Here is a 68,213-nt window from a genome sequence, read left to right on the forward strand (position 1 = left end):
GAAATACTGGCAAAAGGAATATGTTTCAGGCTTTTATCTGAAATTCCACAGCTGTTTAAAGAAAATAAAAAATACAGGTGTCAGAGGAACCCAGGACAGGCTTAAAGGAGTCTCTGAAACATAGCTGAAAAATAAGCACAGCACCTACTAAAACTTGAAGTTAGTCCATGTAATATGTGTCAAGTTGCACTTTTGAGCTACAAAAGTAGCACAGCTTACCTTGGCTGCTTCAAGCAGTTCTGGAGATGCTCAGCTGTAATTAGCCAGGGCTGGGATATTCTGTCTGTCTAGATTCGTACTGTAATACTTTCTCCCAGTTTCAAGTGCTCTTGGTTATAGAACTGCCATGGAAGTTATGATTTTAGGGGTTGGTTGTACACCTTGACTGCACATGGAATGTCTAAGTTTTGACATATCATATGTTATTGCTCATATTTCTGAAGGTAAAATTGAGACCTGCTAAGTAAAATAAAAAGGGAGTGCAACAGAGAATTTTCTTTTCTGCCCTTTTCTCCCAGGTTCTCCTTACTATATGAAGTTAAAATTCTGCATCCAGTTAAATATACTTTTTATTTGCTTTTTGGGTTTTAATAATTACTTAATATTAATACTGGCAAGAAATTAATTTATGAGGGCACCTGCAAAAAACCTTCCATTTTTTTCCTCATACACTACTGGTCATTTTGCTATGATATCTTCAAAAAAATAAACTAAATACAGTAAAAATCAGCTTTCACTAATTAATTCAGTTTGGGATTCACTTAAAAACACCACACAGAACAATTTGCATATGAATCATCACTACAGTAACAGATTGAATGAACATTACTTTAATTCATGACCTCATTCAATCAAAGCTTCCCCAAAAGTTCCCCATGAAATTCAGTTCATTGTTTGACCAAAGTCCTCAGACTGTAGGAATTGTCTTTACCTTATTAATTAAGACCCATGTATTAAAGTTGGGTTCTCAAAAGTGCTCAGCAATGGCTTGGCTCTTCAGCTGAAATTATCTGTAAAACTTACTCTGGTATGAATAAAATGGGAGTCCAGTCACTGCTAAAGAGCTGTTTGCAAATCCTATCTATGTGTCACTGTAAATTGGTCTGATTCTCTTGCCTTGAATTTTCTGCAGCAGAGTACACACAAAGGGTGCAAACAGCCAAAAAACAGGGCCAGCTTCAGGCAGTCATCTGCTGCTCAGCACAGCAGCTTGCCAAGGGTGGGTGCCAAAAGGTCAACAGCTCTTCCCACTTGCCTCATCTATGCCAGAGCCTGGGAGAGGCAGCTGACTCTCCTGTCAGCTATGGGCAGACTTCATTTCATCCCACAGCTTCATTTCCTCTTCCTCCCCCTTTTTGTTTTCCTATGGCAAAAATGTGCTGGTCACAGGCCCAGATCTTTGCCTTCAGGACAGGAAGAGTTCAGCTGCTGGTAGCTGCAACAGCACATGTCAGGTACCAAAAGAACCCTCTTCTAAATGCATTTTTGTTGCTGTTTACAGTGCAGTTCTTTTCTGTTTCTATTATTCCGAGCAATTTTTTATTTCTTTAATTGCTTCTGTATTTGGCAGTGTCTTTTAAAAATAATTTTAAATGTTCATTTATTTTTTATTATAGTATACATTTAAACTCAGACCAGCTTGGAATTACCCAGGCCTATATGTTAACCCTTTGAAGCAGGCAGTCTACATTAAAGGTGCAGTGACATGCTCACAAAATTATATATATAGTTAGAATCTGCAAAAACAATTCTCTAAGGCATTTTTTTTAGGCAAAAATAATTATCTCTTAGTATGGAAGAATGCTGTCAACCCTACTTGTTAGCAGACAGTTATTTAAAAAAATATTTCTGTTGTTGAGCTTTTAGTAATTCAGGGAAAATATTCTACTGGAAGAGAAGGGACTCAAGTAATTTTAGCTGAGAAGACTTCACAGTTAACTTTCAGTGTTGAATTTGTCCAAAGAGCATTGTGAAATATGCTCTATTCTAAATGATCAAGTAACTTCAAATTCAAATCCAACAATGGGATAAATCTCACTTAGTTAATCCGAAAATCTATTCTAGATCTGTAACTTGCAGTATTTCTCAAAGGAAAATTAAACACATATTCTGAAAAAATATTTACAGACTATATATATAAGAAGTATCAATGTATGTGTATTGCTGTTTTCATTAGTAAGTTTTGTCACATAAGTCTTGAATATTATAATGTCTGATAATAGTACCTTTCTATATTATCCTTTTATTCCCCTTCCAAGGGAAGTAATTTTGCAGATTTTTTTTCTCAACTGATCTTTGACAATTAAAATGTAAAAGTAAGAGGAAAATGAAAAGTAAGAAAAAAAAATCAAATATTTGACTACCATCTATAAAAATAGATTATTGTTTTTCCTCTCTTCTTTTAGGCTTCCTAAGATTAACAAATTGTCATTGCAGTCTCTGATAATGCTGAGACTGTTTTCAACAAGCTTCCATCACAGGAAAAATTTGCATAAAATAAATTTCAGTTCTATAGCAGAGGTTAGTCCTGAACCAAGTATTTCCATGTCCTAAAATGAATCTTCAATTCATATCCTTGTAATAAATGATGTAGCTCAATTATATTTTTGTTTCTTCTTTAATACTTTGATCCTGTCTGAGAAATCCTCACAAGATTGCAGTTTGTTTCTATTTTGTAGAGTTTCCTGACTGTGAAGACTGCATATCCATTTAAACAGAAACTGCTGGGCCAGAGTCAGAAGAGGCTGCACGGCTACAACATCTAACTTGTATCAAGCAATCTAAACTTGTGTGAAGCATCTGCGCTCCTTCTTCTGGAATCACAGGTAGTGAGCCATGCATCATATTCTATGTCACAAGCTCCAAACAAGGTATGCTGTAACCTTTCTCAAAAACTGGGGAACAAAATAAAAGGCTAGAATTGTACCACTGAGCTCTGAATCCATCCACACCTCTAAAGACACAAAATATGGCTCTTGCCTTTTTCCATCTTTCAATGTTCTGAATGGAGCACAAACATAAAAGTGATTGTTCTTTAAAAGGACCAATGTGCTTTGGGATGTGGGTTGACCCTGAACATCACCGACATAGCTGCTCCCTCCCTCCAGTTCCCACCTCAACTAGCAGAGAGAATATGAAGAAGTAAAAGTGAGAAAACTTGTCTAAAAGCACTTTAGCAGGGGAAAGGAAAAGGGAAAGGGGAAAGGAAAGGGAAAAGGAAAGGGGAAAGGAAAAGGAAGAAACAAGTGATGGAAAAGCAATCACTCAGCAACTTCCACAATGCCCATCCAGTCAACAAGCAATGAACCCTTTGAAGCCAGAAAAATCCACCTCCTCATTCTTCTTTCACAGACTGACTGAATTTGTATTTTCCTTCAGGAGACACCATGATTGCTTATGTTTAACTCCACACAGCAGCTTCACTCTTCTTATGGGTTTCCAGAAAATAACAGGGTGCATCAGTGAGCAGAACACATTGCTTTTAATTTTCTGGTAATTCATGAAAAGGCAAGGCCTCTTAGGGCATGATTCACCTCCTCAGGTGATGCTCCAAAACACCTGCCTTCTGGCCGGTCCATGATCTCTTCCACAAATCCTGAAGAGTTCTAGTTCTCCATTTAAGCATGCAGTGTGATCAGTGCTACCTGCTCAGTCTGTAGTTTTGGATTCATATGTAGAAAGGACCATTCCATGGCAACTGCTCCTGAAGGAACTTCACTCTCCTACATGCTGCAGGTATCTCCTCTACATTCAGGAAGAAACTGGACTTAGATACTTAATATTTCCAGCTCCAAACTCCTAGAGGTCGACCTTGAGTCTCTGAGTGCTTCCTGCCACATGCTCTGTGTGGATTGCCACAGGACTACTGCACAATCTCTACTATTTGGCCCATTCAAAGTCTTGCCTAGGATCTCACTTAAATTAGTTCTTATTTAGGGTCACTAGGCAGAGAGGTCTCACAAGCTGATTGTAATGTGGAATATGAGCTCTCCAGAAACGCACAAAGCTTAGGATGCCATTTGGATTGGAATATAGTCATTCTCTTATTGTTCCCATCCAGTGGAATGTAATTACACCTCTACTGTCATTTCATATCCAAAATCTAGATCTTCTATGCAGGTTCTTTCACTCCATAGGAGGTTTTTAATGGCTAAGTCAGCTTTAAAAAGAATTTTGGTTGTTATTTGGCTTTTCTCAAATATTTCCTTTACTGCTTTGCCCACAGTATGATATCAGTGGCAGGTGATCAGGGTCTTTATGTTGTTCCAGTGTAGTCAGGATGAGCTCATGACAAATGCTAAAGCTGCTCTAGATATTGGGTATCTAGTTCCAGGTGTATTGAACAAATGTGCGTATGACAGCAAACTGAATTGGAAAAAAAATCTGAAAAAGTGCACAAGGACTATCGGTTGGGGCATATCACTTACTGTCTCAGACTCAATTTCACATTGGAGTTCTAGCATGTTCAATATGACCACACTCAATGGCCACATGGCTTAATTGACACTATGAGAGTCCACTTTTACCAGATTTTGCTCTCATCAGATGGGACTACCACAGAGTGATCGAGTCTGCATGTTCACTCCTTGGCTCTCCAAGTGATAAATCAGGTCATGGGAACCAGGGAGCCTTGGTAGGGGCAATACTGCCGCTAGGACTCTATCACGGTAACTCGGTAACTGAGATCTGCTGTTCCTCAACAAGCACATGACACCCATAGCCTTTTGGATCCTTGGAGTACCCTATTCTGAGCTAGTCCTTGCAAGGATACAGCAGCCTTCAGGCCAGCCACAAGAGGATGCTTCTGCCACATTTTTCTTGTTAAGCTCATCTCAGCCTCCAACACAACGAACTGTTGGGATCCTACTCTCATTTCAGAAATCAAGAGATGTTCTTCCCCTTGGTACCCTGGTGGCATTAGGGTACACAGTGCACCACTTATGCACTGAAGTCTTATATGCCTGTTTGTTTGGTGTTCAGGCTAACAAGTCCCAAAGAAATGGGAAAAACCCAACTTCTTTATCACAAAATAAAGGAGAATGATGATAAATTGCTCAGTTGTGGCTAACTGAAAATGTCGCAGAATCAGAACTCACAAAGCAGACTGGAAGTTTCAAATTTAGATGAGGCTTCAGTGGGGTTCAGGCAACAATACCAGCAACCACTGTGTCAGTTCCATCCAAGTCCTACTCTGAACATCATCTTTTAATATTTCTTATCTGATATTGCAGGTCTTTTCTTCTGGAGCAAGGAAAGCTAGCACTAGGACAATACTACAGCTGTTTTAAATTCTATTCATATTTTAGTGAAATATAATTCAACATATTTTGGGTTCTCTCTTTGAAACTTTCACAATCCTATACATGTTGAACATGTCTCTATTCTCTTCAAAGGCATTTAAAGTTTTCAGAAGAAGGCTACTGGTTTTTAAATAATAATTAATAAGATATGTCTTCTTTTAATTCTTTCAAGTCCACTAATGTTGCTGTGTGTTCTAGTCCAGACTGCTTTTCAGGAAGAGTAGCAAATGGATTACGTGACAAGAAGATTAGTTAAAAGGTCAAGACACTGTTCATGTTCAGAGAAAATATTTTATTAGTGGCAGTGAGGAAGTTATGGGAGACAATCCTCATCCTGCTTCAGTATTGCCAATAAAAACAAGAAAATCAAAGAGGAAAAGTGGTACAGATATAATCTCCTGAAATATGTGTAATTTCAGCTCTGCAAAACAAAAGCTGTGTTATTTCTCTCCCTCCTTCTTCCCCTGTCACCTTCCCTCTGTCCCCTCAGCCATGCTTTGTTCATTCCCCTCCTCCTTCCTTTTTTCTCTCATCTTTTACTCTCTCCCATTATATTCTTTTAGTTTATGGAGTTTACAACTTCTTACAGCTTCTTAAGTATTTAATCTCCTGATATGTAAATTTCTTATGCTATTTATGGAATTTACAGGCTTTTCAATCTTAAAGCTAAAGAAGCAGAACTTGTAAATTTGTATAAACTAGTAAGTATATATTTTCCTATCCATATTTAGGTGTGCATTTATGCAGTTTAGAAATTTTCTGCAGTTGCAGAAGGGAGAAGTACAGAAATCTATCTGAAGTCTGCCATATTTTGATTAGTTGATCATTTTAAATAAGGTCAGGTTGCAGATGAGATCCAATATAGCCCCAGTCTTACAATTTTTATACTTTGTAACTTTCTCACAGTAATATTACCTCTGAGATGAAGTAATTAATTCTTTATGGGAAAATTATGTCATATAGACATCTGTGAGAGACTTATACAGAGGAAAAAGATACATTGCCTTAAGTTTTATACTGTCTCCATATCTGAGTAGCTGGTACCTGTCTTAAATTTGTTAAGACATAGGTCTGCTACCACTAACATTTTCTAGGTTGATAAATGCTTCTGTTTTCTTGCCTAATTTAATTTTTTGTTACTTTAATATAAATTATTTACTTCCTACTGAGATGGGATTTTTTGTTTTGTTTTTTGTTTTGTTTGTTTGCTTTGGTTTGCTTTGGTTTGGTTTGGTTTTTTCCATCAGCATTAATCAACTTCGTATCTGAAAGTAACTGGTAAGGAGGGGATTCCAAATACCTTCCTCTCTGAGATAATTATTTGAACAAAGCCATCAACTCTTCCAGTGGCAGTTTGGTTTGATCATTGAAAATTGCTCCAAAGAAAGAGAGAAAATATGTCAGCTTTGGTTTCCCTCTCATCAGTTTGATAGTATGATTATAGTAGAAAAATAAGGAAAATGCACCAATAATGGCTAGTGGCATATTTTCTTTTGCTGATGAGGTTCAGTCACAATGTGTATGTTACACTTTTTAAAATTCTACTTTGCTTCTCTAGAATCAGACACAGAAAATTATGGATAAGCAAAAAGAGATCAATCTATGTTCCAGGAAGGGGAAAATGAATCAAAAAAGCACTTTATTAGTAAAAGATCTACTGACTGATAGTCAAAATCTAGCAACTATTTTAAGTATAGATCTCCATGCATTTGTTGATTTCAGTGTGTGTCTACAGGGACTTATTGCTTTAGCCACACTAATCAAATCTGGACTTCAGCAGTTGAACAAAATGAAGCTGACTCAGTTAATTTCCAAGTGTGGAAGTCCACCAGGAGAAAAAGATAGAGTTAAGCTTAATTGTTACCTATTAACCTTGACTAATACTTTACAGTAAAATCACAAATATACATTATAGTAGCTTTCCTTCTCCCTGTCCTTGCAGTCTGAAATATAGATGCAGTCTAAATCCCATTGACTTTCAGTACAATGTATTCTCCCTGCATTCATTAGGTTTTGCTGACCTGAGCTAGGCACTTCTATAAGAAAACTTTTTTTTTTATAAGAACAACTTTGAAAACCATTGGGGAAGTAAGGATAAAACTTCATGTACTAAAAATATAGAATCTATTTCACAGGAGACAAACTACATAGAGTATCGACATATGGTGAAAGAGTTCAGAATAGATGAAAATTTCCTTTCTTTAGACAAATACCTTATATTCCAGATCAACCTGTGATATTAAGCTTGACTATCAGATACTTCTGGCCTCTGACTCTTTGGAAAATAAAGTGCAACACATTCACCATTAAAAAAAATCTTACAAGGAATAATAGGGAAATAATTACAGTCAATGCTATTTTCACAAAATTAGAAAGCTTTGAGTCCATGTGAAGACAAAAGAAAAGATTGACTGTAACCCATATTAGGGATGGAAAACAAGATAACCAGCTGGCAGTCAGAAAAGATAACTATCACCTCTCTGATACCACACTATTTTTAGAGCAATGTTGAACTGGTTGTAAATATTTGCAGAGAAATCATACAGGGGCTAACTGTATAGTAAGCAAACTTTTCCTCAGTTAGACAGGTTGTTAAAAAAAAAAACCAACTCATTTTAGTAATCTATTTAATTTTCTTCATTTTCTATTTCATATATGTATGTATACACACCTCCCAATATTTCTGTGAGTACCTATAGAGATCTTCAGAGCAATCATTCAACAAAATCAGGACGTACAGACCTGATGTGCCTTCAAATATTCTAGTGAATATTTTGTAATTTCTGTATGTTTTGTGTCCCACTTACATTTCTCTGCATCATATGTCTTCAGTGTTTTGTAAGAATTTCAGTTTCTTGCAAAAATATGATACACATTAGATGTTTAATTTTAATTTTTCCTCATAATTCCATTCATTGTTATGAATGCATTCTTATTCCTAAGTAAGCAATCATAAGTTCTTAAAGTAGAGCTGTTATAATAGATTTTGCTATGTTTAACCCAAGACACTCTATGATTCTGTGTTGAAAATGTAGATGCTTTAATGTTCACTATTTTATTAAAAAACCCAGTGGTTTAGAGAATTATTAGGAACATCAAAAATCTGGGGACAGGCAAGGTGCTAAATTTCCACAAATAATTTCTATCAATGAGTAGAGTCCATATTATTTTAATTCACTGCCATTAATATTGCTTTAAAGCTAGGACCTATTATTTCTGTAACTCTAAAGCTACCTACACAGTACCAGTACATTTTAAAGAAACTATTTTTCCTTTATGTAAATATTAAAGAGGAAATAAAAACATATAACTGTATTAGCCTCCCATACTGCAATAACATGCTGGTGTTCAAGTCCAAGAAGAAGAGTAAAATATGCTAAATTTTAACTATGAGTTTTAATTGCATATTGAAATTATTTGCCCTGACAGAAAATCTATAATCAGAGTGGACAATTTCTCAGTGGAATTTTCAATTCCTTTTCTTCCCCAAGAAATAAATTCACTAAAATATCTGTAGTGGGATCTTTGAGTAGATGGTTTAATAGGGTTTGACAGCAATTCAATAGCTATATCTGGAAGGCCTGTTGTTTGAAATTATTTCTTGGTGTGTGACAAGAGATTAATTTAAAATTCATTTGAGAGGACAAAACTCAGTCCTGCCTCAAGAGCTGAATAACTTTTCTTACTGTATTTCCTCCATAATTGCAGGTAGTCCATCAACATCTAAATCAATGTCAAAAGCAAGGTCAGAATAGTCACTGAAGTATTTCAGGTGGTTCCCAATTGAAAATACTGTAGAAAAAATAAAATAAATATACAAAAATAGAAGTGGACAATGTGAAAATTTCCACATTCTCCAATATATTTTCTTAATATGGATATCCTGAAATGTTACGAAGGTAACACTGAATGATGAACAGTGTAGATTAGAGCATATGAAAAATGCATTTCTAAGATCTTTTTGGATCACTGACAGATGCCTATTGGCTTCCACTTTACATGACTTAGAGATATGGCAACCATTCCCAAGTTATTTTTACTGGAATATTTATTTTGACTTGGTCATTGGGACAAAACTGTCCCATTTTTATTTATGGTTAGAAAGATTTCTGCCCCATGATGTAGTCAAGAGTGTTGTCTTGAGAGCTACTCTGTTCCATGGTTTCTTTTGTTCTAGTCTCCCTCCATTCCCATGTCTCTCTGCAGAGTGCAGTCTCAAACACTGTGTGTATATATACCCACGTTATGGATATACTGCCATGGGACACACAGAGCAACTGTGGCACATCATACTCAGTTAACCCAGCAGACCCAGAAAGTGACATGCTACCAAGCTGAAAGTGTTGGCCTTCACAAGTACATACATATTTATGCAAGTACAAATACTTAAAAGAGAATAGAAGACCACAGAGAAAAATATTTTGATTATTCAGTCACAATGATGTTGTTGTTAGTGTTGTGCACCTCTTTACAGTTGGTAGGACACACTGCCCTGCAAGAGCTTTTGAATCACAGAGAATGAATGAGTTTGTTTTGCCATAGGCATTGGTGTTCCATTCAAGGATATCCATTCAAGTCAAGAATCTAATTTTCACAGTAATTCTATGCACCTGCTTTGCTTGTAAGGAACACAAATCAAAACACTGACTGTCCAGGTTAGGAGACTATGCAGTGTCTGCATCAGGGATCTAAATTCTATGGTGTTTTGCTGAGATGTGACAAGTGAACTTGGAAATTGGACATAACAGATCACTATAAAGATAGGTAAAGAGGAATTTTCTTTCAGAATGTAGCTTACAAAAATTGTTTTTTCCCCAAAGATGTCTTGAAAGTTTAGTCTATTTTGTAAGCTCTGATTTTTAATTAAAAAAAATAAAAATTAAAATTAAAAATCAAGAAGGGACAGATATACTTCAACATTATGAAAGAAAAAATTCCAAAAACCTGAGCTTCTGTAAACTGTCTCTCAGGCTTATATTCAATTTGAAAACAAGACAAAAGGAATTAAATATTTTTCTCCATTTAACGTTCTCAAAATAAATCTGCGCATTTTGGTACACTATACTCTTCATATCTCTCTTAAGTTCTAAAATCAAACTGTCAGCCTTTTCTCTGAAACCTTTGCTTGCTTCACATGGTGAAATTGCCAAAGGACAGGAATCCCTTTAAAAAAGTCCATTGACACCTCTGACAATTGATAAAAATGTATTCAACAATCTCAGAATGAAAATTTCAGGAAAAGCAGTGGCAGATAGTGGTGAAGAAGAAGCAATATTTCTTTGCCCTCTTACCTACTGATGATTTGAATGTGCAGCAGATTCTAATGCTTGAGTTGTAAAAGTTATTAAAGAATGCAATACTGTGCCAAAGGAATTTTTCACATATAAATGTAGATAAATTTTATAATTTTTGAACATTTTTTGCATTTAATCTTTTTTTATAACTAATTTTTTTTTCATCAGTAGGCAAGAAACAGTGTTATCCCACAGACAGAACAAAATTGTAATTACAAAATGCTAGTAACTCCACCTGCCACTGAATATTGATAAATGACTTTGAGTAAATTCTTTTTGTCTAGTTCACTGCCCACCTGAGTTCCTTGAGGAAAGCACCACTGGCTTGGACAGGCATTGGATCAGGCAATTACTTTTTTATGCTTTGCCTTTCCTGCATCTTATGGTGATGTATATTCAGTATTATAAAAAGTTTCAAAATATATAGGTGATAGCACAACAAAGGTGGAATATTACTTAGCAACCTATGTGACTTAGTAGGTTTCTAAGAGGTAAAATATCTATTTTCTGACACAAATTAATACTATCACTATCAGAAATTGCCTGTGTGCCCCTGAATTACATACCAAGCTTTATTTGATTTGCATATTTCTTTAGTTGTGATAGGTTTCAAAAGTCATGGGTAAGAGAATCCTAAAGCATTTGAGCAATCAAAAGCTTATATTCATTTGTGCTCGGCCTGAAGCAACATGAGTTAATCCTTCTTATACAATTGATTTCCAGTGCTACCTTGAAATGTTCCCTGGGATGCTAATATATAGACCATAAAACTTTTTTCTTATTTCTGAAATACATACACTTCTCTTTTGGAAGGTGCAACTGTTTGAGAGTAACAAATAGACCTACCGGGTCTTTTAGTAGTTATACTCCTTGAATCTACAGTGCAAAAATCTACAGGATGAGAAAGCAGGTCAGGACTTTTTTAATGGGCATTTGATGTTTAGCTATAGGTGCATAGAACACCTGAAGCCAAGTTCAGCTGTTTTGTTTTAGACATCAACCAAAAGCTACATCATCCATGATAAATTACTTGTTTGTGAAAGGTCAAGTAGGAAATTTGTGTTCCAATGTCCAAGATCTATGGACATCCTTTCTTAACTCTTGTCCTTTTTCTCCGTCCCAACTAATTATAGCTTAGTCTTGACTTCTTCCCTACTGTTAGAAGTGATTTATTTCTGTTAAAAGTTGATGTAGTAAATTAAGGGAGCACGTTCTATTATTTTCCTCCACTAAGAAATTATTCATTCACTATGTGTCCTGGTTTAGTACAAATTTTGGGAGGAAACTTCTGAAGTGGTCTTTCCTAGAAAGCAAATTCAAGCTGCCTCTCTGCCAACCACTTCAGGAAGTAAAACCTCCTTTAAGAAAAGTTGAAAAAACCTATTTAATTACAAGCAAAGTACTCATAATTTTTTTAAAAAATGAATAATATTAAACAATGGAACATCTTGTTCTGAAGAGATGGTAAATTCAGAGAGAGACCTTTTTGTGGGGTGTAGCTTGGCTCACTCAGTCTCTTATCAGTCCCTCCTATGCTGGAAAATGCCATGTCCCAGGCCCTGGTGGGCCACAGGCATGAACTCCCAGTGTTTTTCTGGGTTTTTGGTCCAAAGCAGGGCTGAGCAGTCCCAAGAAAAAGAAAAGCCACAGTTCGAGAAACTTCTCTGCCTCAGCTAACTAAAACAAACAAACAAACAACAACAACAACAAAAAAAAAAAAAAAAACAACAACAACAACAACAACAAAAAAAAGAGAGCTCTGTCCTGCTGTCTGTCTGTGCTGCAGACAACACAGTCCATGAGAAAGAATTGTGCGGAGCACGTGCGGTTTCTGACAACAAACAGCGAGCTTCTCCCCCTTTGCTCTCAGAACCAGTCCTAAAGGTGCAGAACTTGATATCCAGCATAAACAGAACAGACAGCTGGGGATAAAAGTGTCATAAAGTCATCCTAGGACACTATGCATGCATACAAAGTTTGTTCAGTCTCTTTTGACTGTTTTTGGCTCTGACTTTTCAATCATAAGAGAGCAAAAGAACAGAACCGAAGAACTGAACAACAGAAGTTGAGAGGACCGCAGTTCCCTGAACTCATTGCTCAGTAGGCTTTCTAGTAGGGGTGCTTTAAGAGATGAAAAGGGTGCAGTTCAAATTCTTTCTGAGGAAAAGTATGATTACCCTGTAAAGCTTCTAACTGTAGTCTTGTCCAAAATAATCAACAAAAATAAAATGCTGAAAATAAATACATCTGTTTGAGATTAGTTACTTTTGTGCATTTATTTGTTCCTCATATAACATACAGCTACAGAAAAGTATGTGTCTTCACAATATAAAAGAGATTACTATGATTTAAGATGATGGGCTTGCAATTTACTGTGACTGCAGTGTGATACATACAACTTAGACTTGATTTTCAGGGCTTTGTATTTGCAAAATAGGTAGTATTCCATATTTTAAAGAAATGGAAAATGACTAGCATTGATCTCTGCATAAGTAAAGGAGGTACTGCCAGGATTAATTCATTCTAGCTCTCCTCCCATGGAGAACTGGAATAGAAAAGAAAATGGGAGTACAGTAAAGATAGAAAATTACTTTTACTTTCCATAAATTACATTATGTTTTAGTGTTTATATTTTGTGTGGGGGCCTGCTGAAACACGGACACCTGTGACAAACAGCTGTTTAGAAAGCTAATACTGGTCACGATAGGCATCAATTTAGCAACAAGAAGAGTATCTTGCATTTGCCCTTGACAGATTCACAATTAAAGCAATATATTTTCTTTTACTTCTAGGACAAAATGTAGTAACAAAGATTTTGTTTTCTAACTTTTTTTAGCAGCTAAAGAAGAATGCTTTTCTACCTCAGAAGAGCTACATCAGCTGCATACCTTCAGAGAGAAAAAGTACTCTATTCCTACTCCATTTCTTATTGCTACTGTATATTCAGAAAGGACAGATGTCTCACTTGAGACAATACACTCCACTTGTGGGCAGTATTTAAAAATATACAAGCATTTAGAGATACTTTAACCCGACAGCAGGACTTTATGCATAAGTGGTTATATCTACCTCCCCAGTCCTAAAACTTCTGACAGACTCATCTCCTCCAATAGAATGGTTTCTCCAGCTCTGATGTTGCAAAAATACATGAAAGGCTATTTCTGAGGATGTCTTTACAAGTACCATTTTATTTCCATGTAAATTGCAGAACTGAAGGAAGGAGTGTGGCAAAATAGCAGGATCTTCTTCAGTAATACTACAGTCATGGTGGATTATACAGGACCTCATGCATAGACTAAGAAAACTTGTGTTACTTGTGGTTACCAGGCCTCTATAAGTTGTGACAGTTGTTGGTCATCTACTGCTTCATCTGTTCTTAGAGTGGATTCACCACAGTAACTTCTGAAAAAATCTGGTGAAATATGATGGAAATGCATAGATATACTTGACGTTGAGAAACTAGTCAACATTAGAAAATTTTAATGAGATTAGCTGAAAGACATACTGATCATCATCAGTATGTTCAGATATAGGTAGAACTGTTAAGGTTAAGGTTTTAAATATACAAAAAGCTTTTAAAAACTGCTGGATATTCTGATTTTTACACTATATTTAGTGTAAAATCTATATTTACCCATCAATAATTATGTCTAATAAAAGCACGAACAATGCACAGCCATTTTAAATTCATATTAAATTACATGTCCACTACTGTGATCTACATTTCCTTAAATTCTTTGATGATTTAGTCACCGGCTATGAATTCACTAATATATCCAACCATTACAATAACAGGATTTCTAATGCCTTCTTGGGCAGACAGAATTATTTTGAATGAATTTAGAAGCTTCAGTTAAGATATTAAACCTCTTTGATGGGAAAATGTAGAAAAGTAATCAGCAAGTTTAAATGAGCTTCATTGATCATTAGAAAGCTTTTCTGCTACTTGATGTCATCTGTAAATATGGAAGGAAGCATAGGATATAGATTTCCCTGCTCACATAATTGAATCAGTTAAGAGTATATTTATCAATCAACACTAATTACTCCCTGTGAATAGTGAAGAATCTGAGTTGATGTTAGAAGTTGTACTTATCTCTGGACTCTATTTTCAACTGCTGAATTTGGCCAAGACATAGCAAAGTCAAGAGTTACCAGAAAATAATCTGAGCCACTAGCTTTCAAGACCAAATTACTTTTTTTTTTTTTTTTTAAATATATATATAGAAACACCTGAATAAAACCTAGAAAACAACTTGCATTTTCCTCTGAAGCTATGCAGGGACTCTATGAAAACTGAATAACCAGATTCAGCATACTTCTTGAAGGAATAAATAAATACTTACCATTAGAAGACAAAAATAAAGGGGAAATACACAGGGTAAGTGGTTTGTCTTGCTTAAAGAGTAAATATTAGGCAAAGTTCTGTGACTTGTCTCTGAACTTTGCAGCTTAGATATATATGAAGTATTGCAATTAGTCCAGGTTTTCCTTTTCTGTGAGAAAGTCTTAGTGCTGTGATCTGCCACTGAGTTTTAGATGTGTTTCCAACACATACTGTATTTTAAGGCAGAAACCATCCATACATTTTTGGAAACAGCACCAAGCTAGGAATTAAAAGAATATTCCAGATTCTGCCCATTCCGTTTCCTCTCTCTTCTTGGGCAATCAAATGAGTTTCATTTTTTCTTGATACGTTTAGGTAAAGTATGGGGATAATAAAACTTAGTAGTCTTACTTGACTGATTCCAGATAGATCTGTACATCTGTTTAATCACATAGTTCTTTAATCACATAGTTCTGAAAGCGTTATTAAAATAAAGATTTCTATGAAAATTAATTGCTTTTAAGTAGGAAAAAAAAATTGAATCTGAATGTGGGAAGCTTTTTTAAGTAAAGAGGGGCTTCAGAGATAGTGTTGATCCCTAGACCACATAATTCAGGTAAAATCATCAAGACTTCTAGTGGTTTTGGTATTGCACAGAAACACATGGTATTTCTGCAAAAACCAGCTACAGCTAAGAGCCATCTACTTAACCTTTCCATACCCGGCCCACAAATGTTGTGTGATGACAAGAAACTCTCTGAGGCAGCAGAAGACCTTTTTCAGCTTGTCCTTAGTTTGGCAGTGCTTGAATCAAAGGATTAGTCCCTACACTTGGACTGTTGCTTATTATGTACTTTACATTATTCAATTATTGGAATAAAAAGTTGTATTCCAAGAAGACCTGAGTGCAATGTGGATCAGTGCACTCTCAGATGGACATTTTAATTACTAGCCTGATAATTAGCTGGTTTTCCCTTCATTTCCATTCTGGGCCCATAAATATTGCATTGTCTGCTACATACAGAGCACTTCAGCAAGATAACCCTGATGTGTGATGAGTAGGACCACTAAAATCTGTGTTTAATTTCCCCCAGGCTGCAGCAGTCCGGAATCCAGATTATCTCCTCCTGTATTGTGAATATGATCAATGAAGCTATTCTTAAAAAAAAAAAAAAATAGGCAATATCATAGTTCTGTTAAGGTCTCTCTTCAGGACTCCAACCTCTGAGTCCTGAGGAAGAAAGTATCCAATGTGTGCCCCTGAGTAAAATGCCAAAACTTCAGAAAAGTACTCTGAACATCTGCCATGGGTAGGATTTTTTCTGCTCCTTTAGACTTTTCCTGCCATAGGTACTTTCCACTCAAAATTTTTGTATTCTTTATGTAAATGTTAGAGTAGTACATGGCTGGCTGTGTTAGCTACCTGTACAAGAAAACAGTTTAAATCCCCTATTTGACTTGGCACCTTCTCTTTAGATCTGGTAAACTCAAGCTTGCAAATTTAAAAGAGGAAATTAAAACTAATAAGCAGCTGTGTAGGGTTTAATTTGTTTTAGCCTTAATGATTTAATGGTTAGGAAGCAGTCTTCATATTCCTATTTGCTACCTCCTCCTTGGTTTCTGATGTTTAACAAGTACTCTTAGGCAATAGTCCTCAATATTTAAGGTTTGTCTGCTTTCAACTATTATGCTGTTAAAGAACTGGCCCTTTAAATACTCAGCTACAAGGATTCTAATTTCCTTACTGACCAAACATTGATCTTTTAGATCCATGAACACATTAGCTCCATGGACACAGAGTACATGGGCCAGAGACTGCAAAAAAGCACCACTCTAAAAGCTCGGTTCCTTTCTTGTAGACATGAAGTAATGAAACATAAAGGCTATAATAGGTTTATTAAATTCATACAGAAATGGCTCAGATGTACCATATTAAGTCCCCTGTGTACTTAAAGTATTAAGATTTTATTTTTAAGATTTTAATATTACAGCTGAAACCTTAAAAGAAAATTTCATTAACGTTACAACCATGGACCCAGCCTGGATGGGGTGCTCACAAAATTATTTCTTCCACTAAAAGAAATTACTCCTAAAAATAGGAATAGACTGAGGAAGGCTAAACTATATCTGTAACAAACAACATTTCTAAATTGTCTTTATTTTATATCAAAACTGTATGGTAAATCCTATTACAGCCTCATGAGGATGAGCTACTGATAATTCACCATTATTTTCCTAGATGTTTGGATAAATGCTTTAATATGAAACATTTTAATATACTGGTGTTAAAACTCCTTTTAAATTACTGAGATTTCCAAGATTGAGAGATATACAAATTTTACAGTTAATATTTTTTTGGTTCTGTTTGGTTTAGGTTTTTTGGTTTTTTTCTTTACAAGAAAATGTTTTTTTATCCATATTGGTACTCATAATCTTTTTCAAACATTGTGAAAACTAGTGGTTCTTTGGTAAAGAATTAAAATTAATTTATTTTATTCTCTGTCTGCAGTGCTATACTAGAAAATTTCTCCTTTTCACTATTTTTTTTTGCTGACAGGTTCAAGCACTGAAACAGTGCATAGGAAGTAATGGGGCATAGCCCAAATCTGGATGAAAAGTAACAAATCAGAAGTGAATATTGCTTGAAGTCAGTTCCTGTTGCACTCATTTTTCCTGGATGTGTAAGGAAAGCTGACAGGCAGAATTGCATGCCTCACAGATCACTGGGTGAACCGTGATCAGTTGGACATGTGATTGGCTCACCACATTTTGTTTTCCCTAACACGGAGAGTACACAGCAGCTGTAGGGTCCCAGGTAAATGGCACTTCATCTAGCATTCTTCATTTAAGCAGATTCCTGGGGATAGATGAGTGATTTGGCAAAGCATCATTAAAAAATGACATTTTATGCCAGGTTGCAGGTCCACAGCAACCATTCACTGATACATGTTAGTGTAACACTGTACTACATATTTTGTGGAATTTATTGTCCCCTCCCTTCATTTTTAGTAAAGAAATATCAACAGAGCCTCTATTTCATGCAGACTCAGTATCATTAGCAATAACTGGATGAAGCTGGAAAGCAAATAATTTTCTTTCCCTTTTTGGCAATCTCTTGAAAACAGAACAAAGCATTACAACCTGAACACTACCTGCTTTATGTTTCACAAAAATCAGGAAGGTTTTCAAATAGCTCCCTCCCTTTGAAGTAGATGCATGTAAGAATACTATGTTTGTATGTCAAAAAAAAAAATCAGATAATAGATTTCAGAGGCTAATTATTAACTTTTTTTGATAGATATTTGGATAGAAGAAATAATAGACATATGATTACTAAAAAAATTCAGCATTCAAAGAGTAACTTCTTTTTTTTTTTCTATTCAAGTTAATTATGCATTTTATATGTGTAAGCATTTTAATTTCAAAATTACTGAGAAGTCAAACACCCCACGAAGCAGGTATTAAGAGCTATATGAAACACTGAAACATCTGTGTGCTGATTTTGGGTAGTATAAATCAAGCTCTAGCCTTTGGAATGCTAATTTATTAATGGAAAATAGAAACCAAGAGAGTTAAAACTGCTTAAAGTAATTATGAATTGTAATCTCACAGTAAAAGCTCGAGTCATGTAGATCTGTTGCACTCGTTTAGCTTTAATCCCCCTGGTGTCAATGAGACTATTCAAATGATTAACGTGAAGCATGAACAGGGCAATAAATCAATTTGTTTATATTAACATATGAAAACCCCAAGGTATTTCACCAAATCCATCCAAATAGGAGGCAAATCCAAGACTGCCAATACTGTAGTTTACATGTCTTATACAAAAGTATTTTTTCCATATTTAGGCATGAGAAGCACAGACTATTTCTCAAAAATCACAAAATGTAGAAATTTCTATTGAGTTTGCATAGCTTCTTTAGGAAACTTTGTCTTTATCATACCTGCATAACACTTAGACAATGTTAAATTCTAAATATACCACAAACATGGTCCAGAACTAAGAAAATAAAGAATTTGTTCTGTGGTGTCAATTGCAACATCAGGCTTAAGCTCTTGGTTTGCTGTGTGGCTGTTCTTGTTACAATCAAATGAAGCATTTTAGAACCAGCATTTATTTAAAAATTATTCCTCACTAAAGAAAAAAAGAAAATAATTCTTTTAATTGATACTCTTTCATTTGGTTACTTCCTGCCTTTTGTACTATCACTACTAACCACTGTATCCTTGCTTGATGTGCATTAGACATGTCTTTTGGAATGTTTTTTTCAAACATCAAGTGTGATGAGCTGCTATGAAGGATTTATGCATTATGTAGGAAAAATGCAATGCCAAGATTACATGTTGGTGGGAGGAAAAGAGAAACAAAAATAACCAAGGTTAATTTTTCATAAGAGAAGAGTTTCTATAGTAAAACAGAAATATTTTAGCAGAGCAAAACTTAGAAAAATATTATTGAAAGTAAGAATAGCTGTAAGGTATATGTATGTTATCAGTAATTTTATTATAAATCATTTATATGGTGGTGAGTCTCAAAGTGAGTATATCACTTTGAGTCTGGATATCAAATTTACATAAGTTCTTTAAATATGTTCTGTAACTTAGAATAAAATTTTGCTCTTTTGACTGGCTTGAAATTCCATTGTGACAGATCAAAATCACCACAAAATGTTTGTGGTGGTTTCTACTGGCCTTAAAGATGTAAGCAATGTTTTAAAATTTTGTCATATTTTAAAATTTTGACAGACAAGGGCTTTTTATTTGTTGATCTCTTTCATTGACAGGTATATAAAGGCTTTCAATTTATAAAGCACAAAGTGACTATCTTGGACAATATAAAATATAATAATTTATTGCAACAAGCAAAGGTAAAATTTAAGGATTACATTTATATCTAAATACAAATTTTCTTATTGCTATCCATTCTAACTGCTGATCTAATTGCAATGGTGTTACGTCATTGATATGCTTCTTGTTTTCTTTAAAATATCATTCAAATGAAATAAAAACAGGTAGTCATTTCATGTATTCTTCTGTTCATTCATTTTAGGCACCTAAAAATTATCCCAAATATTGTTGCCAAATGGTTCCTTAATAGGTCTGTGCTAAAGCACAAAGCTTTTTTTTGCTTGTGTGCAACCTCACTGAAACTACAGGTTCCCTTCACTTCTATTAGTACAAAAGAAAGTCATATTGCATTGTCTTACATTGGATTGGATTGCAATTGTATTACATTGGATTCACTGAGAATCCAGAAGCATGAGAATATAGATTCTTGTAGTTTCACTCCTATATTATCAGCATGTAGTTAAAAAGAAGGAAATGTAAAAAAAAATGTAGTGACTACATAGACCTTTGGGATAGACTTGCTCTAGATACACCTGGAAGCCCATTTGGTATTTCAGATGGATACCTGTCTCACCTTTCAGTTGGAAGATTTAATATTAAACACAAGAGAAGATATAGTTTAAATTACAATTACTTCTCTATACCATCTATTTTAGAAATACAAGACAAGAAGCAGCAATTATTAACAGTACAAGATGCTTTGGAAGTGACATACATGTGCAAAAAGAATAATTAAATCAATAGCACTCATTTGTATCAATAGCAGAATCACATCTTTGAAAATTAAAAAAAATTATATTTGAAATGAGGCAAAGCAGGGCTTCTCAGGTTGCAAGGTTCATTATTTTGTTTTCATGCCATTTATGTAAAATGATGATTGTGTGATGTAGATCATACCATGGTTCATTATTAATTCAAATGTGAGTGCTTTTTTACAATCCATGTACCTTCTAGCTCTGCACAAAACTTATTCCACCCTGATGAGAATTATTTATATTATCTGACTTTCAAACGTACAGTGAGTTCACACATATTTAACAACTAAAAAAAATGCTAAAATCTCCCTTATTCTTTCAAACTTGCAAGACGAAATGTTCAGGATACATTCATTAGAAGTTCTTTATCTCAGAGGTATCTACAAGGCTAGTTTTCATATCAGCTATAGCAGTTCCTTTTTACATCCAGGACATTAAATTTCCTAAATTGCTCATGAGTACTGAATATACTTAAATAAAGTAATTTTAAAATGTGCTCTTACTATGCACTTTATTCTTGAAAGCATATTCTAAACAAACTCATAAACCACAGAGTAAACCTTTCCAAACTGCTCAGCTCTCAGCTCTTCCATTAGTGCTACTGTCAAACATACAAAATGAACACCACAGAAATCCTTTCTGTTGCTGTATCAGGTGTCAGATATTGTCCTGCTAGTTAATCTCTCAAAGTAAGAGGGAAGCTTAATAAAACTATAGCTAAAATCCTTTGACATGAATCCTGCTCTTACCTGTGGATTATAATGTAATCCCATTATGACCTTTCAATATCCTTTATCTATCATGAAAAGTAATGTCTTAAAAGCTTCTTATTTTTGAACCATAGTACACATGGGTTCATTCTATTGTTAAAGAATGCAATTTACCTCTAAATGTGTTGAAATAGAGGAGTTTCTGAGTCTAGGTCTTTTATTCAAACTATTTACAGTCTTCAGTTAGGAAAACACTTAGACTGTAGTTTTAAAATAAGTATGGCCACATCTGCTTGAAGGATCTTTTCGGTTTTGACAGTGTATCACTCATCTTTTGGTGATTTTGGCTGAGTAAAAGGTTAGTCAATGGCCTGAGTGGCTCAGGGTGCATCTCCTCTTGAGTACTGCTCACATATCTCCATCATCCCTTGCCCAATTTCTGTCAGGATGCTTCTCCTGCTTTCTCTTGAGAGCCCTTCCCTTTCCTCTGTCTTTTTGCACAAGTAGAGACACTGTGATATTCTGCTACATTTTTTCATGGAAAGAATCTTTGCAAATCCTTGGGAGTATATACAGCCATAATAAATAAAAATAAGGCATTGTTTTTATTTAGTTCCAGTATCTTTTTGAACTAAACTTCTTTTGCGTTAGTCAGAAGCAGGGAAATGCAGGCATTAGCTCTGGAATCCGTATTGGTCTTTACAATTTGTCTTGAGTGTCACCAAGCAGGGGTAAATGATTATATGAAAGGATGATGCAAGAGAAGCATGAAAGTTACTGTTTTCCTACAAAATTGACATCCTAGTTTTTGCCCTTTATTTCATTCTTCTGTATTTTTGGTTATGCTATAGAGAACACAATGATTATATTAACCAAAAAATACAAGTTCCAATTCACTCTTACCTTTATCTTTCACTATTGTACTCCATGACTTGAAAAAAAATAAATATATTTTTAATGAAAGGTTCTTAGAATAGTGGAAGATAATAAAATTATCTGTACAACAGAAAATCAACTTCTGATAATTGTGATGACTATTATCTGCCACTGCCTCAACAAAGAACCAAGTATCAATTATCTAATATTACCCAACCCAAATAAAATTTTAAGATACTGTCAACTCCTTCAAAGTTTTTAAGTCCCTACTGTTTTCCAACAGTAGGAAATTCTTTTCCTTTTAACTTAGATTACTTTCTAAAAAAATATGAGGTTTCTGTGATGAGATTTCTGTAACCCACAGAATGATAAAGGAAAACTTAGAAGACACCATGTGATTCATATTTTCTTTCACAACACAGCTTAAGTTCTTCAAAAGATAATGGAGGCCATGTCAAAATTTCCAGCAAGATTGTAGATAAAGATTGCAATGTCTAACCCTTAATAAAAATATTAAAAAACACATGACCTTTCCAGATAAAAATTTCTCATGGCAAGGCTATTGTGCAGAGTCTATTGTGGTATGTTCTTTTTATTTTCTTTGTATAATATGTTTATGATATTAGAGTACACCAAAAATAAGGAAGATGAAATATATGGTAAGAGCAAAATTAATCATATCTTATGCTTGAAGGCCAAAGACAGGCTATATATGAAATACAGCAGTACAAAAGGCAATTTAGTCTCAAGCAGTCTAAGAGAAATCCTGATTCTTTCTAAGTAATGCAGAACAACTGTATGTCTACCCTGAAATATATAATTCCTCAAGAATACCTGGTATTTGCTAAAAAGCTTCTGATTTCCTGAACATATAGATTCTTTTCTTAGTTAATTCCTCTGAACTTTGACACCCAGCTTGGTTCCAGACACTCGATTGCACTTGTAAAATATTTTGTCCAGATTTGAACAAATGCTAGAAAATTACCTAGCATTTTTTTAAATTATAGGACATGAAATGGAATAAGTGTGAAAATAAGACATACTTCATATGCCTAGTATCAATTTTCAATGATGATTCATTTTCTACACAACCTTCACTTGTTTTATGCTGCCTGTCAGCCTGCAGCAAGATCATGACAGTCAATGTAGAAATACCACAGTTTAGTCAGGCAAAACTATTATCCTTTGCTTTTTCAAACTAGTGAAGTTACAATAATAAGCTTGGGGAAAATTGATAATGAGATTTGTAAAGGATTTAGTTTTGTTATTCTTTATGGGGTTTTCTTAATGTGTTCTCTAGAAAGTGTTTTGCTTCTTTTCTGCTACAGCCTGGACACTCAAACATAAATATAGACTTTCCCTCTGCCCAGAGAGAGAAGTCAAGGATAAAGGAAACAAAAGGAAGAGAGTTACAGTCTTTGCTATTCCGTGTCCTTCACATCAGGAAGAAAGGAAAGAAAATAAATAACAAAATTTGATGATAAGAAAATTTTTTTTACTCCTGCCACATGGATCTGCACAGCTCTGGTTGTTGACCCTTACATGAACTGGAACTGTACCCACCTAGCTACTACTCTTTTGTCTTTCCTTTATAAGAGTGAAATTGTCTCAACAAGACTTTGAGGAAACACTTCACACATGTCCCCGAGATGAAAGACAGAAAAAAATTCGCCAGAAATATTCCAGGTTCATACATAACCTTGGGAAGTGGATCTTTGGTTGTCTTTTGGTTGGCAGAGATGTGAAACTGGAGAAATCACTTTGTTTCTGTTGTCACCTATCAAGGAGTAATTTGGTCAGCAGTTGCAGTTATGCATGCAACTCCTGAGCAAGGCTGAGAACACTTCCAAGAATAATGACAGCTCCATCAGCTGCTGCCCTTCTTCCTGGAAGAGTGTGAAACTGTTCAAAGGCTCTACCTTCTGCCAGTCCTCAAAATATACAAAGTTCACAAGTTGTTTCCTTCAGCTTGAGGAGGGCTGCCATATGTCAGAATAAATATTGGTTTTGTCAGCCAGCAAAATTCAAGTTGCATGATTCAGTGCATGAGCAGGGTGAAAACAGTCATATTTGCAGGCATGTGTTGAAAAGAAGTCATTATCAAATCCTCTTCCCATTTAAAAAATCAAAATAAAACAAAAATACAAACAAAAAAAAACCCAGAGAAAATGATGATTTACTTAAAGAATTATAGTCTTACACTTTGCAAATATAAAAATGACATCTTTGACTTGTCATTATTTCCAGTGCTAAGACGTATGTGTCAAATGTTAATGACGTGAAATAAACTTTCTTGTATCAAGTGTGGCCCTTTTTTTTTGTGGTATTTAGTAGTATAGCTTCTCATGATAACTGTTACCTTCCACTCAGTTGTCTATTCTTACAAGAACAGAATAAAATATGTGGCAGATGAGAATATGTTATGGAATCATTATCACTGTGGTGTAACAAGTTACTTCATGTGAAAAGGAGAAAATATCTTACATGGAGTCTGTTGGGGATTACTCCTGCTTATATCTGCAAAACAGTAGAAAATGTACATCTAATATCAGGTAATTACCTTTGAGTGGATGACTGAACTAATCCCACTGTCTTCTGAGTTTCCAATTAAAAAAAATAGGCTTACCATGTCCTCCAGATATTATTTCAGAAAATACGGCTCATTGGAGGGTCTATAAAATATGACCTATTAAAAATACTGAAACAGTAGGGTTCCTATACTCTAGAGAAGCCTGAAAGGACATTTATTAACAACCTTCAAATATGTAAAAAGTTTCTGCATAGAGGAAAATAGTAAACTGTTTCCCTATGGTTTTTTTGGGGTTGTAGAAAGACTAATTAGATAAATTGAAGCAGGGGAGATTTAGCTTTGATATTGGAAACAACAGTTTAATGATCCTCACATACTGAATATATCACATAAGAAAGCAGCAATTTAATCACTGGATGTTTTTAAGTATAGGTCTTTCATAAATCAGGAAATGTTTGATTATATTTCACAGTCGATTAGCAATAAACGGTGAGATTGACAATCCTTAGAGCCAGACATCAAGTAAATGGTCTTTAGAAACATCTTCCAACCTTATATTCTATTAACCAGAATTAATTATAAATCTAAAGCTATATATGGTGCTCGATACATAGTCTGTAAATTGCTAATATTTCTGCATTTTTTTCTTGTACTTTACTTAAAAACAATCCTATATTATGCTAATCTATCAACAAACTGGAATTTGGACCAACAACAAGAACTACACCAGGACCCAAAATATTCTTGCCTTAATCTGAGGAAATCTAAGCACTTAGTGATTCTCCTAGTGCTGTCTACTGTGAGACCCAGGTGATGTCTGGAGAGTGAATTTTGATCTATATTGGGATGTCTTGATGCAATGGTGACTATGTCAGTGACAGTGTCAGTAGTCTGTGACAGGATGCTTATCTAGAGATTTCTGTCCCCTACACAGAATTTAGAATTAGAGATTAGATTTTATGACCTTTTCTTTCAAAATTCTTAGGGATTTAAGCAGAGGCTGAATTTGAACAAAAAAAGCTCAAATTATTGTAGTTCTAATCTGTCCTACAAAACAGAGCTAAGTAAACACATTAAAAAAATATTACAAAAACCTTTTAAAAGTGGCATCCAGATTTTGTCTTTAAAATGGGGAGGTAATTTTATGTACAGATAAGTAATAAATTAATATAGTACACTGAAAAAAACCAACAAAAAAAAAAACAAAAAAAAAAAAAACCAAACAACTGAAATAAATAAGAATTCCACAGAATTGTACTTCTTTCCTGTATTCTCTATAGTGTTTTATCCTAGTCACTCTCTGTTTAGACTGTGTTGCAGGGAAAATACATTGCTAAGTCACATTTTTTATATACATATAAATGCATGTAATAACAGTTTAGATTTTGGATGGCAATGATATAGATCTGAATTTTCTGAGGAAACTGGATCAAATCCTTTTTTGATTTGATGATGCTCACTGAGTATATAATTTTAATGTTTTGCCCATTTAACATCAAGCTGCTTCTGCAGCAAGGCCCTGACTTTTAGTGTACGCCTATACTCTCAGTAACCCAGTTTTCTTATTTTGCACATTATATATGGTTTGGGTTTTAATATTTTTAAAGTCCAAACTTATCAGATAGCGATAAATGCTGAAAGAGAGCCTCATATAATCCATGTATCTGTTAGATTCTAGTATCTGGGATAGACAAATATTTCCCTTCTCAAGATATACTACACTTCAGTGACCTTAGAAGATTTTGTGATTTGAAACAGAAACATGAGTTAGATGTTTTCTCTGTTCAGAGTACTTATTTACAGAGCTTCTCCTTACAAAATAAAAGATATAGTACCAATGCAGTCTTTACACTGGTAATTCTTTTTCAAAGAGTAGGCAAGGAAATCAGTTAATCAGCTGTTAGATTTTTTTGCCTTTCCTGGTTCTTTTAGAAATCTTAATTGCTCAAAGAACAAGAGTTTAATATTCTGCCTCAGTTCTTGAAACAACATTTTCTGTTTTCCCTCATCTTTTGCACTTGACCTTTGAGTTATTTCTGTATTTCAGAACTCCCAGTCACAGTCCTCAAAAATTAACCTGAATGTCTACTCTGTTCGGGCAGCAGCTCTACAGCCTAAAGGAACTTTTCAGGTTTGCCTGACAGACATTAGAAGGTCAGACTGATGTATTAAATATTTCTGAATGAATTATCCAATTTCACATTTCCCACTTCAAGGTAGTCATATATGCATTTATGTGACTGGAATATGGAGGACTAAGCATCTTTAAACATAATTTATATTTTTAGTATAGGAATTTACAAAAAAAAATTGAGGAATGCAAAAAAGTAGTATAGTTGAAGAGTGGCAGAGCAAGAGCAAGAAGAAATTATTTATATTGAATCTAAATTCTCTGTTTAATATGTCCTCCATTAAACATCTTAACACTTGATTGCACCTAAAAATTTCACTCTCTCCAATAAAAGAGATACACTTTCACAGTAAATTTAAAATAAACTCACCCAAACACATTGTCTTGTAAAGGCAATGTTCTTTCTGTGTTCTCAAAATGCTAACACAGAAATTAGTGAACTCAGGACAATCAAAAGCACCTGAGAAAGAGCAAGCATTCTTTTGTTCCTGACACAGTATGGAGTATCAGGAATGTTACAATACATTTTGGCTTCATCCTTCATCTCTGGCTTTCACAGTGCAAAGTAACTTATCTTAAGGAGAAGCGGGAGATTGAGATAGCTTTGTAGTTTCTGTGCCAGCCAGAAGTTTACACAGAATACTTCAATCTGCCTTCTTTATTCTGCATTGTCAAAGGCTTTTATGTTGAATTCTGCTGCCTGGCTCTTTGAAATAACCACACAACAGCAACTGTCTCTACACAGAAGATGAATGAACAAGTTGCTAAGCAGCCAGATATTTGCTCTCTGTGTTTCTCTGTCATATGCATCCACACACCTATTTACCTAATATTTCTTCTTTTATTTCCTATAATTTTAGATATATTTCATCTCCTATGACTTCTTGAGCAATTTTATCATAGTAGGTAATCTGTTTTGATTAATATGTATGACTGGTTTAGTACAATCCTATATTAGGCTAATCTATCAGAAAACTCTTGTCAGACTAATGATGTTATAACTCAGTGTAACAACAGCTGCTGACATAAGTGGTTTTGGCTGACTTGGTCTTTCTTGATATAATAATGTTAAATGATTGTAGATTGTAACTACATGATCTAACTTTATGGACTAGGATGTAAAAGAAATGTTGTACTAAACTGTCTTTTCTGACATATTTAGCTGAACATCTATTTCTCTCTGATTCTATACAGTAATTACTGCAAAAGAACAGGTTTAATTTTTTTCAAACACAAATTATTTTTATTAACAAAATATGCTTCAAAGCCAAAAAGGAAAAAATTGAGGACATACTCAATAGAGAAATCACATTTGTAATTGCTTATTTTATAGTTATCTTGAAAAAAAAGTAATTTGCCATATGTAATTTTCAACCAGATATATTTCACAAATAAAAGATTTTTCCTTTTTTACCCATTTTCTGCTTCAAGAAAAAAAACACAAAACAAAAATTATGTTATCATACTTCTTTCTTGTATGCTATTATAGACACTGTTGGAAACAAATTGCAGTGGTCTCTACTTTATTTTTTTGTTTCTTCCCTTCCCTTCTTCACAAATTTTTCCAAATATGAAATAAAAATGAAAATCCATCTGACTTGCACACAAACCTTCTGAAACCTATTTCGCAAAGACTGCTGCACATCAAACACCTATGTAAATTGCTGTTTCTTACAAGGCTGCATAAGGCAATCTTCAGACTACAATATCCTTACTGAAAGTATAAATGCAAGAATAGTGCAGGAAAAGTTTTAATTGTGGATTTTCTTATTTCAGCTGGAATTCAGAAGTAATAGTAACTTCAATATTCCTGTTATCTATGACCTTGAGCTATTTCTGACTAAAGAGAATTAGATGAGTTTGAGCAATGTCCTCATGTAAGTACATGATTAAATTTATCTTGTTTTTCTCTCTTGAGATTCAAACATCAATACTTTGATATCACAGGTTCCAGACTGATCCAGCCTTATACAAGCGGTTAAGACAAATACTGATAATAAAAAGCACTTATCTTTTAGATAGAAGTTGGCATTGAAAAGATGAAGATACGTCTGTATTAACAAGTTCTGTGGTGTGATAGAAACAGACCACTAAAGCAGAAGACTCATTGCTCAGGGCCTGAAATCCACACTGCACATGTTTCACTACCCCTTGTGCATAGCAGTTTTTCTGGAGTATCTCTGGACCATTCTCAAAGACAGACTTCCAGTTACAGCTAGACTCCATCTTGATGCAGTTCCTTTGGTGAAGTTTCCTCCAAAAGGAATCCATACCTCAAGAGAACTCTGATTAAAATGAAATGGGCGAAGTAGAAAGAACTGCAAGTTTCATTTCCAAACTCTTTGCTGACCCAAATTAAATTGCTAATGCAAATGCAGTCTCCACACAACTGGTATTTTTTCTGGTTTCCTACATTTGCCTCCTCATTTGAAATTCTAGCTGGATAAAAGGACCCTGCAAACACTTTCGTTTTGGTGGACCTAGGTTTATTTAATTTATTTTTCTATTAAGAATTTGAGTGCTTCAGTCCTGAATGAATAGATTAAAGAATATAAATGCAAACAGATCACTTTGAAAAGATTACCAGGTGCACAGAGTAGGTTGCAGTCGTATTTTCACAGGGTTACTTAGAGGGTGATTTCCCTGTGAATGTCATGCACTGGAATAATCTTTCAAGCGATACAACAACAGAAACATCCAAGCTAAAAGAGCATATCATATCAGTGACCAGTGACCTATGAAAGTTAAAAATATACCGTAACTGCCTATATCATCTAAAACCTCCTTACTAAAGGGTATGCCAGATCCTTAAACTGCAGTAAAGAAGTCCATAGATATAAGTTTCCATGATGGATGGTGACTACGTGGAATCCTTTGTTAGAATAGCAATCAGTATTTTTAACATCCACAGCCTTTGCTCAGCTAAGTTTTCTTGAAAACCAGGATGTGAATGTATTTCAACATCTTGGGACTTGTCCATTTTTATTTTGTTTCCTATGTTTTTCATGAACTAATTCTATTCCTCTGAAATTTCACACTGAATTTTCAAAAAATATTCTGTATAACATATGCATTTAATTGCAAAATCATAACTTTGGGGTCATGATTATATTTGTTTGGTCACATTTTAAAGACAAAGAAATATCTAGGATAACTCTAGAATTGCTCTATTAGTGTATTAGTTTGTGGAAAATGTGGAACTCCCAAGGTATGGTAAGAGATTCAAGTTTCGGTTGAAAAAGTTCTGCTGATTGGCAGAGGAAATCACTGTCAGGAACTGCTATTGAGATCCTTATATGTCTCCCTAAAGGTGAGTCAAGTGAAGAAAATTTCTAGAGAAAAGTTGGAAAACCATGAATGAAACTATGAGTTTCTTCTTTTTTTATGATTCTTTATCTTGTCAGAATGAGAAAGGGGAAAATTATTCAAAGAAATCGTACTTCCTCTCAGCCATTATCTCTTCAGCCTTAATTATTTACAAAGAATAATGCTGGCAAATATTTTCTGCATTGAACTCCACTGGCACAAAAGGGAGACCAAGGCAAAATAAAGGAGTGCAGAAAACTGGTATATGGACTTAGATTTACATAGACTAGTTTTCACATATTCTAAACTGTATATAATTCTTATTTATTTTTTTTATACAGGTAGGTTTCTTTATATAACAGTAGGTTGTTAACATATCAGCAAGAGTTATAACTTTTAGCAGCACTAGCATTTTATTGATGAAATGAAACCTCTTTCCAGATGTACAATAAATGTCATTTTAACTAATCCTCTGCTGTTATTTATGCTGCTTACTCAAGTACTTACTCTTTGGACCATAATCAGATGGCAAAAGACATGGACTACTCAAAGTCAGTACCTGGTCTCTATTTTCACTGAAAGATGATAAGAGCTCATGTCCACTCACAGCAGCCAGGACTCACACAGGCCAAGTGGGACAGTGGCAAGTCAGGAAAACTTCATAAAATGGATCTTTTTGGGGTGTAACTGTGATTTCCTCTCTGCTTTTCAGTCTTAAACATAACTTTTTCTTTATAGTAAGTAGTACAGGCAAACAATAGTGATCCTGAAAATTTCCAAGGGGCTTGTCTGATCATTCTTAAATCTCTAGTGAATGATTCTCTGCAGCTCAGGAAAATAAACAATTTAGAATTTTCAAGAGTGAGAGTGAAAGGTTATGCCAAAGGAAAGTAATTCCAGAAGAATAACTATGACACCCTGAGCAAAAAAAGGAACTGTAAGTATAGATCCTTTCTCCCCCCAGGTAGCATTATATTCTTATTATTAGCATTTCATATTCTGTTGCATTGAACCAAAGGGGTTTCAGCTCTTTTAGGACAGGAATGGAACTTGATGCAGCAATGATTTTTCATTAAATTGAACTTAGAGTAGCTTATGGTGACTACCAACAAGGCATAGAGGGAGAATTAACTGAGGCCTTACTGTCATTGCATTGTTTGAGCCAAGCATTCACTGGAGCTCACTCAGGAGAAAACAAATAATATATTGGAATTATTTCATCCTAACCTGTCAAGCAGAAATAAATGCAGACATTGAATTTCAGGGAACCTTCAATAAAATATAGAGAGAGAGAAGTAAGCTCTAAACAGCATAACTTTCAGAAAAAACATATTGTCAGAGAACTAGTATATTTTAGAAAGCCAGGCCTGTTATAATTCCTCTGCTAGTTAGTGAAAGACAAATATTTGTATCCACAACCATTTAGGAGAGTCATAAAAGACCTAAATACTGGTAATAGCTTCTTATCCAACTGTTAGTGTTGCTAAAAATTATGACACTTTGAAAGACCAAGACAAATCAGATTTTCTCATTTCATTTTATGACTCTTGGGCTATCCTCCTTTAATGAGCTTCTCTGCTTCTCATTTCATTACTCCTAAGAGGTTGTCAATGTGGACAGAACAACCTATAATGGTAACTTGAGTGAGCTATCGGCTAAAAATGTAAACCAGTAAGTGTAAGTAGGCATCAAAATTTAGTACAACAGAAATATACATACTGAAAAAAATCTTTTACTAATTTTCTGGTAACAGAATGAAGGACAAGAGTAAAATGGACTCATTGTATGATGCACAATCACCAGGCAGTAGCACAATTACAGCGAAAAATAGAAAATATAAAAGCATAATACTCATAAACAACAGGAGAATTAAGTGTATTCATTTAATATGTTTTCAAATCACTTCTGTTGTGGTTTTGGGACTGGTAGAGTTTATTTAGCCAGGAGTAAACAGCATAAGAGAGAATACCCAAGGAAAAGTCACAATGGTTAGAGCAGAGGATGAAAAGTGGTACTGAAGCTAAAATCTCACTTAAATAACTTGAAGAAGAGGGTACAGTTAAGCAATCTCAACAGAGAAGGTTTAGTACAAATTTATATAATGTAAATAAATGCTTTGTTGAGATAGCCAGGCTCTGACAAAGCACAAACAGAAATATCAAGCTAAGAACTTGTGGAGCACTTCACATCTGAACTACCCCAGGATTCTATTGATAGCACTTGGAGAGGAATCTCAACCACTAGAAAGCAATACTAAAGTGAATGGTCTTGCAGGGTTAACACAAAACCACTGAGCTGGCACAGGGATCATCTGTTGTATAACTTAAAAATATGCAGAAAGCTTAAAGTATTTTTTCAGTTAAAGAATTATCCAAGAAATTATAGACTAGGTGTTGTCTTTAGTATGAAATTTAAGTTTATGCTTGGGGAAGGAGATTGACATCATATTCCTCTGTAAAGTGACATAGTCATAAGCTATAGAGCTGCAGGAATGGAAATACTCTCCAGTAATTTAATTTGTACTAGAAGTTAAGTAAGAAAGAGAGTTCTTAGTTCTGTAGACTATCTTAGGGATATTAGGAAAAAATTATTCTCCAATGAATTATTGGGCAGTGGAGGGAAGTGGTTGAGTCACCATTCCTGGAGGTATTTGTGTAGATGTGGCAGCTGGGGACCTGGTTTAGTGCTGGACTTGACAGTGTTAGGTTAATGGTTGAATTTGATGATTTTAAAGGTCTTTTCCAACCTAAATTATTTTGTGATGCAATTGACCTGAATCAGTGGAGAGAACACTTCTTCAGAAGTCTCTCCAAAACCAGATTATTATATTACGTCAGAAAATATATCTGCCCTTGCCACAGCATTATGTTAATTAATCCTTTTATTCTAACCAACCTGAAAAAAGAATAGTAAAGAAATTTCATGCTGTAGAGAACTTGTTTATACCTGTTCTTCTCTGATAAGGGTTCACTCAGCAGGCTACAAGTATAAGACTACAAAGTAGCAGTAAAAAAACTGAACAAACTTAAACTTAAATCAAAACCAAACACATAACAACCACATCAACATCTACAAAACCATTGCTATGCCTAATCTTGCATGAGAATTGTAATTAAGAGTTAGTTAACCTGCTCTGCAAATTCATTTGGTATTAGTCTATGTGTATACTTCTCTTACTGCGTTGCTGAATGGGGCTCCTAGGCAGTATTGTACAGAATCATAAACCATCTTTCTGTAAGAACTGAAAGAAGAGGAAGAAAGTCATGAAAAATAAAAAACCAGAGAAAATATAGGCTCTGCTCATGGTACCTGACTGCAGATTCCTTAAATCTAACTCACAAATCAAATTTGCGATTTGAGGAAAATGCAAAAGGGGAAAAAATAACACCTCAGCCAGTCTGGCAATAACATTGAAAGGAATTGGAAAATACTTATCAGTTTGAAATATATTTAATATCATTTGGTGCAGAAAAGTGAAAGGGAAGTCATCAATCTTCCCACATTTTGCAGGAAAAGCAACATTTAACATTTACAATCACTACAGCTTTGAGGAGAAAATATAAACTGCAATATAGTACTAAATATCTTGTGCTTCAAAACAAACTAACTTCAAATAGATCTGTATTTCTGTCTTCACATACTCGGCAAACCACAGATCAGATCCGAAATGCAGGCTTAGTCATAAGTACACAGAGCCACAAGAAAACTACACAGTGATCTCTGCATTTACAGAGATGCTTAACAAAAAGGAAGATAAATTGACCAATTGTTATCAAGCTTATTATTTTAATTTCCTGTATTTTTATTTATATCATACATTCAAATATTTTGTTTTTTATCACAGCAAAAAAGGAATCACATACTAAAAGATATTTGATGAAATTACTTGAACTGAATTGTTATAACTTTAAATGTTGAGAATTTTAAATGCAAATGAAAACATTAATACACTCTATTCAAATAACATAATTTTAAGATAATATCTGATTCTGCTGAAAATTTGGAGCAACATAATATATTCAAATTCAATAAATTCAGAGCAGCTTCAGATTTCAAGGCATAGATGACAAATCTGTTGGTTTGAATTTTGCTAGGTTTGGAGGTTTTGTTGTTTTAAATAATTTCCATCTGGTTAGAAATTTGCATCTAGTTATTTCAGTGAAAGTGTTTAAAACATCTCATATATGCTGAATAGATCAGTAATATGAGTCTTTGTTTTGGAAGTTCTAATAGTCAATAATATAAATAAACAGACTGGTCCTGGGGACATGCACATGGGTAATATTCAAATAAAATTCAATATATGTTTTAAATGCTGAGTAGGAGGCAAAAAGGCACATTTAATTAATGTTTCTAATAATTTTATAACATATCTTTAGTTGTCTTTTCTTTATTCTTTCATTGCACACCCAAATGTTAGTGAAATGTGCACATGAACTGTGAAATCTGAATATTCTATAGTGAATTTCAAAAAGCAGTATTATTGAATATTATGTATTAATACTTCCTTTTTAAATAATTGTGTTTATAATTAGATATATATTTATAAATGAACAATTACACATTTTTATATATTATATGTATATTCATTTTTAATTATAATTATATATTTTATCATATATAAAATATTATTGTTACATTGACATTAATATCAGGACGTTCTTTCACACAAAACTTTAAATAGGAAACATTTACAACAGTTGAGATGTCCCTCAAAAAAAAAAAAACATCATGTAACTTCCTAATTGAGAGACTTCTATGGTAAGATTTTGTAAATGAATTATTCTTAAAGCAAAATACACACCATGCAGTTTCACAGAGCAAGTACTTTGCGTCCCCTACAAAATTAATTACCACTTCTAGATCTCCCCTTAGAGGTACACCCCAGCAGGGTAGTTCCAAATCTGGCTGTTCCTCCTCTTCCTGCCTCCTCCTTCAATCCAGGCTCAACCAGAACTCATTTATTTTCCCATCCTCGGGGAGGGGAGTGGTGGAAATCCTCATCCCCAGACCAAAGCTTAGATCCCACCACATACTCTGGTTTTACCCCGAGCAATGGATGCAGCTTATCTGTGAGTCTATGCTGCCCAAATAATCTGTGTACCAACTATGTTTCACTGAAGACATTGTCCATAGTTGGAAAGGGGGGCAAAAAAGAGATCAGGAATATTTTGATTTTATTAACTACTTTGTTCTTTATCAGTTATTCTCTGAATGCTAGTTATCATACAGTCCTTACCGATTTTGTCAATTAGACATAATCTTTCCATATTTGAGATAAATTTATCAATATCAAGGATGATGAATGTTGATGATACCAACTTTTTGGTATAGAGAATTAGATGTCTACTATGAAAGGAATAGAAAATTCATTCCTTCAACTCTTTTTTTTTATCAACAACCTAATTTGAAGCGTTGTTTTCATTTCTGTGAACTGTTGCTACCATTTAATATGGAATAAATATGGAAGTTTAAGTGTGGGTTTTTTTTGAGTTAGAAGATATTTTTTAAATCAAGCTGATTTTGATTCACATCTGAAACACTCTAATATACACAGATGTAATGTAAAGATTAGGTAGAGATATTATTCCAGAGATCTTTCTGTAAAAAATAATATAAATTAAAATAAAAGTGGATTCATAACATTTTAATAAAACTTGGCATTATTCCATGCATTATATTAATGCTTTGGCATAATGGTTATAATATCTTTTACGTAATATGATCAAATTATATTAAAATGAAATAGATAAGCAAATGCATTCCAAAAAAGGGCCAGAAATATTAAATCATGTCATCATTAAAACAGTAATAAAGGCATTCATACATTAAATTGTGTAAAATAAAAAAAATTGATGCTCTTATTGTCTAGATGTGTTTGCCATGAATTTTAACAATATTGTGATGGTTGCAAAAAATACGAACTATTTGTATAGCCTACCCTTGCTTTTACAATTCATAGTTTCTAATGAAAAATAAATTGTTCTTTCTGACATTTTTCTGAATCACATTATTAATATCAGTTTCCTACTCTGTTTTTGAACCATATGACTTTTAATAGGTGGGTTCTGAGACTAGGCAACAAAGACAATGAAATATCACTGTATTTTCCAGATGCTTTTGTAAGAAAACACAAGACAATACCTTTCAGAATAAAAACTGACTTGTTCATTAATTATTCAGGAAAAAGTGAATCACACCAACATTGATTAACTTAGGCCCATTGTGTGTTGGTCATCTGAGAATCTTGGTAAACTCTGGCATATTGATCTTGCTAAGCCTTTTCTGTTGCTGTGTCATCTCTATAAATATCTAAATATTTCTATTCTACTACAGTTATACAGCTATAACCTTTGTTTTAAAGATCTTCTGAGTTTCTCTTTACTACCTTTCCTTATGCTTTAATATCAAACACTATTCATATTGTTTTTAGTGTGCCACAAACCATCAAAAATAGTATTTTTTTTCTTATCAAAAGACTATCTGCAGAAGGATTCAGCCTAAAAAGAAAATTGAATAACAGAAGTCACGAGATATGTTTTCTTGAGAATCCTGGCCAGAAACTTATCAAAATGGAATGAAGATAAAGGAAAATTATTGAGATGATTAGTCATATCCCTGATAATGTTTCCCTTTGTATATAGCATTAGCTATTCCCACACAATAACTTACTCAGTACTTCACAAATAGTTGATTGTTTGGATTTCTTTATTCCACAGCAATGAAGGAGAACATTGGTTGAGATGGTTCATGTAATTGCTCTGTAATTATCAGAGCAATGAAAACATCTACCTGCTTTTGGTCTTTGCTTTTGTAAGAAATCATATCCCAGCATGTATGAGTCATGGTTTTATTGGCCTTGTTTGGCTATATTAGATGTTCTGAAAATTTCTCTGATTCTTCCTTGTATGTGCCCCTGTTCAGTCCTTCCAGAAAATAAACCTCCTTGCTGATTCCAAAGTCTCAGCATAGCAACTTTATGAACTTCTTCAGAATTAAAAAAGTTCAAATCTATTTCTCCTCAACATTAAAAATCCAATAAATATTTTTGGTTTAAATAAAACTCTTGATTTGTAATCAAAATTTATCTTTGACATTTTTAAAGCATTTAAGGAGAGCCTAGATTTTTTTTTAAATTGTAATTAAGTAAAATATGCCACTTAAAAAATACTATTGAAAAGTTATCCTTCTTTTAGTAGGTCTTTTTAGGGGGCAAGTTGTCAAACCCAGCATTTTCAGCTGCTTTTATCAGTCTGTTTTCTGAAGAAGAAACCAAGCCATAAACAATAGGTTTTTTGAGAGGGCTAAAACACAAGGTTGTAGAAAAAGCAAGCCAAAGAGAACAAGCACATTTGGATGTGATCATGAAGTAATTTACTAGGATTTGAAAGTGCTTCACCTAGTGGTTACAACCTCTTTGTCACCTCAAGGGCAGACAAGACCTCGTTGTAACATTTTAACTTTAATATTGATAGCATCACTCTCGGTTTTACTGATTGCCCACTTGATGTTACAATCACCTCGTTTCTTTTAGAGTTTCTTTAGTGAGGATAGTGACCTACTGCCATTCTACTGTACTGTGTACAATTTATGTGACACCAAAATGCCTCCAGGTTCAATGTGCACTATTGAGAGTAAAATACATTATTCCCCTAAGTTTTCTTTTGACTGTTTAATAACACAGGATAAGTTTGAAAGGAGAAAAAAATGCCCAGAACACAAAAGTGGAATCAATTATATCTTATTTCATTTGGAATTCAGTTTGGAAGAATATATATTTGGATGGGAACATCCATTCTTTGACTAGTGAAAAACTGATTTATCAAGAAAATACAGACAATAAAACTAAACACAAGTAAAAAAATATTAAATGAAATATCAAGGTATATTTACCTTAATGTTTTTAGATTTTTTCCCATATCAAATTATTTCAAACACTATTTCAAGTAAATGTAATTTTTATATAAGTTAAAAAAAAACAAAAACAAAAAAAAAAAAAAAAACGCAGAGAAATGCTTTTATATTTTCTGTTAATGATTACATGATGAAAATAATCTCACAGAAATACCAGGGCTGGAATAGATCTTTGGAGATACCTATTCAACTTCCAAATTTGATTTTCATGAAATTTGGAATAGAAGTTCTAAAAAGCTTTTACCAATACTTAATGGTATCAGAAGTAAATGAAGGCAAAATAATACATTATGGAAATGCCCAAAGCTTAAAAAAGGTCAAAAACTAAAAATTTGACAAAATTGTCCTTGACAATTCACTGGGATTATAATAGAAAAGAGACAGACCATTATCCAACTCTTGGCTTTTAGCTGGGGGAAGGGGATGTTTTCTGGGGTTTTGTGGTTTGTTGTTTGTTGGTTTTTTTTTAATTTTCACTTGGTTTGGGTTTTTGTTGTTGTGTTTTGTTGGCTTGAGGGTTTTTTTGTTTTAATTTACTATAGTAAGATACACCATTAAACTCCTGAAATATTTGATTTCTTGGGCATCAATTAGATGTGCATGTGGTAGGTCGGCAAGAAGGACAAAATGGATTAAAAAGAATGGGTGTGGGATTGGATAGGGACACAAAAGGCCATGACAATCTGCATCAATCCCGTGTAACCACAGAGCAAATATTCATTTGATTCTTAGCCAATGCAGTTTTTACATCATCCGTCAAATCACAGAGGCAGGTGAGCCAATGTTTGCATTTCAGCTATAGTGACTGGAGTAGGGGGTTAAATTCACTCCTATTTCATTTGTTTTCAACAAAACATACTGCTTGAGCAAGTAATTTTTTTGTTTGCCTATTTTGTTTCACAACTGTTTGCATCAGTTTTGTGTGCATCATTCCTGTGGGTACAACAGAGAGAATAGCAAGCAATCAGCCAAGTAACTAAGTTAATTGCATTTAAGAAAAAAAACTACATATGTGCAGGATATTTTTTTTTTCTTTTAAGATTGACTTACAAAGCTAAAAGAATATCCTAGTTGAGAAAAAGAAATAAAAAGTGTTTTTCCTGTATCTTATTGAAAACACAGTCTTCTTGTGAAGTTGAAGTATCATGTTCTCAGGTTTCAGATGATTCTTTTCCCTAGGTATTCTTAATGAACTTAAACAAGACATTGACATGCCAGAATATTTAAAAACCCACACTTTCTTTAGGCTTGCTCTTAGGGTATGTTTTATGGATCAGATTTTCTTTCAGGGCTCATGGAATTTGTTGGCTTCATTATATATTAAGCTTAAACACTTTTTTGGTTTTTTGCTAAGTAATTGCAATTTACTTCTTTTTTTTGTTTTTCCCCAATATATGGCATAGGGCCAGATTTATGAAGTTATTCCCAAATTACCTGCGGCTGAGATAACTTTCACTCTGAGATGTCATACTTAAAATCAGCCTTAAGGATTAAAATTGATGCTGAAAAACCTTTAAAATTCTTCATGATTAAAGTATATTTTTAAGATTTTTAAAATTTTATTAACATTGTGTCCTTCTAAATTTCCGACTTAGTGTATAGACCTTATTCTCTGGCTATAATTATTCTGTGAGCCTAAGACTATCAAAATATTTATTCACTGCCCTCTTGGTTTCATGAAAAATCTAATGTAGTTTTAAGAGGAAGTACATTCAGAAATTAACATTTTTGTTTAAATTGTCATCAAAAAAGGCATCTGGTAGTAATGCTCAGACTTAATGACAGCCTCCAGACTGTGGTTCCAATCATTTCCATAAGTTGCTGCGGTCAAATTCAGAAGGCAAATTTGGAAATTGCTCAGTAATCATCTGTGCAAATTGAATAATAGAATTGCAGAATTGTTCAGATTGGAAAAGACCTTTAAGATCACTGAGTCCAAACATTAACCTACCACTGTCATATCCACCACTTAACCGTGTCTCTAGGTTCCTGAAATGCCTAGGCTTACAAAATTCACACCAGGACATGACCTAAGGGGAATGCAAATTTCCAGTTACATTGTTTCTTTTAATGATTTGGGGAAAAGTTAAAGTCTGAAAATAGCTCTGAGTAAACATTGCTGTTATTTGCTGCAGCCAATTTCATTGTGGCTGCACAGGGCATTTAACTGCTGAGTTTATTATAAAATTTCAGAAAAGATCTGCAAAAATCCAAAAACTTACAAATTCTCAGGCAATTTTTTTTCTTGAGCTTTAGACTTATGGATATTTAAACCTTACACATATTGCTTGGTAAGACATGAAAGTTTGTTTTCAGCCTGAAGGCACTTGACTCATGATTGCAGTCCTTCCCAGTCCTTTCCTGTTGTTTGCATTAGGAAGTTAAGTTTTGGACGAATACTGAAATGCACAGTATCACATTGGGGCAAATTAACTATGATCCTCCATATTTTTCAGCTAATTATTAACAAAATATTCCATATTTAAAAATATAAAAGCACTGAGGCTTCTTAGTTTTTCAAATATTGACATTATTTACCATCAGCCTTGGGGAAGTTCTAAGCCCAAGTTTTAAAATATATTCTCCTGAATTCTTATGTATAAAATCAAGATCAACAGCTATTCTGGCACAATTTGTGGTTGTTGTTGTTGTTGTTTTTATTTTATTGGCAAAAGAAAAGGGAAACAGCACACAGGTATAAGGATTAGTAGATTAATGTATTTTAATGACTGTGTACTCAGATGGAAAATGTTCTTTTTGGAACTAACTCATTCCTGGTGGATCACTCAAAGTTCATGCAGCAATTAACATTAATTATTTCAAACATATGCTGAAAACTTTTTAACAGCAAAGTTAATTATTGAATGCAAAAGCAATACACTGATGTAATAAATACAAGAAAACTCAAATCTAAGGGGAATGGTGCCAGAAACTAGAAGAAGGAACTGTGATACATTCCTTTAATAAGTGCTAATGCAACATCACTTTCAGACATCTTTGCCCAGCTCTAGCATCTCACAAAACTAATTTGGGATAATATGCCTGTAGAGAAAATACCTAACTTGCTATGAATGTCCCATTCTTCTCTGACTCTTGAGACTAATATCTGACACAAAAGACATCAGAAACCTTTTCACAGATTCCTCCTTGGTATTCACATTAAGTTAGAAGAAACAGATTTCAAGTAATAAGCTGTTCTTCAAAATGAAGATTAAGTTATTCATACTAATTGTTTTTCTCAAATTTCTGCTGCGTCTTTTGAAGTACTATATTGCTGAGAAAACTTTTGGTTCTTTCCTTCATAACAAAAGATCCAAACGAAAATATTTGATTATAAATAAGTTATAGGTAACCTTTCAACAGTTGCTATTAAAATTATTATGTTTAAGTGATGCCACCTTTTTTTTTTTCTCTCTACTTTTTTTTAAATTATCAAACAAAAAGAAATAATTCTAAAAACAGAGAGGTAAATATTAAGCAGAAATTTCTCACAAGAACCTCTAACTTACATAACTATATTTTCCTTATATTGTAAAGTTTAACCATGTAGGAGTAATTTGTTCTGAGTGATATCCTCAGTTTTTTGTCTTTTAAATGTTTCAGCTGTTTTCCAATAGTCATAATGATTTTGAAATTTTCAAATATTTTAGAGTTTGTTGTCATGCAAACAATTTATTGTTAGTCTTTAAAATAGATGATTCTGTTCCAAGAAGGCTCAGAAAAGATTTTCATTTTGGTTTTAATATGCTATAATAAATGTATGACTTTCAAGGAAGAGGTGTAATTAATTTTGCAACAGTATTTTATTTTTAGCAAATGCAATGTAGTGCAATGAATACAATGTAGACACTTTATTTTGCTCTTGTTTTCCGTTCACTCTTACAAAAGAATTAACTAGTAGAACACTGATTTTCAAAGAAATTCTGCATGCTCAGAAACTTTTTTGGCCTGTGCTCTTTCTTCATGCAAAAAATTAGTACCAGAAAACCTGAAACAAAGCTCAGAAAATTCAGTTCTTCAGTGGATTCAAAGATATTAAACTGTGAAATTACTAATATAAAGATTTAGTAATAGTGTGGATTTCATTATGTTTAGCCGTGAAGCAGAGTCTTCTCCTATTCCTTTAATAATTATAAAGAGTAATGAAGATAATAATTGGCTTGAATTTACTTGAAAATTGAGACAATAATTGCATATTTATCCAGATATTGAGAGGAGCAAGTTTGAAGTGGAAGTTGCAGCATCAGATTCCAAGACAATCTGATGAAAAGGGTCCTGTAAAAAGGCACTGAAAAGAAAGGAGAAAGGGGGAAGAGTAAACAGAAACACAATCAGCAATGAAGATGAAATAAATTCTCCTGTCTGTCTGTGTCCAAGCAAACAAATTGGCACGGTCTGTCAGAAGGACTGTTGAGAGCAGTGCAGCAGAAACCATGTCATAGCACGCGTTGTTTGACAGCAAAAGTAAACAGAGCTGGTATCAACTTTGGGAGAGCTTGTAGTGCAAGAGCCTCCCTGAAGAGCATGGAGAGGAAGTAGACTTTCCCAAAAGATAAAAAATGTTCGATATTTGGTATTTTTCTACTTCTAGAAAGCTGACATAAAATTTTGGGTGTGACTAGGAGGAAACAGATCAGAAGCAGCCCAGACTGGCATATTATTTTATGGGGCTAGTTTTGATATTGTCATAATAACTTCCTTCAGGGTGGGATTTCACAGAACAGGCTTCTTTCCATGTTCCATTTAGGAAATACAAGTATCTTGTCAGGACAGCTCCTGAGAGCTATTACTACAGAATCTGGGTTTGGCTAGCTTAACTTTCAGCAGGTTCCAAATACTTTGCTTAGTATACAACCAATTGTCCTCAATTGTCTACTTAGTTCATAGGCAGCAGGTTGCTTAAGGGATGATCAATATAGCTTTAATTTTATTGCTTTTTCATGATATTTCTTAATATGATGTTGATTTAATATTCTGATTTTAAATAGAAATGTAATTTGCAGATACCATTCTGTTATCTTGTCAATGTAACATGATCTCCAAATCCCTACATCAGAAACCTTTAGATTAGCACCTTATTGGATCTCCATATTGTTGGGTTTCTTACTGACATCCTTTTAACATTGTCTTTTAACAATATCTCATAGCATAGTTGCATTGAAATAAATTTCCATCAGTTTGACATGACTGTCTCCCTGGACCTGTACTGACACTTAAAACAAACGGAGAATTACTGTTGCTATTTTGCATAGAAAAAAAATGCTGCACTCAAAAAAAATTTTTTTTTTCTCAATACAATGATCCACTTTAATAATTGCTTTCAATTTTTTCAATTCTTTTTTCTCTTTTTTTCCTCCTTTTCCCCTTGCTATAATAAAACTAAAAAAAAGCCATAAAACACAAGTAAAATTTCATCTTTGCTTATCTGAAAAGGCTTCATATATTGAAATTTATCTAATTTTAAGGAAAAGAAAAATAAATTTAAAATACACAGTTAGTTACAACTGAGATATAAAACTATTAGGAAAGACTATATTAAGAACTATATCAAAACTTTGGCGTTCCATTTTCATATTTTAACAGGATGACCACATTTCTTTTACTTTCATAATCCAAGCTAAAACCAAGATCATGAGACATTTATTAAGGGAAGATAATTGGAGTAAAAAGATTATTGGAGTAGTAAGATTATTTTAATATCTTGATGTTTGTTGTTAAGATTCTTTCCATTAGTAACTCTGAGATAAAAATTGGCAACTAACAAAATGTGTCAATGGCTCTGAGTTTGAAAGTACTGTCTAAACATAAGGCTCAGGTTATCAGCAAGAACTAGGTGACATTAAAAAATAGGAATAAAATGACATTTAATAGTGCAAAATAAAAACTATATCTCTGTAAAGGTCAATGAGGAGGTGTTATAAACCTTAAGCTCATCACTGAATATAAAATCTGCCTATGTGATGTGATAATGAAAAAAACCCCCAGGGCTGTATCAGGGCATCTATTTCAAATACAAAAAAATATTAGTACCATTATACAGTATACAGGAATACAGGACTATATTTTTGTTGCTAATATTCAGAGAGATTAATTCTAGCTGGAAGACTATCATTACCAGGAATATTTCCAGGAAGGAGATGAAGTGTCCATCATAAAATGAGAGCAAAACAATGGGAACCTTCTAAGTGCTTGCAGAGAATATAGTTTTCTCATCAAGTTTCAAAGAGAAAGAAATTATCTCTTTTCAGGGAGAAGAAACATTTCACTTAGAGGACAATGATAACACAAGAACAAAGATATGTTTGCTGGCTATAAACATGGTTAGGCTGCTCCAAGAAACTGTCTACCTAACTAAACTTCTGATCTTACAAACAAAAAGAAAGACCTTTCTTTCTGTGAAGAAATTTTAAGAGCAGATGATAATGTAGATAAATGGGTATATATACCAAAACACATCACAGATGTGTGGTGTTACTGTGTGACTTTTCCAGCCTGTGAGACAACGAGCCAGGAGGAAGGTCATGTAGGTCAGTGCAGTGATGTCTGTGCTGCAGTGTATGATCCAGAGCTGTGAGGACCTGTGTTTCCTGGAGGTTAGAGACACAGTCCTGGATCCTGAGTGTCACTGGGTTCCTCAACAATGTGTTTTTTAGGTCTACTTCCACTATTCTTAAATGGTTATAGGTATACATTTGAATACAGAATATCTTGCCAAGGATTCTTGCTTTCCCAAATTGCACTGGTTTGTTATGATTTGTTGCAGCCGTTGCCAGTGCTCCCAATTTTCCTGTTCATGTAACTTCTGGACATGTCCAGCAGACTGGGTGTGTTCTTTGTCTATATATTTCCTTAAGCACACCAAAACTACTCTGTTCTTTGTAACAGGTTTGTACCATATTTCATCTGCTCTGTTACAGCAAAAAGTCAAGGTTCATCAGATCATGCTGAAAGCTATCCTAACTTCAAGTAACTCATGCTAACTGCCACAGCAGCAGGGCCAGGAAACACAGCTAGGATTAGCCTTGAGACTAAAATTATTATTATATGATTTCTCTCAGAGACCCTCTGCTCACCAGAAGAGTGACTGGGCAAAGGTCTCTTAACATGACTAAGAACCTCTTCTCCCAGGTCCTTAATGTGAACCTGCTTTTCACAGATCTTTACCAGTTTTAGTGTGAATACCCACAGACTGTCACATAAGCCAGAATCAATCTCTGTGTTTTCTAGTGTTGGTCAGGTGCCATCAAAAGAGAATAAAATAGGAAATTATGAAAAAGCAATTGAAAATTGTGAAGAGTATTTAATGGATAATGGATGATAGCAGTTATTCTCTTTGTTTATGAGCACAGCCAGTTTGGTTGAGGTCAATGCTTGTGTTATTTCCTGTTGCTTATCCATTTATAAGTGAAAAATTCAGAAGAATCTCCCTTTGACACCAGCTGACATATGTGCTTTAATGCAAACTGATGTGAAGTGCCTCAACAATACCAGGTGACTTAGTCATGGTCCACATTTTATGCCTGTCTGCTTCTATTCATCAGAAACATGACGCTGTATTTTAAGTGATAGTCCAGGAGCACTTTTTCAATAATATAAATTTAAACTTAAATAGGTAGGTTAAGGGGAGGTCAAGGTTAGCTGATGAAACATAGAAGTATTTTTCATAAATAATATACACACTGGAATGCATCTACAACTTACAAAGACTATTTTAAGCAGTCAAACCGACGGGCATATTTAAATGAAAACCTAAACAATTCAGAGCTTTAAAACATTAGTCAAGTCTCCTTAAACCATGCTGCTGTAACTGTTTGAAGTAGCCTCAGAACTTTAGAATTAAGTGAGCTGACACTTCAGGATAACATTGGTTTAACACATATTGGCCCAGGTGAACTAATATTGGTCAGAAAGTGGCTTTTACAAAGGTAAGTCTAAGTTGTTTCTCTAATTTTGGCATGCATTACAATCACTATTCTGCAAAGTTTTAGTTACAGTATCTGCAACTTATCATTCCAAGGACCATGTTATTGCAAAATAGATAGTTCAGAGACCATGAATGGAAAATATCATGCTGGTTAGCTCTGGATATTATTTTGTAGCTTAAGATCAATACATTTGTGAGAATTTTTGACAGATGAAGGTGTCATTATTATAAGAGTATAATCAATATAATTAAATTATTTATACTCTATATAATTATGATTACCTTATTTATGCTTCCCAACAGAAATTATAGTAGAAGCTCCAAGCAGGAAGGCTTTTCAGGATTATTGACTTTAGCTATCCTTGAGATCAGAGGATTTTGGAAAAGGGAGTGTCTGGTAATGGCAAAAAATGTTGTAAGACTGTAGAGTAAATTGTCAAAAGGAAAAGAAACATATTAAATTTTCAGTCTTGAAATAAGCACATTTTCTTTTTTGTGAAAAATAACCATTGAAATGGAGCAACATGCTGAATTACATGCTAAAAGATATATTGAGACCGAGGTAAATAACTTTTTGTCAAAATATGTCTCAATTTTTTTGACATAGGATTCTATTTCCAACAATTTTGCCAATTATTAGAGGGAGTATTAAAGCACAAAAATTCCAAAGCAAGCAACAGCAAAAAGCAAGTTTGACTCCCCTGAGTACATGCTCTGGTCATTTCGGTTTACCCACTATCAACAAAAATCCACAAAAATCAAAATTAAACCTCACTCTTCTTGTTCTTATTTATCTTTCTGCTTTGTGCTTCAAATGAGGAGTTGGGTGGTCATAATTCTCCCTTTGATCTTTACATCTCTGAATAGAATAGGTCAACTTCAGCTGGACCACAAAGAAATTCTTTGTGATGGAGGATGAAAAGACAAGTTTGACACCAAGCATAGCCCAAAGCAATGTATTTTTGGTACTTTAGTATAAGTACATATACTTTTAGATTCTCCTCTAATTCTATGGAAGAATGCTTTTAAAATAATTTTGCAGAGATGAAGAGCAGGTCTGAAACAGGAAATCATATTTTATAAAGCCCTGTCATGCATAGAGGGGTGTTTGGATCCCCCTGACTCATATTGCTGTAACAATGTGTCAGCTTGTTGTCAATTCAGCTTTAAGTCAAACCTTTAGAGGTCAGGGAGGGTCTACAAACCCCATACCTTTTAAATATGGCTCTATGTGAATATCAATACTTGATATGTGCATATCTATACAAATACACCAAGGACTGAAAACAGTATAGAACTGTGAAAAATGTTGGTTCCACTTCTCTGATCAAATATTTATGAAAGGGATGCTATGCAACTATTTATTGTCTGGCACACTGTTTGCATATACCTTAATACTCTGTAGGTATTCTGCTAGAGGAAGCAGCATATCTACATATTCAAATATTTGCTCTTAATAAAACTATTATGTATGGAGACTGGTGTTTTACAGGGGGGTTACTTTTTATAAATTGTCTAAAATAGAGGTGGATTACTGAATGAGCTTGCAATTAGTGCTTTTTGACCTGAATTATGCTTACAAATCAACCAACAGGAAGGTGAGGAGGTAGGCTAAGGGCATTAATTGATTACAGTGTCACAGTAGCATGTTAGCTCACACTGAAGTGGGTTTAGTATGTTGTTTTAAACGGCAAAGGAGATAGAAACAAACAAGCAAAGATCAAATCCAACCTGCTATAAGATATTCTCTTGATAATAATTTTTTTTTTAATGGGATGGCCTTTAGGAAAATTTTAATTTTTTTACCCACATCTAGTCTTCCTGCTGAGAACAAAATTCTTCTCTTTGTGGTTCAAGATGAGATTATTCTTTTGGTCTTTTGCACAACAAAGATCAGATTATCTCACAAGTAATAAAGTAGTAACAAAAATAACCAGACACACACATGATTTTAGAGTTAATCCTTACCATCTATTGAAATAAGATTATGTATAAATAAAACATCTTGATTTCATAAAGGTTTTTTATTAGGGCTTATTTATTATCTTTTCCCATATTGTAATAGCATTATCAACACACTAGTTAATAACACATTTTGAAGTGAAAGGGGGGAAAAACCTACCAAATTTTAATTAATTCTTTTTCTGCTCTAGTTTTAGTGACTACAGAGTTTAAAGGATGGAGACAGAGCAAAAGGGAAACAAACTGCTGCAGTCAACAGAGAGACAGGAATCACATGAAGATACAACTCTAGTTCACACCATTCTGTCAGCAAGTGTCACTTGTTACAGGTGTGGCACGTAGAAGATGAGGTACAATAACCACCACAGAAAATAAGGTGATTAGCCAGTTATCTAAGACTAGATTCTTCTTCTACATTCTCTTTTTAAACCTGATGTTGACCTCAGTTGTCCTACGTTAATGGAAAAAGCCTAGTGTCGAGAGCTGGCTAAACTCATTCTTTACTGTCATTCTTAGCATACATCCATGCTATAATTCGATTATGCAAATGGATAATTATGCACTAATATTATACATGTATTATAATGGCATTCAAATTGTATCATTAATAATTAAGAGATTGCTATATATTTAATAAAGGTCATGTTTTCAACTATTAATTAAATGTGAAATGTTGATTTGCAGATTAAAGGGTGTAGAATCCCTTCTCAAAGCCCAGTAGTTGTCACATACTCTAATTCTTATTCTTTTCAAACATCAAATCCTCTTATGTGTCTCTTTCTCTAATGGCCAGAAAGACATCCTACCTACATTGGTTATTCTTACTTCCAATATTTTTTCTGAATTTAGTAGTTGAAATTAGAAGCACATTTCTTTGACAGTTTTTCTTAGTTTTCTAGCTAATTGAGTTACAATGTTGAAATTTCTTCATAGGTACATAAAGACAATTTCCTATAAATTAGGACCTTGGTAATAGGAATGGGTACCATGCTACAAGATAATGAACCTGCTAATACATAGCTTCCCAAAATACGTAATAACTTTTACATCATGCAGTTTCTGGTAAAGAATTCCTCACATTGGTTTCTTCTACAAAGCACAAAGATTTTTTTAAACAAACATAACTACAAAGTGGATTTAACCCACATGAAGTCATGAATGAAATTAGTTTAAGTGAAACTCATGTAAACCAAGAGAATATATCATCTTCACTATATCATTTATGCAAGAACTAACAACTTTTCACATCAGGTATGATCCTCAATATGATTTCTATAGTACAGACTTACTTCAGTTGCCAAAGCATCAGCACCTGTTGCTACTTGAAACACAAGTTGTACCAGAGACTCTGCACAGGATCAGCAAAAACAACCTACAATCTACAAATTACCTTTGCTACTTAGTACAGCCCAGCAGCTGGAGGACAGGCATGATGCTCTGGAACATAATGGTATTAGGTGACTTTATTTAGGCAAATTAATTGACACTTCTATCACTGCACAAACTTCTGAAACCAAGATGCATTATTTAAGCTTGAAAGCTGCCATATAAAAATGAATACTACACTAGAATTTTTGTTCAAGCAACAATGTTGATTTTATTATTTTTGTGTCCTCATGCAAACATAGCATTTGATTACGACTCTTCAATTCTAACTTTAATAAGTAATTCAGTTTTATTTTTTAAACATGTTCTGTCATCAAAGGCCCCCAGACAGTAATAATTAGCATTGACTCCATGATTCACAGAACACTGATCAATCACTTTGTTATACTAATTAAGAAACCCATCTCCCTTACAGACAGTCACAATACAGGTGGACCCAAATGGTCCTTCAATCCAAACACCATCACCATTGGCCAACTAAGAAATCACCCTTTAGTGATTTCTTTGGTAAACAAATCTCCATAACACATACACATGTTCACAACAGGTGCAGCAAGTGAAGATAATTGTTTACCATTCTTTTCTCTGACCTTCTCACAGCCTTTCCCAGGATGATGCCTGGGAAAGTTGTGTTGCTCTCTGTGGCCAGAGAGCTGCTACCACAATGCTGGATATTATTATTAGTGTATTATCCACATAATGAATTCCATGTCTTTCTATGTTGTTGTATCCTGTTTTCCTTTTATTATGAAGTTCAGAAATTAAATAATTCTGAAGCATCTGAATAGATGGAATAAAACTTCACTAGCAACATTAAACATTCTGGAAATGTATGGCGGAATTACCATTGGGTCAGAAAAACAACCCAAATTTATTTTAGTCATAGGCTTAAGATGAACTCATTTTGTCATAAAAGAAAGCCAGTGTGGATATGCATCTACAGTCAATATTGAATTGAAATAGCTCAGTTGTGAAAATGTCTGGTGATACAAGCTGAAGCTATTGAAAAGACAGGAAAATGTAATGTGTTTATAGCTTACACTGCACTCTCTAAACTTTGGAAATCAATCAAACTAAAGCAGACAGCCATTATCTAGGTAGCACCAACTTACCCATTAGGAAGATGGATAAATATTTTGCCATATTTAAGACTAGTAAGAAAATTTATGGCAAGTTATCAGCCTGACATATGATAACTGACATATGGTAAACTGGTCAATAATCAAAATTCAGCAAGTAGCCGAAATTTTAATGCAGCAGGATTTTATGGACATTAAGAAAGCAGATATAAATATATGCAATTTTGATCATCTTATTAAGACTGAAAGCCTGAAAAAATCTAATTGAGAATATGTTCTATATACAAGATCAAGACACTTAGATAAAAGACAAAGTATAAAATAATGTTGCTCAATGCCAATCAAAGCACCAAGGCACCAAAAGCACTTTAAACAGTATTAGGATTGGTGAAAGCAGAGTAATATTTTCACTGCAATTTCTTTGTGGAATATTTACGGCACAATGATCCTACACAAAATAAAAAATGCAAGTGACAAGGAAAAGTCTTTTCTTGCATTTAAAATATGCTAAGAAAACAATTACTGACTATTTTTGTTAAACAAGGGCATTTCATCCAGATTTATACTTCTGTTGGCAGTATGAAAATACACTAAAACATGTTGCTATATGTAGGACATAAGTACATTTCATTAAAATTTTGAGTGTTACTTTTTCAAAGTAAATAAAACTATGACGAGGCATGAAAAGAAAGTAAAAAGTTGAGGACAGGAAAAAAATACTTGATCTTGTTTAATAATGTAGCATAAATTCAGCCCTCATACAAATATTCAAATTATGTAATAGACTATTAATAAGAATCATTGGAGAAGATTTGTAGGTATGGGGACAAAAATTTTCTATTAACTTTCAGCAGGATGTAAGTGCTGCTTGAAAATATGAACAGACCAAAAGAATAAGAAAAAAAATATTCCTCTAAATATGAATGTTCTCTGATTCCTTGTGTCTTTGCAGAAAGCATTTAAAAATAAGTAAGTGGCTGGCCTGCAGCACAATCTGTAGGATGGCTTACTGTGATCCAAAGCAGAAAGTTACTTTTTAAAATAGAACACCAATGCACTATATTTTTCAAAGAAATTCCAGAGATTTCTAAGAGTTGTAGCTTATCATTGGAACAGCAAATGCTTCCCAGAGAAAAGGTTTCAGTACAAAACAGAACATGCTTAAGAAGGGGAAAGTTAGGAAGACAAGAGTGCTGTAGAATTTTGGACTTCATCTCAATATCTCACAGAAATCTTTAACTTTTGTATTTATGTGAGTGGGTTAAATATTCTTCTAGGAAAGAAATTTTTCTGCCATTTAGTAGGCCAGGGTCCTGTGAGATTCATGTGCTTGCCTTATTTATATTAGTGTAGCATCCCATGAACTCTCTCCCCACAGCTAATTCCCAAGGGCATTGCCTTGGAAAGACTTACCATAGAAAAAAGAAAAGACAAGACTCCCCCATGGACCTCTGTCCCACTGATCCCTATATTTCACAACTTCTGGTTTCTCCTGTCCCTGTTTCCTCACTAGCTGGGTGCTCCTGGTGGCGACCCCTTTCCCCTGGACACCAATCCCTTTTGCCCTGCCCTTAGTTCCGCCCCCATCCATTCCCCTTCTTAAACTGTCTGCAATGCCTGGTTGCTCTCTTTTGCCTGGGTTTCCTTCAGCCACCACATGTAATAAACCCTGCTGGAATAAAATCCTGCAAAGAGCCTTCTGCCTCTCTCGCTGAGCCAGTGAGCTGTGCTGAGTGTTGTGTGTGGATCTGACTGCGTTGCCTGAATGTTAACCAAATCTGCTTTCCTACAGGAGATGTTTGCTGGGAACAGAAAATAGGCAGCAGCACCCACCATCCAACTCCCCCATTTTTAATTGGTGCCCAATGTGAGTGCCCTCATAAATATCCAACGTTGATATATCTAAACAGAATTTCTAGTGTACTCATTTATCTGATCCTTTTCATATTATGGCTGTGCACCTCCCGAGCTTATTTTATCATTTATAAACCTCCACAGGAAAAAAAATTTTTTTATTGAAACATACCCAACTAAATAAATGTCTTGTAATCAGACACAATTTCCACTGAGATATACTGCATCAATTCCTGCTCTTGTTCAACTACACATAATTAGTGATCAGAAAAAAATATTCATCATCTTGATTGCAAGAATTTACTCTTTTTCTAATTATGTGACTGCAAAATTATGGATAAAGTGATCTATTTCAGAGGCTGTGAAAATTTTCTTATTGCATCCTTTTCTCTGATCATTTATTGATATGCCTCTCACAAATTAAGTCAAAGTTAGCTACATGTTGATTTTTGAATTTCTATTTTCATTCATTCTGGTTTTCAGTGTAAGTGTATTAAAAGGAAGCAATTTTTTAAAAATCATCTCCATTACAGATGATAGCATACAATCTTAAAGTTAAATTACAAGTTCAGGTGAAATGCAAGGAAATCTTAACTAGATAATAAAAAAATCTTCTTGCTAAAAACACAGTTATGTTCCAAGGTGGTCCTATTAGTCAGTGGCAGACTTAGTCAGGTGTTCAGAAGAATGCATTTTGAGAAACAGATTCCACTTTTCCAAATGAGTAGATGGAATCTTCAGATTCTAGTGATGTGAGGTGCTGAATTTTTAAAAACACTTTTACTTAGTAGTTTTTTTTCTTATAAGAAACTGTAACTTCTCCATACTTTGAATCAGGGGTTAAATTATTTCTGTATTCATCAACTCAAGTAAATCTGACCAAGTCATGAGCCTTTAAAATTTCTGTGTAATGCACCTTCCATTCAAATTTTTAACAGTGAGACAAGGTTACCATGTTCATCTTAACTCCTAATTTCATATAAATATTGCATAAAATATGGTTTTGTAATAAATAATAAATTGTTTCATAAAGTATACACTTTATGAATCATACTGTCATGCTTTAATCACAATGATGTTTCCATTGATTACACTGTCTAAACCATGCAAGGTTCAGGAATTTTTTCTATAAAAGTTCAGGTTTATTAAGATTTGCAGTTTTTGGTTTACAATTTTAACAATATATTAAGCATACAGTACACATAGCAGCTGCCAATTCCATCAATTGTTATGTCCTATTATGTTTTTCTTCTATTTTGTGAACTTTGCAAAAACATCTTGAAAGTCACTAGCAATTTTTAAAAATCCATTTTACAGAAATGCAGCATATTTTACAGCAAATATTTTTTAATCAGAAGAAAAATATTGCACGCTTTGTAGTGTTATCAAATTGTTGAAATCTTTATATCAAAGTTACAAAACTCAGGTAATTTCTACTTTGCAATCCCTAGTAAAGAACTGGTAACAATGTTAAAATTTCTATTGCTTCCAGAATGATTCTCAAATGCTTACTTTATGAGCATTTATATATTTCAAAATAGATATTCATAATTTTAAAATCAATAGACTGTTTCAAAATTTTGCACTGCCCTTAGATTATTGGGTTTTTTCACTGAATTGTAAGTTAACAAAGTCAAAGCTTCTTAACTATTTCAAAAATAACTGCATATTAATAATTGTAATATCACTATGCTGGTAAAACTGTCTTTAAGATCAGCCTCATATCTGTTCATGAAAGATTTACCAGGTTCTAACCTTGAACAGACAAAAGAAAGTCTAGTTCAAACCAGTAACTCATTGGGGGTTTTGTGAACTGTAGCCAAAGTATTTTGAAAATGCTAAAAATACCCCACCAGCATGAAGAAGAAAATGTTGTATAAAATTAAGGGGTTCATATAGTCCACAGTCCATCCTACTTTGATGGATTTTTCTTTTAGATGTTCATATGTATGTTTAATAAAGAGCTTGTGTTACATTGATAGTGATATATATGACATCTTTTTCATCTTGCAGAATAAAAATATCTTTTCCATTCCTGCTGACCCATTTGAGCACTGCTTTCTCCATAACAACCTTATGAACCATCTGTCTCAGGCCTCCCATTTGATCTTGTAGCTTGAGTTCATGATTTGAAAAATATCACATTCAATATAACCTGCATAGGCACATTCTATCCATATTTCTGGTCTTTGGAAAGGAGTTTTTCAAGTTGACGTTTTGTATATATCTTAGCAAAATTCTGTCATTTTTTTCTGAAAAACATGGAGACAACTTCTCAATGGCAGGTATGATAAAAACATCTTACCCAACAAGACTGCTCTTGAGTCACTCTTTGGTTACTGGTACTATTAACTTTACAACCATAAAAATATTTTATTTCAGAAAATGTTTACATCTTGAAATATGCATTCTTAAATATTTTCCAAAATATTTGTAGCAGCAAGGATCTTATGCACAAATCAGTTCTACAATCATATCTTTCTCTTCAATGTGCTTCAGTCACAATTTCAGAGTGGTTGAATTTCTAGAAATAATGAATATAAGTATTTCTCTTTTGCAAAGGTAATTTCATAAGTAGAATATTGTTGTTTCTCTAACAAGTTTTATAGATATCCATAGTTTCTAGGGATTTCTTTTTATGTCTGTTAAGATTTTTGTCTGATTTTTAGGCAGAATGTATTTATTTTTATTTTCCTGTCCACCTTCTGTGACCAAATCCCAAGCACTCATATAATATAGATTTTCATTAATTCAACTATTAACTGAACAGATTTGTTTACAGGAATGAGAAAACAACCTGTATGTTTTAGTTTCTCTTGTGAACTGAGACATGGCATATTTTAGCCCATTTGTCTGTTTTTGTAGAGAAGCACAACAGACATATTTCAGCTTAAAGGTCTGCTTGCTCTACTGGCAGCCTTTATGTTTTGTATGTATTCAGTCTTACAAAAACCTGCCCAATAAATCATATGCTTACAATAGAAGAAAATACTTCTCCATTCTTTATTCTATTCTTCTATCCATAACATGCTAATTGTGGAAGCTGGAAGAGATGAAAGAGAAGGAGCCACAAAGAGACAGCTGATCCATGTATTCCCCTATATCATATCTCTTATAAATACTCTCTGAGACAGAATTTAAACAGACTTAGTGTTTTTCTTTCTTTCTAATGAACAGTAAGAAAGGATCTAAACAAACATTGCCTTTTGATCTTGGAGAAAATGTGGGGAAAATTTCCTCTGGCAATCCTTGTGGGAGTATTTATTTATGAAAACAAACCAGAATTAGAACAGTACTGCTCAGAAGAAATATAACATCATCAAACTGGCTACTTGAGTTATTTTTTTTCCAGTGAAACAAGAATATGTAATACAGAGATACTTTAAATCAACTCAAGAATTTATTTTCCTATCCTTAATGCTAGTTTGAGAAGTAGATAAACATTAAGAATTTTTAGTATAAGAGAAAACAATCTGTGCAGAAAGTACGTGATACAGTAAGTTTTTCATGTGTCAAGTCAAAAACCCTTACTTCTCCCTTTGGCTAATTGTTTTTTTCTGAACACACTCTATGATGCTCATCCTTGCTTTCTTTCCAGTAACATTTGAAAGGTTGTTTTAATTACCTCAAAGGTAACTCTTGTTGAAAATTTTCTTTTTATTTAATGACTTTTTCTGCTTTTATAAGTTCAGCATATGACTGCATGGTGTATCATAATCATTGTCAACAAATGCCAACAGCAGAAACTGCATCAGTTAACACATGCTTTAGTAGGCACTAAAGCACTGTGAGTAATATGATATATATAATATAATATGGTAAATCAATATCAGTGTGTGACAATTTGCGCTATTTAAAAATTTTATACTGTGTCTAAAACATATTTCTATTCTCTGTTCAATTTTCTCCAGTTAACTCCCTCTTCATCCAGCCATGTTTATTATTCCCTCCCTATATTTCTAATTTCAGAACTCACTGTAACCTTCTCTCCATTGTAATTGGTACTCACTACTTTCTTGCTTCATCATCTCCCATAAGAGTTATTAAAAACCTTATTCTGTCATCTTCTGGGTTATTAATGGTGATGTCCATCCATCCATGATTTGCAGATTTTTCATGCAATGACTACTCATAAATGCTGATACAACTCTACAAACTTTGCTAGGAATTTTCATCTCATTGGTTTGCACAGACTTCAGGATATTTTTCTGCACTGGTATAACTCAGAGAAGAGTTAAAAAAAAACCTCCGTGAAATCTATTAGCACTTTTGAGAGACTGTATTTAACTACTTGTCTTAAGTTTAAGGCATAATTATGAGTTACTCTTAAAACTCTAGGGTTTTTTCAATAATGAAAATGTAAAAATACTCTCTTTTTTTCTGGTATTTTTTCTTTCCCACCTGTTTTTGAACTCTATTTAACTTCTGGTATTGTTCAAGGGTTTTATCACTCACTTCCTTGGGCTTTTACCCCAAAAATCTTCTATGTATCTCTTAATAACACAAAATTATGTGGACTGAGTCAGTCATACTTGGGACAGTATTGCTACACATTTTTTTCTATCCAAGGTCCCCTTTCTTCTGGATCCTGATTAAGTCACCTAGCCTACTACCAAAGAAAGAGAAAATATATTTTAAATTATTACAGTAACAGGAGAATGAAAAGACTTTTCTCATGTAAATTCAGTTTACCCATAGTAGAACATAGTAAAATGGTTCCCAGCTACTGTAAATAGTATAAAAGGATGGTGCATAAAGCTGACATATATAAAAAGAAAAAAGTTATTAAAGATGTAATGGTAATATTTCAAATCTTACATATCACAGCTTGTTTGTAAGAGTAGGTACTGTAATGAGACTGTCAGCTGTTTCAGAACTTTGCTCTGGCCTTTAAAGAGGTAAGATACATACATTTCCTAAGGAAATTTATGTAAGTGAGTAGCACACAAATTATTTTCCTATCTGACAGTAAAATTCACCAGTAACACTGCAACATGGAGAAATAAGAATAGCATAACAGAAGAGCATGACAATAAATGGGAGTTTTGGGGATTTTGGTGGGGTTTTTCTTCCCTAATGAATGGCAACATGGTTAAATAATCCCATGGGCAGTTTGTAAAAATAAACAATCACCAAAAAGTATGCCTTTGTTTTTTACAGATGGATTTTCATTTAATAGAAATCCGTACTTATTCTCTTTAGGGTCTTTAAGTAAAAAGATTAAATCAATGAATGGAGTATGGACTCTAGTTAAACCAGCAAAGTTGCAGTGAATTCTTGAATGTCCCAGCTGCCAGCCAGCAAAGTGTTCAGGTAGTACATCTTATCTGAGATGTAATCAGGAGTCTGCTTCTAAAGAAACTTTCTTGGATTAATTGAGCAATGCATTTCTTGAGCAATGTATGGCCAATGGTGATGTTGTTATGTCTATTGTCCAAGTTGAGAAGCCTAATCTTACCTATAGGCCTTGAGATAAAAAAAGACACACAAGAAATGTCAGCAAAAAAGAGCTTCACTTCCTAACAATGCAAATTATATCGCTCATATAAAATTTAGTTTAATTGTAGAATACAGCATTTATGAACAGAAGGCAAAATATCTGATGAAATTGAAAAGCTGTCAGCTCAAACTCCCAGGCTGAGAAGAGCTTAGAGGGTTTTCCTACTTCCCAGAAAAGTTTTCTGAGGAGATCACACTTTTATTTTTTAATTTTCTTTCTGCTCACGTATCTTCTTCCTTCCTTTTCCTTCTACTTAAGACAGGACTAATAGGTAAGTAGGAAAAACTATCACTCTTATTTTGCCAAGTCTGAGATTTCTTTTTTCCTATTCTTACTATGTATTACCCTAGATTTCATTTTCAAAAATCTGGCTACTGGAAATGAAATTTCTATAACCACTTCTTTCCAAAGGTTAAGATAGGAATTCTGCGGTGCTTCAAAGCCTTACTTTTGCTGGTTCAGCCTCAAACTTATGTATTGTGTGTGATATGTTCAGTTATTTTTTTGGGGATATATAACAGGAGTTTATTTTCAGTCACTGAATGTCATAACACTGTATTCAAGGACACATCCTAGATGTAGGGCCAGAAAACGTTTTAATCTCATTGTATCTTATTTATATCATTATAGCTTACTCACCTCATTCAGTTGTCAATGAATAGAGAGGGGGATCTTCAAATGGACAGTTGTGCTTTTATAAATATTTTTTCCCCTGAAATTTGTGAGGTGTACCTTCAGCATTCATTCAGACTGTCTCGCTCTTAGCATAGAGATTTTTTTAAACTTAGTAATAAAAAATAGCTACATGTTTTATTTATGGACCTGTTTAATTTGAGTGACAGGTGCTACCTGTGTATTTCAATTTAGTTTTTCCATAATTGCACAAACCTTAGCATTTAGGACTCAAAGGGAACACTACCATTTAATGAAGAAACATAAAAATTGCTTTCATTTTTTGAAGAGCATTTCTCTTAAAATTCCTTAATTGAACTTGAGTTCAGGCAAAATGCATTTTTATTCAAACATTAACTGCTATACAAACCTGAAAAGATAATTTTGTAATCCTTTTATCAATTTAAAACAAAGGCTGCAGTGGTTGAGTTTAATTAAGGAAAAGTAAATTGCTTTCTGTGAGCCAAATTAATATGCATCTATGAACCATGACCTTTTTCTTTTATTTACACTGGCAAATTACTTAAAATGATAGTCTTTTTCAAACTATTTCTATAAAAAAGAAAAATAAATATCATAATATTAACCCAAGCTGAGATTGCAAACCATAATTTTTCCTATTGTTTTCTATAAAAATTTATCTGAGAAAGGGTGAAAATTAATTTAATAATTATCTTCACTTTTATTCCTTCCATTTATAAATTGAGTATTTTTAATTAGTCAAGATCAGATTCTTATCTGTAGTAAACTACTGTATCAAGATTTATTTTATCAAATTCCACTCTGACATAGCATTAACAATCATAAAGTCATTACCTTGTCTTTATAAATGGGGTAATTGAGGAATTATGGCTTTTCCTCTACTATATTATGAACAATATTCAGTAATTGAGCTAAGAATATAATCCAAAATACCAAAAATATGATTAGATGTCTATGTCTTGAAACTCCTTAGTAGAAGTGGTACTACAGGTATCAGGTAAAAAATACAGAATCAGGCAAAATCAATTTTAGCTTTGATCCAGTCAAATAAATTTTAAATCAAAGCTTGTAAACATCATTGTATAAAATACGAACTTCACAAAATACCATCCAATTTGTATTACCTTCAACTGAAACATGCTATCCTCAACATTACTGTTACAATAAAGATCTTATAATAGGAAAAATAAATTTGTTTCCTGATATTCAGAATATAATTGTAGCACTGGAATTGAAGCTGTAATTGCAAGTCTGACTGGTTGGATTTACCTGAAGGTAGTGTACAGTCTTGAGGCAGAACTTGAAATTGGATTTGCCATGCATCTAGATAATTTATGAGCTTCAGTGCTTGCATGGTGAGATCTGTAGCAACTCCCTCAGCATTATGGAAGAGTAACCTCAAGGGACACTCCAGAAGATTGTCCACATGCTGTTCAGAGGATTGCACCATTCTGCAGCAGACTTGGTTTTCTATGTGGCATTTCAACCTTGCTGCAGCACCACATCATCAAAATCAAGCAGTCAAATCATATTCCAGAGAAACATTCAGCACTTTGCACTTTTGCAAAGACAAATAGTATTCTTAGGTAGGTAATGTGATTCTAGGAGAAAAATCTGTAAGTTTCATGAGCTTTATAAAGTGCACATCAGGGAAGAATATGTGTAGCTTTCATGCCATATTGAGAAGCAAACTCTGTGCAGGACAGTGAGAGTATTCTTGTTATTCAGAAGAGAAGGAGCACAGACTTAAAGAAGGTACAGCTGATTCGGCCAAAATCATCATATGCCTAGGAATTGCTCATGCTTGAGGGTGTTTCCAGGACAGGAGATCAACAATGAAACTATAAAATTTTCCTTTGCTACCATAGATTTACATTTAAAGTTATATAACGCACAGAAAGCTGCTTTTAACTCTTTCACTGATTTTTCGTAGACTCATTACACTATTTTACAATTTGGAAACAGTTAAAACTGATTTAGTCTTATTTTCAAGTAATTTCAGACATGTTTTTTAGTTTAACTTACTCTTTCCACTCTTTTTTTAAGAGAAGTTTCTTTACATCTATTTTTTATACTTAGCATCAACTGTCATACTGGAGAACCTAAAACTGCCACTTCAGGCAACTCAGAAGTTGGAAGTTCAGATCCCACTTACAGCTTAGTGGGATTTGCAAATTTGGCATGTCTGTGCTCATGGTTAAGTCTGTGGGAAGGTGATAAATACTGCAGCCCCTTCTCTCTTTCTACCCTTAGCATTCCCCAGCACATTCCATGTTTTGTGTCACAGGAGAGGGGAGCTTTTTCAAACCCATGTCTAGACATATGCTTGTTTCACTTTAACACATATCTAATCACAATAATATCTAATTATCCCTAGTGTCATACAAAATGCAGTTTCAAGAAATATTTCCCCTGTTCTTCAGCCCTGTAGAAGCTAAGTTAAAATGCCATTTCCTATATTTTGTGAGAAGACAGAATCCCTACATGATAGTCTAGCTGTAGAAGAATTGTCCAGTTTTCACTTTGTATTTCCCATACTCTCTACCAATAGGTTGTCCTGTGCTATTGAACAAAATGCGCTGTGTTCCACTACATTATACTTTTTTGTTTGAAAAGATCCTCCATGCTCCATTTGTTAGAAGGAGTGGAATTTGCAAGATTCTGTAAGAATCAAAACTAGAAACAATTGCTGAACAATTACCAAAACTAATTTTGAAACACTTTTGAACGTGCCCAATTCTGGATGCCAGTGTGCAAGGAAGACAAGGAGAAGGTCCAGTGGAAGTCCAGTGGCAGACTACAAAAATGATTAGGGGTCTGGATTTCCTCTTAGAAGGAGAGACTACAGGAGCTGGGCTTATTCAGTCTGGAGAAGAGAAGACTGGGAGGGGATCTCATCAATACATATCAATACCTCTAAGGTAGGAGGGTGCCAGAGCAACAGGAGAGCGAGCAGTGGCCATAAACTAAATTAAAAGTTTCATCTCAACATGAGGAAGAATTTTGTTACATTGTGGATGGCAGAGCTCTGGAACAGGCTGCCCAGGGAGGTCATGGATTCTCCCTCTCCAGAGGCATGCAAAACCCACCTGGATACATTTCTGTGTCACCTGCTCCAGGTGACCCTGCCTTGGCAGATCGTTGGACTAAATGATCTCCAGAGGGCCCATCCAATCCTACAAATTCAGTGATTCCATGATTCTGTGATCTACTTCACAATTAAACCCATTATTCTGGAATACTTCTTCCTCTTCTTCTCAGTGTCTTTAATTTATTGCTAACAGAAATTATATCAATAGAATTTACCAAAAAATAAGAAAGAAATACAGAATAAAGATTAATTTCCACTTGTAGTACAAAGAACAGACTGTTCTACTCTGAAATATTGATATACTCATCTGTGTTTCCTCATTGTTTAACATGCTCATTCTTTTACAGCTTTTATTCTTTCTAGTTCTGTTGACTTTGATTATTCTCCTAACTGTAAAGTATGGTGAAGAGATTTGGTGTTACTTTCTTTATGGTTTTCGTTTGGGGTTTTTGGGGGGAATTTTTGATTTTGTTATTTTTTCATCTCTACTAGTAATGCACTCCCAATCTTCTTCCTCCTCTAGCAGTTTCTATCGAGAGACAGATTTCTCCCTCTGTCCCTTCAAACATGCAGCCAAAGAATGTTTCAGAATGTTTCTTAGGTGACATCATTTAGCTTTGCATTTATTTTCTGAAAACTTAGACAGATAAGGAATGTTTTTCAACTAACACAGAGCAGAGTTTACCTGGCTGAAAATGCATTACTTTTGCTCAAGGCATCTTTGTAATTACATTTATTGAAGACACACCTGTTTAGAATTTCATAATTAGTTTATTGTTCAACAGATTAAAAGCAATTAGATTTTTTTTATACATAAGAGGTGCACCTGGACAGTAGTAATTTTAGGAGTCTTAATGCAAAGAGAATAATAGATATGGAGCCAAGTAAAAATGAATATAATTCTGTGAAGAGGTCCTTGAAGTATCATAAATTTTGCCCATAGTAGTTAAGCATTCTGCCTCAAATAGGTAATTTCCTTCTTTTTGACATAGTCTTACAAATCTGTATTTGTTTATATACCAGACTGAATAAAGTAATTTTTCTCATGACCTTAGTTTGATTTCATGTCATCTTATGATTTCTCACGCTGCTTGAATGAACTACGGTCTGTGACATGATATGTAATTGCATGTCAAATTTAAATTTTCTCTCTTGCAGCTTTTTAGCATACTAAGATCCACCCTCCCTTGGAATCTAATCCCCTATCCTCACTCCTGCATGAGAATATTATGATTCATGCAGCTATATTTTTGAACAATCAGTCTGTTCCAGCACCTTTATTTTGTGCTTTTTTTGCCCTTTCCTTTCTTCTACCCCCTTTCTACCATCAGCTGTAACAAACCACCCATTTCCTTCTTCTGATCATCACATTTTTCCCAGGGGATCCAATGTCTACTAGTAAGGATTATGCATTTGAAGGTAAAGTTATGGCCCCTCCCAAGAACTTGTTCACCCTCATCCTACTGGTGATGGGAGAAATGTTGGGCAGACAGCACTGATGCTGTGCAGAGCTGCTCAGCAGCTGCCAAAACACTGAGGTGAGTCATCAACACCTTTCCAGCTACCAGTGTACAGCACTGTGAGAGCTGCTATGGGGGAAATTCACTCTATCTCCAGCAGACCCTAAATATGCAGAAATACTCAAGATGTTTGCTAACAACTCTAACAGAATAAAGAAGAGAAGAATGCTATTAAGCAAAGTCGTTACAGCTAAGGAAGGCTGAGACCAAACTGTTAAAATATTCACAAAATATCTGACAGTAAAATGAAGGTTGTTTCATTCCAGATTATATCACAGTGCACTTCACTGCATGCAGCATTCATCTAAGAGAACTACGTCCTTGTGACTTTGCCTATTTTTAAATCCTGGAAAAAATTATGCATTCTGAATCTATAGTTTTATCACTTTTCAGGCTCAGGACATGAATAAACATTTGATATATCAACTGGTTTCACTTGCTTAATTGCCCTTTTAGTTAATATTTAACATGGTGATATGTCAAAATTAATTATTTTATCAGCAGAAAAAAGACACTCTTACCAGAAAGTAATTTTTTACACTAACTCCAAAGAGTGCACACTGTGAAAGTTAAATATTTGCAAACAAATATTGAAAATCTAGAGTTTCCTTGCATCCCATGGGTATTGTGTTAGTTAATAAACTTTGTTTTAAATTAAAGGCACTTTGGGATCAACCAGAATTGATGTAAGAAGAAAAATATTAAGAAAATTTGAAAACAAATGCTAAATATATTGCCAGCATTGATTATAAAATGAGGAAGTGATAAAGTCAGCCTGGCAAGCACAGAAAGATGATGGAGAATGTGTTTATTTCTAAAAAGCAGAATGACTAAGTTTTATAACTGCAACAAAGTATTTTTTGTGTCTTTTTCTTATTCCTTTGTAGAAAAAACATCATTGTGACTTAATAAAATATCTAATGCTCAAGGAGGGAAATCTTGGAGTAAGTTGTTTATTGGAAGGAGTTGTGTATTTGATTACTTCCCCCATAATACAAAGCACAGTTTCCCATAAATTCTTACTGAAGTAAAGAAAGGGACTACTGATTTGGGGGATATTTTAAAAGAAGCAATAAAGTTTATTCTTGTGTCTATGAACTGAATTCAAAAGATTTACTTCATAACAGAACATTTTAGACACCTAGGGGAAAAAAACCAAAGTAATAATCTCTGTTTTTGCTATTGGTGAAAAAGAGAAGTTTCCAAAGGAAAACACATACTTCCTATTTAAGAAATTATTTTTTGTAGGTGAGTCTCTTTATTTATAGTTTTTTTAGGGGTTTTTTACTATAATGGAACCTGCATTATTAAATTAGATGGGTAATTTCTGGTTATCTTAGGATGCAGTTCCTCTGTTCATGCAGCCATCACACAATGGTATAAGTCCCTAGGATGTTCAATCACTCACCTGGGGCTGGCAGATGTGGTGCAGAACATCTATGCTTTATGGAGCAATATAAACTTTAGGGCACCTCCAAAAGGGCTGACATCTGTGTCTTTACATCAGGATAATTCCTGAGATGTCCTAGTCAAATAAATGCTGTGCAGTGTTCACTAATAGTACACTATCTGCAAAGTGTCCTACTCAGTGAGACATATTTTTACACTAGTCTTATGTGAGTGATTTAGGGAAAAAAATTAACCTTTAGATTTCATAATATTTAATGAATTTAAAAGTCCCAGAAAAAGTGTTTGTTGTCTTGGAACTTATTGAAACATAATGTTTCTCATGCTTTATTTGTGTGTTCACAGTATATGTACACAACAAATGAAGTCAAAACACCATCCTGTGTTCTCCTTAAAATATTTTAAAAATGGAATGGGGAGGGGACATGGATATGTGAGTTTCATAAAATATTTATTGGATACGTGACTTTCATAAAATTCTCCTCTTTTTTTTATTTTTTTTTCCCTTCAGATTAGCATGTTTCATCAATTTACTGCATGAAATATTGATGAGATCCCTGGTGAAGTTGTGATTGCCATCAAGTAGTCATGAGAGTTCTTGGTTTCTGCTGAACAGGATGCAAAGGCAAGCTTTTAACATGAAACCTGAGACTTAGAGGAATTAAATTTTCAATTAAAAATATTCTCTTTTGCAATAAAGCCTGTTCTTTTTCACATACATTGGTATGTTTTTCTTCTAAGTCAGCAGAGGGAATTTCACCACTCCTATGAAAATCCATTCTTTCTCCATTTACCATTATATATGTTTCAGGCATAGTAGGATTCACACAGATTTGTAAACCAAAGAACATGATCTGGTCCATTTATAAACAGGATTTTTTATACATCAGAAAGGGTATAAATTGTGTTTACAGTACATTTCATTGCATTTCTGAGTTATGCTTCTATCTTAAGCAAAGTAAAATCTGTTCCTTTTGAAAAGTCAAAGCTCACTTTATTTTGAACAAATAGGCTTTTAAATCAAGAAAAGAGAGAGATAGGTATATTCTGAAATAAGCATGTTATGAAACCCTTTGTCTGGTGTTAGTATTTTTATTTACATTCCTTTAAGGAATAAATATTTAATTTTGAGTTGAAGAAAATTGCACTATTCTTAGGATGATTTGTAAGAGGCTTTTCCTCTGGTCAATATGGTTTTACTGCTCACCAAAACAGCCATTGATTTGGTGTTTGATAAAAACAAAGACGGACCTATTAAACTTAGGTGTACAGAGATATCCTGACAAGTATTGATTACTTCACAAAGAAAACAGAAATTTTCAAATGTTTTTTCACTTTTGGCCTCACTTTTAAAAATAATTCTAATAGAATATTAGAGATATATATTTAGGATATAAAACTGGAATATTAAATAGTATAAAATTTCAGTTCATGCCTTAGAACAGGGCTTATTAATCAAGGTACAACTGGAAAATTTAAAATCTGAATTAAATGTTTAATTAATTGCTTATGATTATTTCCATTTGAGGACCATGCATTCAGATGCGGTGGCTATCCTACTCTGATCCATTTGTGTTTGCAAGAAGCTCCAGATTAAGTTTCAGTTTAAAGTTTTCTTGTTGATCTAAAGATCCTTGTATGAAAAAAACTGCAAAGGGATTTTTCCAGAGTAATTTAGTTCCAGCTGCTACCAGAGGATTTGATATTCCACAAGATTTCTCAGCCACATCTTTATTTCCTTATATGTTGTAAAAGGCCCTAGTACTGGTGGATTTTTACAAAGCTCCACATTTGCACAGAAGTAATTTTTCCTGGGCTGTGCACAATTATTTAAAAAAACCAAGTTCAGCAGCAGTGTAGCATTAAAGAATTTACACAGTAGAATAAACAAAGCTTGGTGCTGTCATTTTAGTAAATCAGTAAAATAATATTATTATATTTCTTATCTCATTGCAAATTTATAGTAACACTATTTAACATTTATCCAGAATATTTACAAATTAGTTACATTCCAAATCACTTTGCAAAGTTTAAATAACTAATGTCACTCGTAGAAGGTAAAAAGGTTTTTGTGGTTTTTTTTATTTCATGACATTTACAAAGAGAACAAATATATCATAAAGAGTCTTTATGCCTTAAAAAAAAGAAAACTTCTTTTGGTGTATTTATGTAGATGTTTTGCAGACATAGAATATTCTATATAGTTTCTCTTTATTATATCCTCAGTAGTTTTTAAAGAATTTTAAAACATGTTAGTAACTTTTAAATTCTAAATTTGTACAAGGGATATATATCTCCACACAGCTAATTCAGCCTTTTGGTTTATGGATAGACTTGTGGCAGCACATTTCTCTCTCAGGATTTTTCATAGAGGTGCAAAGAGAGAAAAAGAGCCAGAATAGAAATTATGTTCTGTTTCCCTTTCTGCACCTCTATGAAAAATCCTGAGAGAGAAAAAAATGTGCTGCCACATAGACTAATAAATAAAAGGGTCTTCTTTCTAATTTTTACCATGTTTGTATGTTTTCCTTGGTAGTATATTCTGGTATTAATATATAACTGATTAAGCTGTCATATAGTTAGGGCTACTGTTTGAAAAACAGTCCCAAAATACTATTAAGTGCATCTCTCCTTATCCAGACACAAGCAATAAATTTTTCAAAGTCTGAAAATACTTTATAAATGAGGTGATCTCAGAAGAGTTTTGTAGACATGTGTTTTCTTCTAATGCATCATGTTAGTAATTAGATACCCTTGTAATTGTTTTCTTATGGAAGTACAAAGGTATTTGAATATAATTGTGATTATGTGGACTATGAGCCAGTTGAAAGCATCTGAGGACTTCCAGTAAATCACGTATTACAGCCCAGAATGGAGAGCTTTTCCTGGTTGGGATCATTTAGTTATTTTCATATTCTAGAAGTGAATACAAAATCCACCAACATAAATTTTTTACACACTTAATAAATCATTGCATTTCCAACACCAAAACTTTTGAGCAATCTTTTTCAAATAATACCTCAAAGCTAGTTAAAACCCTAAAATGTGATGGGGAAAAAAACTCCTGTTAAGTTTTTGACTATTTCTCTTTGCATCCCCCATAGTTCATCAATAACTTAAGCCAATACCCAACATTGTGACTGAAGTACCATCAGAGACATCACAGCAGCCTTGTACTGGTGACAAAATCATCATTGCCAGTACAGCTGTCACATGGCTCAAAGTCCAAAGGCTTTGCAACTACAGACAAGAACACTTCTGATGTAATATGCCTTTTAGACAAAACTTGATCCATCACTGTACTCATTAGATGAACAGTTTGCTCAGGCACAGGACCTAATACCAAATGCCCTATACCTACCCAAATATTTTACCATTTTCAAAACAGAATTTAAATCAGTTTAGTTATTAATGTTAATTTATTTTTCCACATGCTTTCAGGTGTTTTTCATGACACTTTATCAATTTTTTCTTTTTTGCATTTGGTTATTCAATTTCATTTATAATTAAGGAAGCTTAAATATACACAATTTTGTCCAGTGAACTGTCAGTGGTTTTTACTGCTTAATCAGAGCTAGCATGTTCATTTTGGCATGAAAAAGCATCTAAACAAGAGCAGCAAGATAGCCTTCATCTGGGACAGAAAAACCTCTGGTGTTAGAGCACATGCTAATTAGGTGGCTTTGACACTAGATCTCTTTTCAGCCCCTATCTCCAGGATAGGTGATTGTTCATTTAAATCCTCATAAAATGAGGATCACTATGGATCAATCAATATGATATTCAGACTAGAAAAGAGTCTTTTGGAATATGGATATGGGCAAGATGTCTGGAATTTTACCATA

General features: G+C 33.9%; 1 long non-coding RNA gene across 2 annotated transcripts; it reads left to right on the plus strand.

The window, feature by feature from the left end:
* The first annotated feature begins 1,254 nt into the window (after window positions 1-1,254).
* LOC110481794 (uncharacterized) lies at window positions 1,255-48,594 on the plus strand. 2 transcript variants are annotated; one of them, XR_002467312.3, is made up of 3 exons: window positions 1,255-1,454; window positions 2,679-2,825; window positions 48,069-48,594. It is a non-coding gene; the product is annotated as an uncharacterized LOC110481794 (long non-coding RNA). The 2 variants fall into 2 exon arrangements; XR_002467311.2 differs by lacking the exon at window positions 48,069-48,594 and adding an exon at window positions 23,439-24,412 and having other exon boundaries at window positions 2,679-2,870.
* Window positions 48,595-68,213: the final 19,619 nt, after the last annotated feature.

This window comes from Lonchura striata, chromosome 1, assembly GCF_046129695.1.
Source record: "Lonchura striata isolate bLonStr1 chromosome 1, bLonStr1.mat, whole genome shotgun sequence".
Taxonomy (NCBI): domain Eukaryota; kingdom Metazoa; phylum Chordata; class Aves; order Passeriformes; family Estrildidae; genus Lonchura; species Lonchura striata.